Source organism: Pan paniscus, chromosome 9 (genome assembly GCF_029289425.2).
Source record: "Pan paniscus chromosome 9, NHGRI_mPanPan1-v2.0_pri, whole genome shotgun sequence".
Classification (NCBI taxonomy): Eukaryota; Metazoa; Chordata; class Mammalia; order Primates; family Hominidae; genus Pan; species Pan paniscus.
This window is the reverse complement of record NC_073258.2, coordinates 33,982,648-34,053,433: the sequence shown is the minus strand read 5'-3', so window position 1 is coordinate 34,053,433 and position 70,786 is coordinate 33,982,648. Positions and strand designations below refer to the sequence as shown.

The 70,786-nt window shown below is 46.4% G+C and overlaps 2 protein-coding genes across 25 annotated transcripts in view; one reads left to right on the top strand and one right to left on the bottom strand.

The window, feature by feature from the left end:
• The first annotated feature begins 24,424 nt into the window (after positions 1-24,424).
• On the top strand, positions 24,425-53,591 carry PAX6 (paired box 6). 21 transcript variants are annotated; one of them, XM_057299133.2, is made up of 14 exons: positions 24,521-24,674; positions 31,474-31,661; positions 35,567-35,643; positions 36,030-36,090; positions 39,669-39,799; positions 40,597-40,638; positions 40,733-40,747; positions 41,653-41,818; positions 47,700-47,858; positions 48,346-48,428; positions 48,652-48,802; positions 48,901-49,016; positions 51,665-51,815; positions 52,498-53,591. In XM_057299133.2, the coding sequence occupies exons 4-14, from the start codon at positions 36,081-36,083 to the stop codon at positions 52,581-52,583; spliced, it is 1,110 nt and encodes a 369-aa protein (XP_057155116.1). In that variant the 5' UTR covers positions 24,521-24,674; positions 31,474-31,661; positions 35,567-35,643; positions 36,030-36,080; the 3' UTR covers positions 52,584-53,591. The 21 variants fall into 21 exon arrangements, with proteins under 21 accessions (XP_003830455.1, XP_057155116.1, XP_003830457.1 ...); XM_003830409.6 differs by having other exon boundaries at positions 40,733-40,948; XM_024930632.5 differs by lacking the exon at positions 24,521-24,674 and adding an exon at positions 30,288-30,398 and having other exon boundaries at positions 40,733-40,948.
• A 5,131-nt stretch (positions 53,592-58,722) lies between these two features.
• Positions 58,723-70,786, bottom strand: part of ELP4 (elongator acetyltransferase complex subunit 4) — a 274,679-nt gene continuing 262,615 nt past the window's right edge. For 2 of the 4 annotated variants that reach the window (XM_003830413.6, XM_008955877.5), the window contains exon 10: positions 58,723-59,108. In XM_003830413.6, the coding sequence (XP_003830461.1) occupies positions 58,977-59,108 (132 nt within the window). In that variant the 3' untranslated portion in view covers positions 58,723-58,976. Of the gene's footprint in view, positions 59,109-59,458 lie in introns of those variants that run through there. The other 2 variants (XM_034932357.3, XM_034932358.3) reach the window with 1 other exon arrangement.

Sequence of the window (70,786 nt, the reverse complement as noted above, 5' to 3'; positions counted from 1 at the left end):
GGCAGGAGAATCACTTGAACCTGGGAGGCGGAGGTTGAAGTGAGCCGAGATGGTGCCACTGCACTCCAGCTTGGGTGACAGCAAGACTCCGTCTCAAAAAAAAAAAAAAAAATTTTTTTTTCCTAATTGTTAGTAAGCTTTCATAAGAAACATGTCATTTATTTTCTACTCTGACTTCGTCTCTGCTTTCAGTTCTTATTTTAGAGGTGGGGAGGGGAGGAGACATTTAACTAATTGTACCGGGATCTAATGCCTTAGAAAAAAAGTAACCCCATCATTGATATAAGTCATAGTTCCAGTTGAACCTTTGTTATCCAAGGACTCTTTTTGAAGGGGAAAAATGGCAACAGAAGGCTTCTCATGGGCATTTTTGCAGGTGCAGGGAACCTCCCTGCTGTTGCCATTTTTCCCCCTCAAAAAGAGCCCTTGGATTATAAAGGTTCAACCTGCTGCTTATCCCAAAAGCTCTTTTACCTTCAGGCAATCAGTAGAGTAGAAATCTCCTTTATTGACTGAGCCATATTGTAGGTGAGAGGCAGTCTGATCAAGTGAAGATATTTACCACTTGACCCCCCGGAACTTGAACAACCTTCCCCTTTGAGGGTGTTCTCCTCACTGTCAGAGTCCTGGTGGGACGCAGAGCCCTATCTCCCACTATAGATGCATAAGAATTAGGAACATAACTTAGATTCAGCTATCTTGAATCTTAAGTAGATAATGAAAAAACACAAGGGGTAGAATTCTTCCTGGTGGGGATGGAGTACTGTCAATCCAGTCCAGGGACATTGGTGGTAGCAGTTTCAGCAGAGGTGTCCAGAAACCAGACAAGTCCTATGGCACAATTTAGGCTACAGTTCTGCTGCCAGCCTCCCTTGGCTGCTCCATATTCGTTAATACTAATTCTCTGTGGGTGATCCAGTATCTTCTCAATAGGTTCTTTATCTACAGGTCTTTTTCTGGTATTGGTGACCAGGAATCCTAGTTATAATAATAACTTACATTGACATAGCCCTCATTATTTGTCACACACTATCCCACGCACTTTGCAATAAATACTATTGCCTTTAGTGCTAGTAAAATAGAGAAATAGGTTTCTCTGCTGACAGAGGGAAGCCATGTGACAGAGTAATTTACTTTAATAAGAAAAAACTAGGCTGAGTGCAGTGGCTCACACCTGTAATCCCAGCACTTTGGAAGGCTGAGGCAGAAGGATTGCTTGAGCTCATGAGTTCGAGACAAGCCTGGGCAACATGATGAAACCTCATCTTCACAAAAAATACAGAAAATTAGCCAGGCATGGTGGTGCACACCTGTAGTTCCAGCTACTTGGGAGGTTGAGGTGGCAGGATGGCTTGAGCCGGGGAAGCAGAGGTTGCAATGAGCTGATATCACACCACTGCAGTCGAGCCTGAGCAATAGAGGCAGACCTTGTCAAAGAAAGAAAGAAAGAAGGAAAGAAAGAAAGAAAGAAAGAAAGAAAGAAAGAAAGAAAGAAAGAAAGAAGAAATATAAAACTAAAGTGTGGACTGAAGCCTTTTATCAGCCTAGAGATTAAAAAGACTTTTTTCTCTAATAGTAAGAAATTGGAAGTAACCTGAAATGTCTGAGAATGGGAAAATAAGTGGGCAAATTATAATGCCACCACTCAAGGGACTAGTATGCAGCCATTTAAAATAATAATTAGCAAAACTGAAATGTAAAATAAGAAAAGCTTGTAGTTACAATGGAGTAAAAATATGAAAGCAAATTGCCAAGAAGTCGAAGGATTACATAAACATTCAGGGCTGTTTTGTTAGGGTGGTGATTATAGGTGAAGATACCCCTCTATTTCTAAACTCCCTCCAATGTTGTTATATTGTATTTCTAATTTTAAAAGGAAACACACTTTCCCTCACTCTATATTTATCCCAGTGCTCCAGGATGACTCTTCTCCAAGTGTGGGAAAATCCCTATAATCATCCCCTTAGCAACCATTTAAGACAATGAACTTCAGGGCCACTTCTAAGTCTGTACGAACAGGGTGGATTTTGACCCCAATATTCAACTGAAGTTTTCAGTACCAAAACCCCGAATATACCAAAATTTCAATGCCCATCACCTTCTGTTCTGAGGTTAAAACCCTAATCCAGATGTACATATTTGGGAATGTGAACCACCACTTCACTGACCCAATTATTTTTGATGAACTACAGTTTTCTGCTTCACACAAGGAGCTGGGAGATCCACTTCAGTTCATGAAAAGTTGTAGAAACAAAACATCACTCCTTTGATTCACACTTTTACCTTCCATGCAGGCTCATTCCCAGAGGTCTTCTATACTCACAACTTGCGATGTTCTTGTCTACGTTCCCAGCCTTCCTTCCTATCTCTCTGCTTCCCAGGCTTGAAAACCTACCTTCTGTGTGAAATCTTTCCCAGTTCCCTAAGGAGTTCTCCCTAAGACACCAAAAAATAAACTTAATATTAGTTGAAATACTTATCAAATGAAATGAAAAATTGCCATTTTTGTAGGTAAAAACTAGTCTAATGTCTACAATTTCAGTATTTTTCTTTTGAGATGGAGTCTTGCTCTGTTGCCCAGGCTGGAGTGCAATGGCACAATCTCGGCTCACTGCAACCTCCGCCTCCCAGGTTCAAGCGATTCTCCTGCCTCAGCCTCCCGAGTAGCTGGGATTACAGGTGCCTACCACCCCGCCTGGCTAATTTTTGTATTTTTAGTAGAGACAGGGTTTCACCATGTTGGTCAGTCTGGTCTCAAACTCCTGACCTCAAGTGATCCATCCACCTCTCCCTCCCAAAGTGTTGGGATTACAGGCATGAGCCACTGCCTGTAATAATTTCATATTATTCAGCCTAATTAATAGCAGGTTGCATCAAATACGGTGTATAACTTTGGAGGCCCCAGTGGGTCTTACTCCAATGACTCTGAGGTCTCTTACTATTGCCCTTCAGGATCTGCAGGGTTCTAAGGTCTACCTTGACATTGGTTTTAACAGGTGAGTACCACATCTACAAGTTGAGTTTCTTTTTCACATGTTCCAGAGAGTCATAGTTTGCACCTAGCTGAGACATTTCAAGAAAGGAACTTTGGAGTCACTTCTGAACTGGACCCTGCTAATTTATCTAACAGGGAGATCTTACTAAAAAGGGCTACTAACTTGTTCTGCAGAATCACAGAGCCTGATTATCTTTCAAGATTAAAAATGCATGAGCCCTGTGATGCATCAGTTCTACTTCTTGATTGTTTGTCCAACAAATACACCCACATTCACGCAAAATGTTGTATGTTTAAGAATATTCATTGCCATTTTGGTTGGTAATAGCAAAATACTATTTTCAACTGGTTAATAGATTTGACACATCAACACAGTAGAATACAATAATGCCTCTCCAAGATACTGTATTAAGTGAAAAAAGCAAGACAGTGTTATGGTATGTTTCTATTTCCATGAAAAGGTGGAGCAGAGTGAGTGTGTGTGTGTGTGTGTGTGTGTGCATGAACACATGCATAATTATATGAACACAGCATATTTCTAGATGGATATACATGACAATAATAGTTGCCTCTGAGGAGGGGAACTGGTTGGTATGGGAAAGGGAAGGAGACATCTTTCAGTGTATGCCATTTGGTACCTTGTAAATTTTCTACCACGTGGATCAATTATTTATTTTAAAAAAGTAATAACTTTTTAAAAACCTAGGTTTTTCCTTAAACGTATAAGATTAAGAATGAAAAGTACAATCCTGGTTTGATATTGACTGAAGGATAAGTCCCTATCATTGACTCCTCATATAGTTATGATGACTCAGGCCTTATACACCTGGTTCATTCCAACCCTCTAAGAAGAGGTTGAAGTATTTATGCAAAGGGCCATGTCTTCAATGACATAGAACTCCAGGACCACCCTAAAGCTTCCTCAGTTTGCTCCTTCAAGGCTTGGGGGAAGGCAAGATCACATCAAGCAAATTAAACAAGATATACATACAGATCTGTGTGTGTGTGTGTATGTGTGTGTGTATTTATTTATATTTATGTTTAAAAGCATCAAGAACAGTGTCTGACCCATAGTAAATGTCTTCAAATTTATAGAATATTAATCCACCTCTACAACATAAAATTGCCAAAATTCTTGGAAGTAGAGCATTCTTTTGAGTAAGCAACATATCTCCCCTATAATTTTGAAAGCCATTTGAAGCCCAAATGAATAAAGATTTCCTATTCAAGTAGAATCATTTTTTAAGTGCTACAATGCAAGCACATCAAAACCTGAAATAGTGTTTTTTAAGGTTGTTTTCTTTCTGGTTTGGTTTCTTGCCTTTACCCTCTAATTGCCAAGTAAAGCTAAATTGACATTAATCCCTTATGCAAATGACCACATATTTAATCCTCAAGTCGATTTTAGATATGAAGCCTTTGAGGAAAGAGTGGAAGAAAGCAAATTACAGTCAAGGAAGACCTGTCCCATTATGTTTTTGTTTTAGCAGCCATCGTGCTATAACCATCCAAACTCTCCCTGAAAACAACTCCAGTCTTTAGTAGCCTGAGCAATTCACAAAACTTGGGGAAAAGCAATGGAAAAACAAGTGTGTGTTACACTTAGATATTTCCATTTGGCTTTTTTCTTTCTCTTACTTTTTGAAAACACATAAGCAAAAACGATTAGAATATCTTTAAATAAAGCCTCTGGCTGAGTAACTCCCAAGTGGATCCTCTGCATCTCAACCAAGGATGCCATCTGTCCCACTTTGCCACCTACCTCCAAGTTTCCTTCAGTCAAAGCTCTCTGCAGCATCATGATACATGTATCATTTACCCTTTAAAAATATATTTTTCACTTTTTAAAGGGAAATGCAAAAATATGGTTGTTTAAATTTAATTTAAAACAAAATTTGAAAATTAACTGGGAAAATGTATGTAACATGTATAAGACAGACAAATGGTTATTTTTAATAAATATTCTAATATCCCATTTTTTAATGAGCAAAGAATATAAACTGGCCATTAAGTATATGAAAAAGAGTCGGCCGGGCGCGGTGGCTCACACCTGTAATCCCAGCACTTTGGGAGGCCAAGGAGGGCAGATCATGAGGTCAGGAGATCGAGACCATCCTGGTCAACATGGTGAAACCAAGTCTCTACTAAAATACTAAAAAATTAGCTGGGTGTGGTGGCGCATGCCTGTAGTCCCAGCTACTCGGGAGGCTGAGGCAGGGGAATTGCTTGAACCCGGGAGGCGGAGGTTGCAGTGAGCCAAGATCACACCATTGCACTCCAGCCTGGAAACAGAGCAAGACTCTGTCTCAAAAAAAAAAAAAAAAAAAGAAAAGAAAGAAAGAAAAGAAAAAGAAAAAGAGTCAAACTTTGCTATTTAAAAATACAAACAAAAATCAGTGCTATTTCATCTATCAAACTGGCAAAAATCAACATCAATGGTATTATTTCATATCTGCTACCGTGTGGGGAAATAGCAGTCTCATAATTTGCTGTGAAATTACAATTCAATACCTTTCTAAAGTACTTTAAAAAGTACAAATGTTCTCAATCCATTATTTTACTTTCTAGCATGGGTGGTTCAGTGGTAGAATTCTTACCTGCCATTAATTTTACTTCTGGAAAGTATTACATGGAAGTATATAAAGACATGTGTGAAGTTAGCTCTAAGGTTCTTCATAGCAATATCATTTGCAATTGCAGAAATATATTAGGAGGATCCTAACTGTCCATCATTAGAACACTAGCTAAGTAAATGATGAGGCATCTATACCATAAAATGTTTATCAATATTAAAGTAACATATATGAGGAGATGGATATTGCACATTCTTGAGTGAAATAAAAAGCAATTTACAAAAGAGTATGGTCCACATATATGTATAAATCTATAGAGTGTTTATAGAAATGTGTTTTGGCAAAAATGGTAATGTGATTTTTTCTGGGTTGTAGAATTTCACGTGTTTTTTAACTATCTTCATTATATTTTTCTGCATTATTTGAATTTTAAACTTTAAATGTGTTGATTTTACAAAAACAAAAAGGCTCTTCTTTTTTAAAAAGGAGATAGTGAGTCTCCTTTGAAAAGCATCTACTCTATGCCTAGAAAGATTCATTTTTCTTGGGGAATTCTACTACCCATTAAAAAGAACTGCACATTATTTTTACTGCTTGAAATCCTATGAATAAATTTGTAGCAGTTCCCTTCTGAGGACTCAGTCTGGAAAGATTAACCAGTGATTTTGGTTTAAGAAATGAAGTCTATTAAGTGGTCTTAAAAACAAAAGTGGGCATCATTGTTCATGCAAATTATTGGTACTTTAAAAGGTCCTGAGCTTCAGTGAGCAGTCTTTCTCTTCCTTTGCACCTTAGTTTAAATCAGGGGAAAAGGCAATGGGGATGGAGCCCTGTAATGGAAGCATCCGCCTCTCCTACCCATTTGGGATGAGGACTAATAGACCTTCTAAAGTTTAGTGTCTGAGTGAGCCTTTGAAATGACAGCAGGGCTTTGATTTTGTGATTAAAATTAAAGATCAAGGTGAGCACCCGGTGCCTGAAGACTTCCCCTGATGGAAATGAATAAACACTTGGCTCTAATACCTATATCCAGCTAGAATACAAATAGAGCATATTATCAGCCATCAGAGCATGTCGTCCCCGAGTAGCAGTGGACTGAGAAGCAGACTTTAAATCAAAGTGAAGGCGAGCACCCCAGTGCCCCTCATCAACCGTTCCTCAGCTGGGATCCCCATGGAGCCCAGAGAGAGGGGGAGAAGGAGGACCCCCTGCTTAGTCAGCCAGATCAGCAGAACCAACCCTGGGATTCAACAAGGTGTCAGGTGTATTCAGTGTACACAGATTCTCATTTGCCTCTTCCACTGTCTGACAGATTGCTTCTTTACAAACATCCAGAAGGAGGCAAATTACTGGGTAGGGTATGGGGAAAGAAGCACACTCATAAACTGCTAGTGGGAGTATAAATTGGTGCATGATTTGGGGAGGGTGACAATTTGGCAGTGTCAGCCAAATTTTAAAATGTACATTCAGTGTAACATTCAGCAACTTTAGTTGTAGGAGTCTAGCTTCCAAATATTTAGCACAAGGATATGTACAGGGAAGTATACTACAGTATTATTTGTAATAGAAAAAGTTCCAAACAACCTAAATGTCCATCACTACAGAATGTTTTATTCACACAATGGCATAATGTGTGTCCGCTAAAAACAAAATAATATGACAGTGACTTGCAAAGATAATCTATGTTAAATGACCCCCCGCCGGAAAAAAAACCAGAATCTTTATTCCATTAATGAGTATATACAAGTGTGTGTACGTAAATGTCTAGCGTTAAAAATAATTTGGAAGGTTATATAATAAACATTATATGGATTCTGCTTATAAAAGGATGTGGTTAGGACTGAAATGAAAGTAGGGGAAACTGACTTCCTACCTTACTAAGTTCTGTATTGTTTAGATTTAAATGTTTTCCTCATTATGCATACTATTATTTATTAATGTAAGGAGCCAAATCTATTTCCGTACGCTCAGCAGTTTATGTCAAAGTTCTGTTCACGGAGATAGATGTGAGTGTGTGTGTGTGTGAGAGAGAGAGAGAGAAGGAGGGAGGGAAGAAGGGAGGGAAGGAGGTAGGGAAGGAAGTAGGGAGGGAGGGAGGGAGGGAATAGAATAAGTGGAAGACCTGAAAGGTACATGAGAGGGATGGCAGAGAGGACAGATAAATGATTTGAATGACCAGAAAGGACTGTCCTATAAAAGCAAGAGAAAGAAGCCCAGAGGGAGGGAGTAAATTTGAAGTCATAAGATATCAACATTCATAGATGAACCAGGACCTGGAAGGTTCAAGATTCCATAGAATTCCATACGTGCTCTAATCTGTCCCTATATCCTTCCAGTGTGCCCTCGGGTCTGTCCTAGCACAATCACCTCTATCCTCTTCTTTGAGGGACCTTCACTTTCTCTTCCTGACACTGGGCTGTTCCTCTGCAGCCCCCTCAGGTGGTAGCTTCTCTCCATGTCACTCAAACCACAGGGCCTGCCTTCTCTGGCATTTCATACCTGTTTCTTCCTCCTCCCTAAAATCTTCCAGCTTTGACTCTCATGCCATCAGACTATCCCACATTGGTGGCTATCCAGCTATCCCACACTGGTAGCTGAAGTCTATAGGCTCCCAGGTCTTTCCCACTCATTCTTCAAGGCTTTAGCTCTTATCTCACCATCCCTCCTTCCAGCATGGCCCCTGCCCTAATTCTTCAGAATTTTAATATCTATGATCCTTCCAGTGCCCTTGCTTTTCAGTTCCTTGACCTCTGTTGCTCCAGCTACCACCCACTCCCATGGTCTTATGCTATACTTTGACATTAATTTCACCCCTCTGTCATCTCCATTTCACTCTCCAACTATCATTTACTATCTTTCCTGCTCACTCCATCACTTCAACAACTCATTGACCCACTTAAATCTAAAATCCTTTAATCCTATCACTTCTCCACTGGTCTTTATCCCCTCAGGTTTTCACTTCCTTTTCTACCCAGTTTAGATTCCATGGAGTAACCCGTTTGCCCACACAAGTAACTCCCTTGCCTCTTTCACTCCCTTCATCATACTGTCTCTCCTTGCAACAGCCCAATCCTAACCAAATCCAACTCTCAGCCTACTCTGTACCTGAGCTGTGCCTAGAGAAAAGTATACACCAGTGAGGCCGACTAGGCCCCAGAGATGCCCAAAAACCTTGTACAAGTCTCCTGTTATTTCACACACCCATTGTCTAGCTGACTTTCCCAATTTCCCTCTTCATCTCAAACCCACAGTGTCTCCTTCTCCATCTTCTGAAATAATGACCTGACTTACAATTTTACTGAGAAAATCAGAAAAGAACAAGCACCTCCACCACATCCTGCTACACTGTATCTGAGCTGTTCACTCTGCTTTGTCCCATTATTGTGAATGGATCATCCATGCTTGCAAGTAGACCAACACCTCCATTTGTGAACTAGGTCCTATTTCTTCTTGCCTTCTCATGGACACTGATAAGACAATTCTCCACTCCTTCCTTGCGTCATTAATTTTTCCTTCTCTAGTGAATGATTTCCCAATAGAATCCAAACATGAAGATTTTTTCACCCAACCTTTAAAAAACCTTGATCTCTAACTACTGCCCCATTTTTCTGCTTACCCCTTTGCAACAAAAATCACTGAAATAGTTATAGGTACTTGTGCTGCCTCAAATTTCTCTCCTTTCATTATGTTTTTATTCCAATATTCTATTCCTACTAGTCACTTTCCCCAAAAATCCATGACGTATTGATAAATCCAACAGTCAATTCTCAGTTCTCATCCAACATGACCTATTTACAGTATTTAACACTATAGTTGTTTAAAGGTTGATCATGTTCTGCTTCCTAAAATGCTTTCTCCAATTGGACTCCTGTGTGCCAGCCTTTCCTGGTTATCCTCCTGCCTTTCTAGGGGCTCCCCTCAATTTCTCTTCATCTTCCAGACCTCTAAACATCAACATGTCCCAAAGCTTGATCCTTAGGCTTCTTCTCTGCCTATATTGATTTCCTTGTTGACTTTATTCAGTGTTTAGTTTTAAAACTCCAGACTCATATGCTCAACTCTTACATGACATTTTTACTTGGATTTCTAATAGGCATCTCACACCCAATATATCCAACACCAAATTCTTTGCCTTTCTACAGAAATTTCCTCCTCAGTCTTCCTCACCTCTATAAATGAGAAATCTGTTCTTCTAGTTTCTCAGGCCAAAACCTGGACATCATCCTTGACTCTTCTTTGACTCACAGCCTTATCCAATCTACTAGGATATTCTTTAAAATATATCCAGAATTCAGTTATCTCCCACAAATACCACTGCTACCATCATCAGCTTTTACCTGGATTATTGTAACAGTCTCCTAGCTGCATTATGCATTGTTGTGAATGCTGCTGGTTGTTTCACCACATGTGGGTCACCACCGCATTTGGGTCAATATGGGTTGACCAATTCTACTTGTAGTTTGCTGTGGACATGTGACGAAGTTCTGAACAAAGGAATGTGAGCAGAAGGAATGTGTGCCAGTTTCAAGGTAGACCATGGACCTAAAAACCATGGACACACCTCCTGCACTTTCTCCACTTATGAACCAGAACCTGGAGGAATCTATGGTTCATGCAGATAAAGGCAATAGCCTAAGGGATAGAGAATCCTAGATGGCTGGAAAACTACATAAAGCGAGCTGCCTGCTACCCTGAAACATACACCTCAGACTGTTAGATGAAAGAAAAATAAACTCTTATTCTCTTTAATCCACTGAATTTTTTCTGGGGCTATTTGTTAGAGAAATTTAGCCTTAACCTAACTAAAACAAGCACCTCAAGTATAGAACCTAAAACCTACAAGCTCCTCAAAAGCTTGAAAAGATATTTGAATTCTTGCCCTTATGCCCAAAATTAGTAGCTCCAAAATATGAAAAAAAAAAGGCAGCAACTTTAAAGTCAGCATCGGCCAGGTGCAGGGTTCATTCCTGTAATCCCAGCAATTTAGGAGGCCAAGGTGGGCAGATCGCTTGAGCCCAGAAATTCAAGATCAGCCTGGGCAATATGGCGAAACCCTATCTCTACAAAAAAAAATTTAAAAATTAGCCGGGCGTGGTGGTGCATGCCTGTAGTCCTAGCTACTCAGGAGGCTGAGGTAGGAGGGTCATTTGAAGTGGAGGTTGCAGTAAGCCAAGATTACAGCCACTGCACTACAGCCTGGGTGACACAGTAACACCCTGTCTCACACACATACACACACAGAGTCAGCATTGATAAATGTTTACATGACTAAAAAAGTTGACATCATGTCAACACGCCAGCTGCAACTCAACTTATATGTCATGTATAAATGTAGTAAAGTTTAATCATAAAAATGAAATGAATAATTCATTCCTAATGAAATTCAAATTTATCAAAATTATTTTAAAACAGTTTATAGCAAATAATTATGTTGAAGTATGGGTCATGTTATCATTTGATGTGATGTGGGGTAAAGCTCAAAGTAAAAGCACTTAGGTCCTATCATGGCCTTGAATGATGCTACCTGACCCTGCTGTTTACTAGCTGAGTTACCTTGGTCAAGTTGTCCAAACTTCTGAGACTTTTTCAGAAGTTTCCATTCTCTGAAAAATGGGAAGGGGGCAGAAAATAATACCTATTTTACAGGGTTGCAAAAAGAAAAAAATATATACTAGTTTTGAAAATACTTTACACACATTGTAGGAACGTAGGGGATGAGTAGTATTACATTATGTATTTCCATAAAATCTCAGTGTTTGAAAGAAGTCTAAAAATCACTTAAGTGCCCACATATCAACAAACTTATCTGGAGATTTTTTTAAAACACCAATAGCAAAGCCTCTGTCTCCAAAGAGTCTCATTAAGTAGGCCTTGGAATTCCATATTTTTAAAGCTCCCCTATACATAAGATACTGATAGTGCTGGTTGCTTTCAATAGGTAAGAAGGGGGTGGCTGTATGACTGGATATGAAGAATTTTCACAAAATATTTTCTGAACTTCAGAATTTTGAACCACATGAATGTACTTTCATTTTGACAAGTAATCATATTTGAATTATTTAATAAATAACCAATAGATAAAATAAATGTTTCTGGGTTGATTCTGGCCCTGATACAGTTTGGGAAGTAAGTTAATTTCCCTAACCACTCCTTCATGCAGGTTTAGTCTTCCCCACACCCCAGATTCCACACGAACATTCCCAGTGTCTTCACTCCCCTTACCTTACAAAGCAGACCAGGCAGTTGGACAGCTATAATTGTTAGCGTATTGTTCTGTGTAAGTCTGTGTCAAAGTGAGGGATGCCGTAGACATCATCACATAGGTGGTGGCCACAGCATAATCTCTGACCCACAGCATAAGTGAATTCATCAACGACAGTGAAGAACTTGATAACAAGATTTACTGGATATAATTCTGGTGGGTCGCTGTCTGTCACCAAGACAGAAAACTGACATTGATTTTATCTTCAGATTTTTGCTTGACCTACCAATGTGACTGTGGCGCTGGTTATCAGGGAGCTCTCAAAATGGGATATGAGCCCTTGTTTAATCAGCATTGTGTCTGCCTTGTCCCTGATTCTTATTATCTAATGCAAATGGGCTTCCTTATTACCTAACATAGTAGGTTCAAGCTGGGAGAGCCAAACAAACTGAAGCTACAAAATGCAAGCAACTGAGCACTGTCTTGTCTTAGGGACAAAGTAAATAAATGCATCAATTCCCCAACACAAATGCACTACAATAACCAAAGACAGAAGAAATCACTTCTAAAGAATTGAATGGAAAGTGTTTAATTTTGTACTTGTTTCCACGATTTTGGAATGGAAACCAGTCCTTTCAACTCAGAAGACTATACCAATTGCCCCTATTTTCCCCACCTCCACTACCAAATTCCTATTATTTGTTCTCATCTGAATGGTCTGAAACTGTCAAGTAACAGAAAGGTTGTTATCAATACTGCATCTGCCCCAGATGGATTAGAGGAAGAATGATGTTTGTGGCTCTCTGTAATCCCTCCATGGACTCCAGGACTTTATGAGTTTCTCCAGGGAATGTGGCAAAGCCACAGGAAATCCCGAAAAGCAAAATGTTGCAGGCTGCTCTCTGGTTTAGCCACCAAGCACAGAAAAAGTAATGCAGGCAAAAAAAAAAAAAAAAAAAAAAAAAAAAAAAAAAAAAAAAAAATTAGAGAAAACTCTTCTTTGTCTGCAAATCAGAGGCAGTTGAGAGCATGAGTTGTTTTATTTCTCCTGAGGTCCACTGTTGCTTGTCAGTCTCTAAGGAACACATACCTTGATGCATGTCTTCTGTTTCCAGAGTGAACCCCAAAGCTTCAAGTAACCTCATATGGAGTCAGAGATGTGTACTGATGTTGCCTCCAGTCTCATTTTGTTTGCAAGCCTACAAATAGATTTGAGGGAGGCTTTGAACAACATCTTTATATTCTCTGTGCTTGAGTTCCTCTAAATTGAATGGCATTTGCCATTCACTTTCATCGTGGAATTGAGGGGAAGTAGCTACAATGGGATTTGTAAAAAAGATTTTTGAGCAGATTGTAAGGAGAGAACAATGAGTCATAAAGTAGCCATTCTTTACTCTTTTAAGCAGTAATTTATATTTATTGAAATTCATAGTGCACACATAAGCTATGGGAAGACAGCAAGGGAAGCAGAGCATAGGTGAGTGTTCTAATAGAAACACAGAATAAGAAAACAGAATAATATTAGCTGAAAAATTCAAGTTCCTTGCATCAAAAAATTTAGGATCACAAGCAATATTATAGGCAATTCTGAAAATATTTTCTTTTTTCTACTCTGATGCATTTTGTTGGCATTTGTTGTATTAAAATCTCAGCAAATGCTTTATTTATTAAAATGAATTTGGTATAAACAAAACAAAATTTTTCAGCCTATTTGTCACAATTGTAGAGTGTTGGACTTTTAAAAAAGGACTTAAGGCTGCCCAAAATATTTTATTTAAAATGCTCCTTACATGACACTCTGGGGACTGTTGTGGGATGGGGGGAGGGGAGGGATAGCATTAGGAGATATACCTAATGCTAAATGACAAGTTAATGGGTGCATCACACCAACATGGCACAAGTATACACATGTAACAAACCTGCACATTGTGCACATGTACCCTAAAACTTAAAGTATAATAATAATAAAATAAAATAAAATAAAATGCTCCTTACACTATAGGTGAATTGGGCAGAGAAATAAACACATTTTAGGTGGTCTTCCTAGAGCATCCAGGCCCTAAAATAACCTCAACTGACATTAACAGGGAGGTATTTTAAAATAAACTATAATTTACTGTCATTTTAACAACAAAGACAGAGTGGAAACGAATGTTTTTATGCCATATTTGTGCCTAGAAATATTTTCAGACTATAAAACCATGCGTACATCAATATTTGGGAAATGTTTGTTTCTTTAAAAAAAACGGATATTCAGAGATGCTTTATGCCTCCTGGCAATTTTTGCTTCTTTTTGGATGAAAAGACGCTATACTATTTGTACTACATACAGAAACCAAGGAAACCTTGACGCTATTTGCCTCCTAATTTTAGTTTCTTTGAAGTCTGCATTCTGTTCCAATATATCAGCCTTGTATTAAACACCAAAACAGGAAAAGAAAGAAACCCCTATATCAAATACACAGAAGAGATAAACAAGGTGTTAATTTTTTCAAATATTATTTCTAGAGTTTTGCATACTACCTGCACACGCTCCACAGCAGGGAGGGGCGTTAAGAAGAGGAAAGCCTGGAGCACAGTGAAATGTGACCTTGCCACAACCCCATCAAAGGTCTGTTTGATTGATTTTTCTTCCCTGCAAACGATCGGAAAGTAGCAGTGACAGAACAAGTCCTTAAAATTCGACAATCATTAGGGCATACTTCATTTCATCACACAAATAGGGAGTTGAAAGGTCGCCACTAGTTCTATGGGTTTCCTCAGCAAGACAGACTCTTTAACACCCAAGTTTTGAAAGTATGAACTACAGTATTCCACAGATGATTGTGCCTGGTGTTTAAAAGACCCCTGCAGAGGTCTAGTCAAAATATTTACATTCCTCTCTGAAACTGTAATGCAAAGGAAAAGGGAAAAATCGTGAGAGGACAAATCAAAAGAAAAACTTTCCTTCCCCGGCAACAAGAAAAGGTGTCAGGCCGCTGGGTTTTCTGCAGACAGCCCTGTTCTCTTCGTTTAGATCAGGTGCCCATCACACACTTTTCCAACGGACGTACATCTATAGCAAGGTGCATTAGCTGCATTCCGTGTCAAAATTAGGGCTGTATCCATTTCTGAACACATGTGGTTAACAGAAAGCCTCATCATCCCGCCGTAAGTGGGTGTGTTTAATTGTCCATGCGTGTTCCCCGAGGCGCTGCATGGGCGCTGCAAATAGATGGGTGAGTGATGGGCACGTATATTTTCTCCATAAAGTGCAGCCACTGGCTCAAAGTGAGGCAGACTCTGGCAAGGAAGAGTGTTCGAGGCTGGGTGGCGGCGAGGATGGGATGGGGGTGGGGAGGAGGAGCAGGAGGGGGCGATGATTAGCGAAGGAAATGACCCAACTCCCTCCCTTCTGTTTTCACAATCTGCGTCACACTCCTGTACGCTCCCGGCCCGCGGCGGGCGAGCGGGCGGCCGCGAACGCCGGGTCAGGCCGGGCACCAGCCTGGCGGTCGCCTCCCAAGCTCCGGGTCCGCCAGCCGCTCGGCTGCCCGCTGTAGGCCCCCTAAAGAAGCCGAGGTGGGCACTCGGCCTGGCGCCTGGGGGCCGAGCCCACGACCAGCAGAACTTCTCCCAACCCAGCGCCCCTCGACGTGGGACCGGCTGGGCTCACTGGGCGCGGGGCTCCGGTCGGCGAGGAGGCGCCGGGAGCGGGGAGTGGAGACTCTTTGGGCCCCCGGGCTGTGGCGGTGCAACTCCCGCCGCCTGCGTTCTAGACAGAAAAGCCCCTTCTGACCATGCATTAGTAGTACTACTCCATTATTCCTGTTAGAACAAGTTAAAAGTAAGGGTTGAGCCCAAAGGCCCCAGGAGGGGGGTCATGTGCGCCCCAGTCACTCAGGCTCCCCTCGCTTCTCCGGTTCGAGTTATGCCATCAAGCTAATATATTGTGACTGCTCTTCTCTCCTGTGACAAAGGCTTGCAGCTGCCTCCAAATCAATAGATGTCAAAGAAATATGAAAACAATCATGACACAAAACTTAAATCCTGGCTGGAGCCTACATAATCAGAAATGTGCTACTGTTCTTCAAGCCACCGATTAATTTATCCCAAACTTTAGTCAAATTTTTATTCCGGTACCTTTTTCCCAGCAGATCCTGCTACATCTGTCGGGTTTGTAATGTAATTTGTAATTACTGCCCTTCATGTGGTCCGGTGCCTTGAACTATCTTTAATTAAAAGCATAATTAAGGGAAGATCTAAAGAAAGACAATTACCAGATGGTCTTTTTTTTAGAGGCGGTAGTTGCGCAGAGAGGGGCTCGGGGTCTGTCCCCGGGACCCCACGCCTTGGGAGGGGGCGGCGGGTCCGAACGGCGCCTGCGCACTGAGGAGGCCTTGGCCTGGCTTGCACCCCGGGTCCCTCCCTCACCCCACCGGGCCACACCCCGCCACACCCCGCCCTGGCCCTGAGGCTCCACCGAGGCCGCGCCCAGAGGTGAGCGCCAGCGTCCCCGCCGTGCAAAGAGACTCTGGCTTTCTTCGCTTTTCCCCGGGGGGTCGCGGGATGTGGGGGTGAGTCCCCAGCAGGGAGGCTGGGAGAAGATCAAGGCCGAGGCAACTTTCAAATCTGCGAAGGGGCCCCCGATCCGGGCCCATCCCGCCCTGCACGCGAGCCTGAGAGCTCTGAAGCAGAAAGAAGGAAAGGATGCGAGGGCTGGAAGGGAGGCGAAGGAATGAGAGAAGAGCGTTTGCCCCGCCAGATGACAGCCTTGGGAGGAGGCCCTGGCCTAGGTCCTCCCTGACTGGGACTGACTAGGGTGGGAGCTGGGGGATCCTAGCCCTGCGGGCCTGGGAACCCCTGGGACAACAAGACAGCCGGGGAGCGCCGTCGACCGCAGCCCCGTCGGTCAAAGTGGCCCCTTGACAGCGATTCTCTCGGCTTTCGGTTCCTCGGTGTCCATTGGTCCCCGGGATTTTCAGAATAAGTTCGGGGAAGGGGAAGAAACCCACTCTCCACTCCTATCCCATCCCCACGTCCCCGAAATGAATAATGCAGGCAGGAGCCAAGATTTCTGCATTAGAGCCGCGTTGCCCCGGGGGCTGGCGCTAGGATCCCGAAGTCGGATAATGGAAATTAAACTGTTGTTGTGTGGCGGGGATGTCATTATGTGACTGTTCATATTCAAAGTCAGGCAGCAATGAATTGTAATCATTTCAATTATCTTCAATACACTTTCTTTAGGACACAAGTTGTCAAGGATAAAAAAAAAAAAAAAGTACATTCTTGCGGCTCCATGGGTCCATTTTCCAGATGGTTTGTTACTCTTGCTGCCTGATTTAGTTTCGGCTTTTATTCCCCAGCCTCAGATTCTCTTGCAGAGACTCCGCCGGAGTGAGTGGCTTCTCTGGCGCTGCGGGCCGGCTACGCTGGTCGGGAATCGGCCTCCGTGGGCCTGGCGTGCGCATTTTGGTTGCTTTCAGGTATAATTAACTTTGAACAACAAATATGCCTGGAGCTCTGGATCTAGTGTCGCCTTGGGGAAGGGGGCCGCCGTATTACACTCTGCGTCCTTCCCAGCCTGGGGCGGGGTGGAGGCTGGCTGCAGCAGCCTGCACCCACCTCCCCAGGCCAGCGCTGCGCGTCAGAAAAGCACGTGTTGGACTGTACCCACTCCTCCGACAGAGCCCGGACCGTCTCCTTCCAACCCAGAGAACTCAGGGAAAAGCCGGGATCCCCGGAGCCTGCCGTCCTTTGTTGAAATTACCCTCTGCCCAATGTTCGCTCCCTCCTGTGCCTGAACGTGGGGCTGTGACAAGTTGGATGTGGTGTCCTTGAAGTATCCCTTCGAGCGCCCTCCGCCCCCAGACTGGGCAAAAAGAGTAGGGGTCGCCTTTGAAGTCCAAGTCCGCGGCTCCTATTTGGACTAATCCCGATCTTTACACTAATATCGCCTCTCGGGTTTTCATTGTACTCATTTGGGAGGAAATGAGCTCTTGCTGGGCAAATAGCACCCTGCACCCCACTTCTCATAGCTGTGCAGGCCCGGGGCCTGAACAACCCCGCAGGCAATCCGGGAGCTGCCGATATTATATTTGTGAAATGTCCTTTTGTTGAGGCTTTTAACACCTTCTTATAACGAATCATTTGTTCTTTTCTCTTTAATTTTGATAGACAATTAGCCATCAGAGATACACCAGTTGACTGTAACCGAGCATTAAACTCGCCTTTATGTAACGCTAATTTAGCATAGCTGCTTTGTTTAACTTTGCTATATAAGAACCAGGTTTTGTAGCAAAAAAAAAAAAAAAAAAAAAAAAAAAAAGTGTAATTTTATGTGGGGCTTCATTTCTTTTGGCCCTGTACACAGCTAGCCCTCTCCTCTTTGTGAAGCGTTCTGCTGGGGCCTGACGCCATTTCCCGTGCCTAGCACCTGCAGGCTGGGGGGAGAGAGGGAATTAGCATTGATATAGATTTAGTTGAAATGTAATCTCTTAAATCTGTCCAAGATTCGGGGAGATAATTACACTTTCACTGAATTGCCAGGGGTCAGCGTCTCTGAGGACATGAGGAGTTGATTTACTAACAATAGTGTTACATAAAAAATGGCGTTTGAGATTATAATGTTAATGGCTGCGGTCGCTGGGGAATGCGCCCGCTTCCAACTAATTCCATGTAACTTGTTTCTTTTCCTCCCTTTTCCTCCCTCCCTTTCTTCCAGGCTCCGTCTTTGCAGGGATTCAAAGCCTTCGCGGTGTTTAATTTGGTGGCAGGCTCCAGTACGCTAAGACCAGAAGTTCTGGAGCTTGGGGTTGATGCTCTTGTTCTGGGAGTGTTTGTGGTGACATATCGGGGCCTCGACAGCAAGGTTGGCCTCTGTCCCACAAGGACGAGGGCTAGGATGCGGGGTCCGAGCACCACGTAGCCAAGCTGAGGAGCGGAGGGAGACGGCTGCACCCAGAGGAAGCCCTCCCTGGCCTGCAGGAGACTGGACCTCCCCAGCCAGCGGCTGCCTCGCGCCTTGGGCCGCGCCAGGAGGCTGCCCCGCCTGCCTGGAAAGGGCCCTCCCAGCTTCCTGCGGCCTCTAGCTTCCCGGCCCCGCAAGGACCAGGCCCTATTTTGCTCCCTACTCGCCCTCCTAGGCCAGCTTCCCACGCAGCAGCCTCAGACCCGGGGACGCTCGCTTCCCGCCCAAACTTTCCTTTCCAGCTGGACTTTGCAGGGAGGCCGGGACCTGAGTTCAGAGAGGCCCTGCAAGTCTAGATTCTGCTTTAGGATGGGGGTTAGCTTTAAAACCAAAAAGCCAGCCTCCTTTGGGGTGAAGATGGTTGCAGAGTTTACAGTCCCTCCACACTCTTCAAACCTCACCCACAGCAGTCCCCAGTCACAGTCACAACACCTAGACTTCCCCAGAAATCTCATGGCTTCCCCTAACTTGTAGCCTCGCAGGGTGACTCCAGCGCTTTGCTCCTCTGAAAATCTCACTCGCTCTAGGTGAATGGCCTCAGGTTATCAGGGACCCACTGGCAAACTCGTTCCTACCCATGGGTCAAGGAAGAGCCCTGGGAACTGTACCAGAATCAAAGTCTGAGGAGGGAAAAGCAGCTCTTCCTAGGTAGGACACAGGACCGGTTCCTTGGCGGCACTGGGCCGGTGAGTCAGAGAAGGAGTTGAGAGCTCAGGAGCAGCCTCAGGCCACACCAGGTTTCAGTGGCCTAGGCCTGCCCACAGGATGTGGCCATTGTTGATATGTTGTGTCCAGCAGCTCAGATTTTCCTATGAGGGCAAGACATTGGAGCGCAAAAGGGGGTGCGTCTGCCATCTATCTCTTACTCCTTACATAGGACTCCAGGAGACAGAGCAGGACTTGTCCTTCCAGACCTCGCCCAGGCCTCGCCCAGCCTCTCCCTTGATCTGGGAGCTTTGCTTCCATGAAGAAAGGGTGCTGGAGCTGTGAACTGGGGCTCCTAGCAAAAGAAGCAGCTGCAATTAGCCTATCACACTCTCACCCACCTTAAGGAGCCCCGGGCCTACAGGCTGGCCATGCAAACCTGGGTGCCCTCCGGCTTGCCAGAATGGGAGAACAGAGCCAGAGAGGCCTGGATGCCCAAGCCCGGATGCCCAAACCCTTGGCGCTGGGGGGGGGGGTGTCCCTGCACCCCGCACGTGTTTACGTCGGTGCCCCCTTATCTTATATGTAACAGCAATATATATGTTAATTGAAAACTTCTGAATTTAAAAAGGTTGTGACAAGTTATAATTTGTCCTGTCAATGCCTGGAATCCTTATTTATCTCTTTAGCTTGCCTCCCGCTCACGCCTGTCAGCTAACAGCTTGCCTAACTCGTTGACTTCCTCACTCATGGCACGGAAATGACAAATGTGCTGTTTTATCCGTACAATTTATTTCATTATTGTTGCCAGCACGAAGCATCACAATCAATCATAAGGAAGTCCAGTTGGCAGGTGTCAATCTTGGTGTGTTTTTGTATGTCTCAGTCTATATTTAATCCAATTATAAGGGTCACGGAGTAAGTGCCAATCCTCTTGTTACAACTCACATCTTATTTAAGATTTAAAGTAAAAAAGTCAACTCGATCACATGGACCTTTTGGGGGAAGGGAGGGGACTCAGTTGAAACCCCCTCATCTCCCTCTCTCAGCCTTCCCCTGGCCTCCAATTTAAATTATGCAGCAATCCTTTTTTATTAAAGGGTTGCAGGGAACCCGAATTTTATGAGCATTTGTGTGCAAATGAAGGCTCTCCTTATTTTGCTAAAGTGGAAGCAAGCTTAATGATGAGAGATCTTTCCGCTCATTGCCCATTCAAATACAATTGTAGATCGAAGCCGGCCTTGTCACGTTGAGAAAAAGTGAATTTCTAACATCCAGGACGTGCCTGTCTACTTTCAGTGAATTGCATCCAATCACCCCCAGGGAATTCAGCTAATGTCTCCATCTCTACCCGGACAAGGGAGAGAAAGAAATCAAACATGGTGCCACAAACTGACTTAATATGAAAATGTTTAAAAGGAAAGAAAAAGCAGAGTTTTCTCAAATTGATTGTTGTAGAGTTTTTTGTTTTGTTTTGTTTGTTTGTTTGTTTTTTGTTTGTTTGTTTGTGACAAAGTTAACTGGAAGGATTGGAGATTTTCCACAGAGGTCCGGGAAAACTTTTTGTGGTGTGGCAAAATAGAAGAGAGAAAAAAGTAAAGTAGCTATTTAAATGAGAGCAGGAAAATAATTTAATAGCAGAGAAACCACAGAATTGCACATAATCATGCCATTATGCAATCCTTGAGACCGGGGTGAAGAGATGGCAAATATTATCTTTGCTAAATAGTCCCCTTTTTGACGCTCGAATTCACAAAACGTTCCTTCAATTTTGATTTAAAATAAAAATCTTGTTAAAACAAGTTTTCTGTTTAAAGGGGAGGAAGTGGAGAGGGAAGGAAGAGCAAGAGCCGCACGTACTGCCCAGTAAATTAGATTCCTTAGATGATATATTGATTACTGGCTTGTACAGCTATTTGAAATGACACTCAAATAATACACAGTATTTTAAATCAATTATTTAGGGGCTTTTTCCTCTCCTATTAATTTGTATATGGAAAAGCTTTATTAAACCATTTTATAAGTTAGCGCTCACCCTGGAATCCTTTTTAAAAAATATTGTAGAAGTTAACAGGATGCATTATCTTCCAGATTGAGTAAAATTAAATTTTAAGAGGAAAATCCATTTTTATTTTATAATTGCTGGGAGACTCAGTGCCTATTCTCAATAAAAAGGCAAATACTAAATCAATTCCCACCCACCTGGTAGCACAGATCCAGCGGTAGGGGCTCCTCCAGTCTGGAAGCGGCTTTATTTGCATAAAGTAGTTAAGGGGAGAGAGGAAAAGCGACAGAGGCCGGGAGGGGAAAACATACCTTCGACAAGAACAACAGTTCAACCCAAGAGCCGATTTCTCTATCTTCCTCTCTCTCCACTACTTCCCCTACTTCAAGGCCTCTCACGCCCATCCAGGCTCTCCACCCAGCCTCTGCTGGCTGATGGGGAAGCTCTGGGGCCGGGGCTGGCCTGGGAGCCTAGGCAGACTGGGCGGCTGCCGAGCTCGCTCACTGTGCGGTGGAGAATCAGAGCCTGCAGCTGCCCTAGGTGTCGGAAATTTGCAGTCTGTGCTACCCCGGGCTGAAGGGAGGCCTGAAAGAAAAGAGGTTTCTTTCCCGCTTCCGGTCCTTTGCACCCCAGCTACAGCCTGCCTCAGGTAGCACTCGGCATTTGGGGCTCTAGGAGTCGTCGATGATGCCCCCGGGCCGCCCGCCGTGCCCTTCTTCCCGCAATGCGAGCCAATGTGGCCTAGAGAGGATGCCTCTGCCCGGGCGAGGCGAGGTGGGACCTCGTAGGCTGGGCACCACGCGGGGCCCTGCCCAGCTTCCTCCAAGGCTGGTGGCAGGCGCGGAGAGGAGCCCCCAGCACTAGATTTCTGGTAGGGTCTCCAGAGTGCTCCGAGGTCGAGCGCTTCTCCGAGAATCCAGCTGAGGCAGCGGCTAAACCTGCACCTTCTCCCTCGGCGACCCCAGCGCCGTCTCCCTCCCTCCCAGCCTCCTTGCCCGGGGCAAATGGAGAGCGGCTCGTGCGTTGGCCCGGAGCTCGGAAGGGCCTAGTTCGGGCCTCGCCTGCACCACCGGCGCTCCCGCGCAGCCCGAACGCGCCCTTTATTGACAGGCAGATAAGCAGGCGGGGGCCGTGGCGTTTCCAGAGTCGCTCTCGAGCACCCTGCTGGGTTGCAGGGATCTGCGCACACTTAATGGCCTGGACTCCAAACAAGCCCAGAACAGCCCTCTCGGCAGCCTAGGGTTGGTACAGTGTGGGGAACGAGACCCGGACACAAACTGGCCAGCTAGGAAGGCCTACACAGGTCCGAGGTCTATCCGCAGCCCACACACCAAGGCGGACGGCGGAGTCTGGGAGACCTCAGGACATCTGAGGCTGGAGGCTGGGCCAGGTCCTGGAGGGGAGCTAGGGGCTTACCAAGAAACTAGGTCACTGGAGATGGCCGACGGCGACAGGGAAACCAGAACAAATGCCTCTCTTAGCATCCCTTCCCAGCCGAGCAGGGCGACAGGACCATGGTAAGGTCTAGGCCCAGACTAGAGTGGCCAGTGGGAGGTGGGCGCTCCTAGGCCTTAACACAGGATGCCCAGGGCGTTAGGACGAAGAAAGAAAGTTTGGAGAATGTTTGTAAATAAGTAAGAACATCCTGCGGAAACTTCTCAGCCAAAGCTCCCATTCTCCTCCCCACCTTCACCGCCACCCCCACCTCTACCCCTACCCCCACTCCCACCCCTACTCTGCCCTCCAGTCCTCGACGGGCTGAGCAAGACAAAAAATCAAGTCCAGCTAGGAGCTGTCCAGGCTAAGAGGAGTGGGCAGACGGGCTGCCTGGAGCTGCCTCCTGGCCGGTTGCGAGGCCCGGCACCTGTCCAGGTGTGCCAGGGGCGGGAGCGGGAATCACTAGACCTCCGCCTCGGCGCCATCTGTGCTCGGCTCTCCCTTAGCCGCCGCCCGGATCAAGGCGCGCAGGGACTGGCCCTAGGACCCTCCTCCGGCCCAGGCGTCCCCCTCCCTGCTTCTACACACACACTCCCGGGTCCACCCAGGCTGGGTCTCCACGAGCTGCCTAAAGGAAATTCCACGCCCCGCCCCTTCCTCTCCCGCAAACTCCTCAAGCGACCCCTGCCCCTCCGGGCCCGACCTCTGTCACTTTCAAATTGGAGACCCAGATGGAAGCACAGGGGAAGGAGTTGAGAAGCCTCCTGTTTTGAGGGATGGGGGACGGGAATGACAACGAGGGTCTAAATCTCCATTCCAAGATAGCCAGGCCTAGCTCCGCTAAGCCATCTCGCAGTCCACAGAAGGTGTGAGGGAAAAACAGGCACAGACCAGCAAGTCAGTGTCCTGCAGACCCCGCCCCAATTTCTATGAGTACTGACTTCAGAATCTGGGATTTTCCTGTTTTCCTCCTCTAAGTCACAAAGTCAACAGTTAATTCAAAGTCAAAGATAAATACAATCACCTACATTTTCTAATGTGGTTGAAGCCTTTCAGCCAGAGGGCGAGGGAAGCCCGGGTAGGCCCCCTTTAGGGCTTCCCTCTTGAGAACCCAGCAGGCCTGGAGAGACCTTTGGCCTAGGCCCTGAAAAAGGGGTCGCTTGTCCTCTTCCCGGAGCCCCCGTCTGTGCCCAGCTAGTGACTTGCGGGCTCGAGGGCCACGTTGAGGGTACTCATCGAGCCTCGAACTCCTCCTAAAAATGATTCCTGCCAAAAGCGCCTCTCAATTCCGGCGCGGCCTTCGGGTCTCTCCGATGAAGTGACTCCCGTGGGGATCGGAGGAGGGGACAGGGTGATTACCCAGAGAGGTAGCTGGCCAGCCTAAGGGCAGAGATCTTGGGGCCCTAGTGCCCGAAGGTGCGGAGGAGCGCACTCGGCAAGACTAGTTTCCTGAGGATCGACTCTACGCCATACAGGAGGGCGGGCCAGGCCGGACCGGGCCGGGCTAGGGCAGTCACAGGCCGGGCCAAGGAAGGCCAGAGCAGGGGTTGGAGCCGGCCGGACCCTGGGTGGGGAGAAGCAGGCTCCCGCCCGGCCGGAAAACTAGTCGGCGCAGAGCTGTGCCCAACTCTAGCCGCCATGACGTCACGCGGGCCGGGCAGCCAATGAGGACGGCGCTGGCGTGGATATTAAGGAAAGTTAGCGCCTGCCTGAGCACCCTCTTTTCTTATCATTGACATTTAAACTCTGGGGCAGGTCCTCGCGTAGAACGCGGCTGTCAGATCTGCCACTTCCCCTGCCGAGCGGCGGTGAGAAGTGTGGGAACCGGCGCTGCCAGGCTCACCTGCCTCCCCGCCCTCCGCTCCCAGGTAACCGCCCGGGCTCCGGCCCCGGCCCGGCTCGGGGCCCGCGGGGCCTCTCCGCTGCCCGCGACTGCTGTCCCCAAATCAAAGCCCGCCCCAAGTGGCCCCGGGGCTTGATTTTTGCTTTTAAAAGGAGGCATACAAAGATGGAAGCGAGTTACTGAGGGAGGGATAGGAAGGGGGGTGGAGGAGGGACTTGTCTTTGCCGAGTGTGCTCTTCTGCAAAAGTAGCAAAATGTTCCACTCCTAAGAGTGGACTTCCAGTCCGGCCCTGAGCTGGGAGTAGGGGGCGGGAGTCTGCTGCTGCTGTCTGCTAAAGCCACTCGCGACCGCGAAAAATGCAGGAGGTGGGGACGCACTTTGCATCCAGACCTCCTCTGCGTCGCAGTTCACGACATCCACGCTTGGGAAAGTCCGTACCCGCGCCTGGAGTGCTTAAAGACACCCTGCCGCGGGTCGGGCGAGGTGCAGCAGAAGTTTCCCGCGGTTGCAAAGTGCAGATGGCTGGACCGCAGCAAAGTCTAGAGATGGGGTTCGTTTCTCAGAAAGACGCGGAGTACGAAAGAATGCGGCCCACAGAGCTGGGCAGCGCGTAAAGCCCCCAGCGTGTGATTTGAGCTTCACTTCGGAAGACCTAATAATTAGCGATTCTCACTGAGCTAGAACGCGGGCTCCGGTTACTGCGGGCGCTGCGCTGGCTGCCTCGGCGGGAAGCGCGCGGGCGCCATGGGAGCCGGGCCGCCAAGCCCGGGAAAGAGCAGCGCCCACCACCCTGCGGCCCCTGGAGGGCCGGAGCCGGGGCCCGGAAGTGTCCCCTTAGTGAGTCAGGGAAGGGACGACCCAAACTTGGACTAACTTGTGGTTCAGCCGGGCGAAAGTCCTGGGAGCCCGGCCCTAAAAGCAGCTGGAGACGCCCAGGCCGGCTTAGGCGGGGCACCCAAGAACCCCGCCCGGGAGTTTGGGGCGGCCTCTGGGCCAGGCCCCGGCTAGCCCCCAACCCCCACTCCCACTCGCGCTCCTGCGCCCCCTTTCTAGGTCTTCTGGGAGCACCATCGGAGCTCAGTCACCTGTGACAGGTGTTGGGACCTCCGCCCGACTCCGAGCGGTGGCCGCCCCCTGCTCACCTCACCTGGAAACGGGGGACGAGCGCAGTGGCAGTCCGGCCGCACGCCTTACCTGGGCCGGGATCCTCTCCTCCGCGGGTTCCTCTCCCTGGAGCTGGGCGGCGAGCAGGTTGCCTGCTTCGCAGTGGGAAGTGGACCTTCTCCTCCAGTCATAAATCAAACCCAGCCATCCTCGGGCCTCCTCCCTCATTAGAGATGTTTATTGGAGATCGTGTTTATTCGGCTGTCACGGCGAGAAAACGCGGTGACATAATTACCTCTGACCAGAGTCCTCGCTCCGCGCCCAGGGCGAGCCGAGGACCTCCTCTGTCGCCTTCTCATGCCCGTGCCCTTCGTGATCGGAGGGCGCCCGTGATAGGCTTGTCTTTTTTTCCTCAGACCCTCTCATAGAATTTGGATGACTGGAATTACTATTCAGATTTCCCCAGGGCCCGGAGTTTATTTATTTATTTTAGAATTGGAAAGGAAAACCGAAGGGAACCCAACGCCCCTCCGGGGCAGAAGGGGGCAGCGCGCGCGAGGCGGAAGGACAGTCACTCTCGCTGCACAAACTTTCCCGCGGGCCGCGCCGCGCGTGCAGGGGCTGGACGCCACCCGGCGCCAGAGCCGGGCCTGAGGAGCGGGGTCTGGCGGGGAACGAGGGCTGCCAGCCTGGGTGGTGTCATTTGTTGCTTCATTTTTCATTCCCTTTCCTCTCGTGAGGAATCAGAGGCATCGGGCCGCGCGGGCTGAGAATTCTTAAATTCTCCCCGGCCGCATTCGGCTGAGCCAACCCGCAGTTCCTGTCAGCCCCTCTGTCCCCCGGGCAGCGGTTTTCCCCGCTAGCCAGGTTTGGAAGTCACCCTCTGTGAGACTGGGTTAGGAAGTGACGAAAAGCGCCGAATTGTTTTCAAATTGAAAAATTTTTTTTTTTTTTTTTTGGAGATAGCGCTGACAAATATATGGGATCCCGGCTTTTGATCCCTGGCTGCCGCCTCTGTTCTCCTGTCGCTAATAAAACTCGCATTGAGCCCCTTAGTGCCTTGATTAACAGGCAGATTAACTCTTACTGGGGTTGGGAACAGCTTGTCCTAATCAATGTCATTTTAAAAGCCCGTCAGGATGCGCTTAGCTCCGGTTCCCTGGATGCTTGAGCGAGCCAGCCATGACATTTGCTCCCTCCCTCTCCCCAGCCTCAAATCCCCCAGTAAAGCCCCCAGTTCCCGCCTGCCTGTTCCCAGGTCTACAACGGGACAAATCGCAGGACCGGGTCGTTGGCCTTTAGAATAGGCAGCGGTTTAGAGAGTGGATATCCAGGGAGAAGGGACTGAGGTGGCCTTGACTTGCTTGCTTTTCCTTTGAAGCTGAACTCTTGCCTCTTGGGGGCAGAGGTTACAGGGAAAAGAGAGATGGGGGGATCGTCACAGGGTGATGAAATGGAAAGCAAACTTTTCTAGGAACCCTATTTGCAAAAATCGGAGAGTGCCGCTGATTTCAGTTGTCTTACATGTCAGGAGTTTTAAACCTAACTCCTATCTGGACAACAGCATGGAGGGACTGGGAGGCAAAGCCTTGGGAGTCTGACTCGCTGGGCTGCTAGGAATCCCTTTGCTGGGAGACTCCACTGGACAATGTTATTTTAAAAGTATTTTGGGGGTGGGCAGGGAGAAGACAGAGAGAGAGAGAGAGAGAGAGAGAGAGAGACAGGCTGGCCTCCCAGAGCGAATGGAAGAGGACTGAGGACTGAACCCAGTGAGCCCCTAGCACTGGCCACTTGGCAGGAGGCGAGGAAGGGCGAGGGCACCGCGGCTTCCCCCCAAGCCGAGCAGTGGCCCAGCCTGAAGGTGCAACGGGGCGGCTTTGGGATCTTCTTGGCTTTTCTAGGCTCTGGGCTCGGCGAGGCTGCCGGGTTAGCGGGAACCGGCAGGTTGCTGGAGAAAGGAGAGGGACAAAGGCCTGGAAGGAGGGGAGGCACCAGGGACTGGGCGGCCGGGATGGGAGCCTTTGCCTTTAGGGCTCACTGGACCCGTTTGCCAGCTCCGCGGACAAGGGATCCCACCTTCCCAGGGTCTGCAAAAAGAGAGAAGTTTGGGGCACTACAAAGTGACGCAGGTGTCTGCCAAGACTTTCCTTCTCCAAAAAATGCCAGTCTTCACCCTTTCCAGCGCGCCGGCGCTGCGCCTCTGCTTGACCGGGGAAAGAGAGAGTTTGGAGGTGTCAGAACTGTCAGAACTCTGGATGGGAGGCTCTTGGTTCTGAAGCTGGGAGCTGGAGGCACTTCCCCCCAGAAGTGGGCACTTCTTTGCCTCCCCGAAGGCCTGATGGGGTGGGCACAGGGGAATGCCAGGGATCGGTGCGGGTGAGATGCTTGCCTCACCTCATGTTGACTCATCAATACTGGCTAGAAGCTCTGGGCAGGCTCTGGCGAGCCACGGTCCCCCAGCGGGACTCCCTCCACGCAGACAGCCCCGCTACCGGGTGGGACGACCCCGGCGGCCCCCGCGGGAACGCACCCGCCGGCCTGAGAGGTCCTCCCTCTGGCCACAGGGGGCGGAGGGTAGGGGGGAACAGGGGCCTGTGGAGAGGCGGGGAAAGGAGACAGAACCTAAAGCGCAATCCCCGCCGCCCCCCCGCGTCTTGGAGGGCAGCAAGTGGGCCTCGGGCGTGTTGGTAGCCGCAATTAAAATGGCGACCTGCGAGTTGTCTCGGTTTTGTACACACCTCTGGCAACCGCGCCCGCACCTCAGTCTCGGCCCCCACACCCCTAGGCCGCGTCGCCCCTAGAGCCGGTACGTGGCAGAGGGAGTGAGGCTCCCCACGAGGCAGAACAGCACCCCCACCTTCCTTGAGACCAGTCCAGAGAGAACGAGGAAATCTCACTCTCACCCCTCTCTCCTTAAACTTTGAAAACTCAGCCTCATTCTGGGGTTGAACTCCCCTCCCCAAATATTGACACATGGGAAGCAGCCAAGTCCTTTTTGTTTTTTGTTTGTGCGGAGGAGTTTCCAGGAGTCTTTCCCGGAGCCCCCTTCCCCACCCAATGACGTCAGTGGCATTCACTCCTCGCTCCTTGCCTTTTCTGATTTTTTGTTAAAACTTTTCTCCGCAGCGAGATGGGGGTTGGAGGGGTGGGAGAAGGAGCTGATTCAAAGAGCCAGTGCCCTGGGGGGAAATAGCAACAAGATTACGGCTGCTTCTTTCCGAGGCAAAGCTTAAGAAGGTGCTAATCCACTCGGTCGCTAATTGAGAGGTTGTAAAAATGATACTCGCCTCCAGTTCGGACAGAATCACTGCCCGCCCCCCCCTCCCGCCCCCCCGCAAGTCCCTCGCTCATGCACAGCGGACTTGAGTCTTGAGTCCAAGCTTCTTTAATGCTCGCTTGGAAAGTAAAAGGAGAGAGAAAGAGAAAGACGACTTTCGCTGGTCTGGGACTCAGGGCCGCGGCCCCACTTGCCGGCATCCTCCGAAAGTCGCGCTCCTGCGAAATGAAACTTCGCCCAGGAGGCCGCGGACCTGGACACCCGGCGCCACCTCCTTCGCCTCTGACCCAGGTTTCCTCCCGGCGCTGCGAGCTCCCGGGGAAGGGTTAGAGCCGGCAGCCCTCCCCAGCTCGGGGAGGGGAGAGGGTTATGCGACCCCACCTCTGGCTAGGGCCAGGGAGGCCTTTGCTTCCCGGGAGCCCTGCCCGGGCTCCTTGGTCGCAGGGCTGCTGGGTCCCAGGCAGGAACGAGAGGGTGAGGCCCACACGTGACCCGGCGGCCCAGGGAGACTTGCAGCGTCCTCACTGTCCCGGCTGCCAGGGGCTGCGGCGACGCGGCCTGTCAGCAGCGAGTTCAGGTCGCGCAGATTTTATTGATGAGCTCTGACTTTCAGCACTTTCCCTAAGTCAAGAAGAGTCTAGCGTACCCTTCGGCGGCTTCATTTCAGCCTCCCTGCCTCAGCTCTTCAGCCCTATTCCCCCTCGCCCTGTCCTGGGGTGTGTACAGCAGCCCAGGCCTTCCTTCTCCTTCCCGGCTCCATGGCCCGAAGCCGCCGAGAGAGCTCGGGACAGCGCAGGACCAGGCAGCCGCTCGCTCTCCTGTCACCTTAACTGCAGGCTCCGAGGGGAGCCTTTGGAGTGTACTGAGGTGTGTCCTAATCATGCGGCATTCAACAAATGGACTTCTGGTGTGTGGTCAGAAGGGAAAAGCCATTTACTTACTTTCCTCCCCGGTTTTCTGGCAACAGCTGAAGGGGAGCTGCCTCCGTGGACTGAGCAGACCCAGGAGAGGGAGTCGTGGTGCGGAGACACACGTACCACACACAGATGACCGGTGGCACACACGACACACGCTGACATACCGACATCGCCAGTGGGACACACACACACACACACACAGAGAGAGAGAGAGAGAGAGAGAGAGAGAGAGAGAGAGAGAGAGAGAGAGAGAATCTCTCCCAGCATTGGTCATCCGCCCCCCCCACCCAGGCTTCCACTCCCCCTCCCCTCTTATCTCCCCTGGCTTCCCCTCCTCTCGGGCGCTGCGAAAAGCAGCCGCACTTAGTCAACAAATGGCACGTGGGAGAAGTTGGTGAGTGTTTGGTGAGGACTCTTCAGGGCTTTTCACAAGAACCCTCTGTACACAAAGTAAGTGGCGTGTTTACTCGGGCCTCTCCAGCCAGAGCTGTGCCTCTGCTCCGCTGCGCACCGCGGCTTCCGAAAGGAGAAAGGAGAGAAGAAAGGGCCGGGAGAGCGGGGTGGAGGATTTGGACAGGCCCTGGAGGCTTGGGCTGGGGAGGCCTCTGGCCTCGTTTAGTTCTCGGCCCCGCAACCTCCTCTCGGCCTAGGCTTCGCTGCAGCCTCCGCAGCTGGAATGGAGCTGCCAGGACCCAGTGACGCTCCCGCCCCTTTCCTCTTCTTCCAAGGGGCCAGGTGGGCTGGGGTGCGGCCGCCGCTGTGCTCTGTGTCTTGGGGCCCGGGCTGGGATGGGGTGGGGGCGGGCGGGGGCGGGGCGGCAGGCCACGCTGTCCTGGAGTTGGCAAGAAAGGACAGCGCAGAAACTTGCGCCCTCCGAGGGCTAGGAGTCCCGAGTCCAGCTTAGGGGGAGTGGGGGCGCGACCCCCAACCCAGAAACCTTCACTTGACCGCTTAAGTTCGCGGCAGCAGGGCGGGCCGCGCCGAATCTCGGCGTGCGCCGAGCGGGGAGATGCAGGCGAGCGCCAGAGCCCGGGCTCGGGGGCCCTGCGCCGGGGAGAGGAGCCGGGACCCACCGGCGGAGCCGAAAACAAGTGTATTCATATTCAAACAAACGGACCAATTGCACCAGGCGGGGAGAGGGAGCATCCAATCGGCTGGCGCGAGGCCCCGGCGCTGCTTTGCATAAAGCAATATTTTGTGTGAGAGAGAGCGGTGCATTTGCATGTTGCGGAGTGATTAGTGGGTTTGAAAAGCGAACCGTGGCTCGGCCTCATTTCCCGCTCTGGTTCAGGCGCAGGAGGAAGTGTTTTGCTGGAGGATGATGACAGAGGTCAGGCTTCGCTAATGGGCCAGTGAGGAGCGGTGGAGGCGAGGCCGGGCGCCGGCACACACACATTAACACACTTGAGCCATCACCAATCAGCATAGGTGTGCTGGCTGCAGCCACTTCCCTCACCCACACTTTATCTCTCACTCTCCAGCCGCTGACAGCCCATTTTATTGTCAATCTCTGTCTTCTTCCCAGGAATCTGAGAATTGCTCTCACACACCAACCCAGCAACATCCGTGGAGAAAACTCTCACCAGCAACTCCTTTAAAACACCGTCATTTCAAACCATTGTGGTCTTCAAGCAACAACAGCAGCACAAAAAACCCCAACCAAACAAAACTCTTGACAGAAGCTGTGACAACCAGAAAGGATGCCTCATAAAGGTGAGTCCGCTTCTTTCTTCTCGCTTTATTTTTATTGCAATATTCAGACAGGTCTCCCCCTTCCTCCCCCCTTCCTTCCTCCCCTCTCGCCGGTCCCCTCCCCCACTGCTACGCCGGGAGAGTTGGGCCGGAGAAGTTTCCACGCAGGAGCCCAAACTTTCTACTTCCAGCGAAAGCCCGCGTCGGAGGGCGACCGCCGGCGAGCTGGAGCGGCGCAGGGCTCGGGGCGGGCGGCCAGCTCAGCCCCAGCGCCAGCGCCAGCGCCAGCGCGGGCTGAGCTCGCGGGAAGAAGGGAGACTCCAGGCGCGACAGCAGCCGCGGCTCCTAGCCCCAGCGTCGCCCAATGCTCCCGACCCGCGGGAAAAGACGAAGAGGCCCTGTGGTGCCCAAGGCCCTGGAACGGCCGCAGAGAGCAACCGCTGCCGGCTGCTTTGTCCAGCCCGAGGCCCAGCGAGCGCGCAGAGAGCGGGCGCTCCGAGGACTCGCCGAGGGAGCGCCGAGAGAACCTGCTCGCCGCGTCTCCGCCCGCCCGCCGGCCCTCGGGCTTTGTGCCGCACTGGGCTCCGGCGCAGAAGAGTCAGCCGGCACTCGAGCGCCGAGGGGGGCACCGCGCCCGCCACCAGCCCGAGTGGAGTCAGTCGGCAAGGCAGCCGCACGCTGGAGGTAGAGGGAAGAGCGAGCTAGCGCGAGCCAGGAAGGAAGCCACCAGGCCAAGGCGGTGGAACGCGCGCTCCGAGGGAGCTCAGAGCCGAGCGGGAGGACTGTCAGCTTCCATCCAGCCCCCGGGCTCTTGCCCCCAACTCCACTGGAGCGCTGAGCTCGGAACTTGAAAATTCTCTGCTCCCCAGGCTTCCCCCGACTCTCATCTCCCTTGCCCTGCGGAGGCTGGGGCTCTTCCCTGTCCTCCGGCCCCCTGCGCTTGGTGGGTATTTTTCCTTGTTTTCCTCTGATCCAGTCGCACCAGGTGTTGGGATTTCAGCAAGTTTTGAGGTGCAGAGGTGGTTTGCTTTTTTGTTTGTTTTACTCCGAATCCCCTTATGTTTTTCTTGGTAAGGCCTTGAAAATAAATCTGTATGAAAGCATTGGCCTTCCCCCTCGTCTGATCACTTCTCCCGGCTAATTAGTCGGAATAATTTGAGAGCTTTCGATTCTAAGATCCCAGGAGGAAAAGTGTCTTTTCAAAGTTCATAAAGTTGTTGCCTCTTTCCTTGTGCAGATTTTCTCAGTCTCCCTGCGCCATAATAGCCCTGAATTTTAGCAAGTGTAATTGGGGGAAATGGAGTTGAATTTCAAGTGGAAATGCTTTCTTTTTCGAGTGCTAAAACCTGGCTCTTCATTCATGAGCGATTTCTAGAAAGTTTAAAAACAAAGTGAACGTGGTTTCTTTCTTTCTTCCTTTTTACTTTTCTTATACTCTCCCAAGCTCCCTAAGCCATTTTGGACGTTTAACTCGAACTTGGGAAGGTTTTAGAAGGGGCTGGGAGCAGAAAATGAAATGAAAGGCAAAGAGCTTGAAAGCCTGGCGAGTTTACTGAAGAGAAATAATAGTTGTTGCGGTTGACATTACATTTTTTATAGCCAGTGACCTTTGCAAACGTCTGAAGGCAGTTTGATTAGTTGTTATCTTATTTGGCCCTAGAGAGTAAAACTTTGTCATCATAATTGCTAATTACTCTTTTGGCTGGGGGCGGGAGGACCGAGAGCTCTCCCCTTTACCCCAGTTAAAGAGTTTGGGGATGGAATTTGAGAATTAAGTAATTAAAAAAAGAACAGCATTTGAAAACTGAGGCTTGTGTTGGGGACAGAGAGGTGGGGGCAGTGACCACTCTCTTGTGGTCCAAGGCCGGGGCGACTCCAAAATGTCTGGAGACTCCTTCGTTCAGGATGTGGTTCTATGGCCCCAGCGAGGCCGTACAGAGCCTCGGGCTGAGCTGGGGGGCTCAGGCTGCAGTTGGGGGTCTGACCTCTCCGGTGCACAGGACTGCTTCCGGGTGTCGATGTGCCCCACTTCCCGGGTTGCTTCTGCACTTAGTGTTCACGTTTACTTAAGTAATTAGATAGCTTCTTAGCGAGAGGGAAGTGGGAATGGAGCAGAACTGGAATTTGAAATACTACCACCTTCCCAGCTGCTTCGAAAACTAATCAACGAGGCCTCTTTGTGCTCAGCTACTGAATTTTAAAAAAATGGTATCAAGAAGTTACAAGCCAGGATGGGAGCATTCTGTTGTGATTGTGCACAGCGTGGGTTACAAAGTGGAGTTCTGAAAGTTTTACCCCTCCTAGGGGAATTCCATTCCCCTCTCCCCACCTACTACTCCTTTGCAGCTTCAGGGTCCTGCATTTGTTGGGGTGGGGTATTTTGCATTAGAGTTGAAGATTTTGCCCGTCCAGGGCATGGCTATGGGTGCCGGGACTGAGAGACAGGAAGGAAGCGTTGGAGAGCCAACCTAGATAAGGGTAACTAGTAACCCTCTGCTGTGGCCAGTATTTACCCAATGCTGAGAAAAAGTCCTCATTTTCGGTTTATTTTTATGGATTTAAGCTGTCTACCAAGTAGTTAAAAAGTAGACCAGGAATAGCCTTGTAGAGTAAAATGTGCTTCTTGAAATTCTTTGCTTGCAGGCAGGCAGATCAATAATCACCATAGGTAAAACAGAAAAAATAATGCATTTTAAAAAAACCCAGAGAAATGATGCTGTGACTGTTTTGTTATTTTACCTCTTTTTGGGGGGCAGACCTCTTGAATGGGCTCTTTATTGTAACTCTCTCTTCCCAATTGAGCTCCCCACGGTGCCGTTGTATCTTTTTACAGCCCCTAACAACTCACACCAGTAACACAATTACCTCCAGATATTTACAACAAGAAATTACTTTTCTATTTCCTCCACTCACCCAAAAGACTTTTTTTTTTTTTTTTTTTTCCTTTGGGAAAGGTAGGGAGGTGTTCGTACGGGAGCAGCCTCGGGGAACCCTGCACTGGGTCAGGGCTTATGAAGCTAGAAGCGTCTCTCTGTTCCCTTTGTGAGTTGGTGGGTTGTTGGTACATTTGGTTGGAAGCTGTGTTGCTGGTTAGGGAGACTCGGTTTTGCTCCTTGGGTTCGAGGAAAGCTGGAGAATAGAAGCCATTGTTTGCCGTCTGTCGGCTTTGTCGACCACGCTCACCCCCTCCTGTTCGTACTTTTTAAAGCAGTGAGGCGAGGTAGACAGGGTGTGTCACAGTACAGTTAAAGGGGTGAAGATCTAAATGCCAAAAGAGAAGTTAATCACAATAAGTGAGGTTTCGGATAAAAAGTTGGGCTTGCCCCTTTCAAAGTCCCAGAAAGCTGGGAGGTAGATGGAGAGGGGGCCATTGGGAAGTTTTTTTGGTGTAGGGAGAGGAGCAGAAGATAAAGGGTAAGCAGAGTGTTGGGTTCTGGGGGTCTTGTGAAGTTCCTTAAGGAAGGAGGGAGTATGGCCCTGCAGCCCTCCCAAACTGCTCCAGCCTATGCTCTCCGGCACCAGGAAGTTCCAAGATTCCCTTCCCCTGGTCTCCAAACTTCAGGTATTCCTCTCCCCTCACACCCCCTCAACCTCAGCTCTTGGCCTCTACTCCTTACTCCACTGTTCCTCCTGTTTCCCCCTTCCCCTTTTCCTGGTTCTTTATATTTTTGCAAAGTGGGATCCGAACTTGCTAGATTTTCCAATTCTCCCAAGCCAGACCAGAGCAGCCTCTTTTAAAGGATGGAGACTTCTGTGGCAGACGCCGCTGAAAATGTGGGTGTAATGCTGGGACTTAGAGTTTGATGACAGTTTGACTGAGCCCTAGATGCATGTATTTTTCCTGAGAGTGAGGCTCAGAGAGCCCATGGACGTATGCTGTTGAACCACAGCTTGATATACCTTTTTCTCCTTCTGTTTTGTCTTAGGGGGAAGACTTTAACTAGGGGTGCGCAGATGTGTGAGGCCTTTTATTGTGAGAGTGGACAGACATCCGAGATTTCAGGCAAGTTCTGTGGTGGCTGCTTTGGGCTCAAAACCCACAAACAGTCAAAACAAACTATTTCAGTATGCTTCTTCACTATAGTTCAGATAGAAGAAAAAAAATCAAAATTGGGGCATCGCTTCTACTGATTAAAGGGTTAACTGCTAAAGAATGTAGGGGAAACAGATTGGGGTTATTCCAGTACTTTGTTTCAAGCCCCAAAGGGTAGATTTTGTATGCACTGCAGGGCAGAGCTGGGTGACCCTCAGATCGCCGCAAGCGGTTGAGTGGATCAATTCCTAAAGAACGGAGATTCTCCTGTCCTAGCCCCAGGTCCACCTCGGTTGGGAGTTCAGGCCTACCTGATGCAGCTGCCCGGGGATTAACTCCTATTTTCTTGCTAACAGAGCCCCATATTCGAGCCCCGTGGAATCCCGCGGCCCCCAGCCAGAGCCAGCATGCAGAACAGTAAGTGCCTCTGGTCTTTCTGGGACTTCGGGCTCGGGGTGCGCGGACCCGAGGGTCAGGGGAGGACACAAGGGCTCGCGACGCCCGCGCTGGCCCGGCCGCCGACCCACTGAGGCCCGGGGACCTGCGGCGGCTGCTCCCCCCTCCGCGCCCGGCAGCCCGGGAGGGGAGGGCGTTTGCTTGGCTCTTCTCCATACTGGAGAAGCAGGGGCTGGCTGGGCCCTTAAGAACAGCCCGCCCGAGTTTTCGAAGCTGCGGTAGAGAAACCCCATCCCCCCCAAATCCTGTAACTCACACCCCCTCCCGCCCCTGCCCGGGCTCTGACCCCGGAGAGAGGGGCTGGGCTGATCAGGGCGGGGCGAAGTCTTCTCCTAGTTGAGTGAGAAGGAGGCCCCTTTGGGCTTAGCCAAGACTGAAAGTCTCCACCAACCCAGCGGGGTTGGGTGCTTCTCTCCCCAAGTCACTCTCAGGGCAGCTCCTCCCCTCCTCACCCCACCTACGGGCCTAGAAGGGATGGGGAGAGGAGCCCCCAGGCCTGCAGCAGGGTAGGGGTGGTAAGCTCGCTGTTACAGGGCGCGGGAGAGAGCACGGTTTACTGGGTCTGGTAAGGAGGTGCCCAGGAATTGGAAAATCCCTGCCCTGGCAACTGCAATTGCTTGGGTCCTGATAGTCCCAGGCCCAGAGCGCTTTTGATACTTATGGCCCTTGTACCTCCCTGCTTTCCTCTGCCCAGACCCCGTGGGGTCCCACCCACCTTCCTGTTCGTGGTGGGTGCTGGTACGCGGCAGGGCTAGTCTAGAGCTCCGACCTGGGAGCCTGGAGGCCCAGCGAAACCAGGCCCGGTTTGAGGTTACGGTTGAGGCACACGGCGTCAGGGCTCAACTGAACTCGAAGTGTGGAAAGGCCCGGGTCTTCTAGCAGCCTGCCCTGGCCGAACCACAAAGGCTTAAGAAGGGTCCCCAGCACCTTATCCATCTGTTCTGGAAACGCCGGTCGCCCCCTGGTGCTTCCGGAGCTGGTAAGCGCGTAGCTGAGGAAGCGGCACAAAGGTGGCGAGCTTTGCGGGAGTAGTTGTGCAGAACCTGCCGGACCCCAGGGCTTGGCCGGTAGGCTCGCCTTCGGCGGCTGGGCTCTCCCCTTGGAGCTCAGACTCCCCAGCCGCAGGCTGTCTCTCGGGCGGGCCCCAGCCAGGGCGCGCAGCCCTGAGCGTTTGTCGCTGCGGCCCGGCTGGCAGGCCCCGAGGGGCGCGGGGTCGCGGGCCGGCCCGCAGGGCTTTGTGCCGCTCGTTCCCGGGTGTGCGCGAGGCGCGGAGCATCCAAATTGACACCATATGTTTTCCTATTAGTTGCTTCGCGGTCGAGTTCTAGGCGCATAATCATCGCCAGTGGGCGAGAGCGCCAGCAGTCCCTAGGGAAGGGACACAATGATTGAGGCTTAACCTCTGAAGGGGAATTTGGAGCTGCGCTTTCTCTCTGCCATTTCGATGCTGGGAGTGGCGCTCTGGCCCTGGCGTCTCCTGGGCAAGCACCAGCCGGCGGTAGCTGCGGAGGTGGCTGGCACGTTGTTATTTTTTGAAATGAGTGAGGAGGGAGGTCTAGATCTAGGCGGCCTCACGCGCCCGCCTTGGCATTAGCAGACTGGGAATTGCCGTGGCTATGCCCGAAGTTTGGAAAGTCTCTCTCGGTCTCTTTCTGGGACAGCCTTTCTTTTTCCGGGAAGCTCCCTGTGCCTAGAGGTGGGGCTCTGTAGCTGGAGGGGTAGATGGAACTTGCGAAGCAAAGGAAGGCAATAAAAGGAAGTTAGGAGAAACCGGAAACGTGGGCCAGGCCTTGCTCTGTTGGAGAAGCGGTGTCCCCGCAAAGTCCCTGCTTGCGCTGGTCCCGGCCGGAGCCCAGATCCCCCAAACGCCTGTCACTTCTCATCGAGTTGAGGCTCAGGCCCCCACCCGCGCCTCGGTGAGGGCCCCCCTCAGCCCCAAGCCTTCGGCTACCCTGAAAACGCGGCTCCCCTCGAAGGGGAAACAAGTGCAGTTCAATCTCGTCTGAGTGATCTACAAATAAGGACGGAAAGGGTCGTTTTATCACGGTCCCGTTTGTCGTGACGATGCAATTTCCCGGAGCGGAGCACTGTCACAAAGTGACAAGGCTGCCACAAGCGCCCCGACTGATCTTTTCAATTAGCCTTCCATGCATGATCCGGAGCGACTTCCGCCTATTTCCAGAAATTAAGCTCAAACTTGACGTGCAGTTAGTTTTATTTTAAAGACAAATGTCAGAGAGGCTCATCATATTTTCCCCCCTCTTCTATATTTGGAGCTTATTTATTGCTAAGAAGCTCAGGCTCCTGGAGTCAATTTATCAGTAGGCTCCAAGGAGAAGAGAGGAGAGGAGAGGAGAGGAGAGCTGAACAGGGAGCCACGTCTTTTCCTGGGAGGGCTGCTCTCTAAGTCGGGGCTGCAGGTTGGAGATTTTTAAGGAAGTGGAAATTGGCAAATTGGCTTTGTGTGTCTGTGGTTTTTGGGGAGGGGGACTACAAAGAGGGGCTAACTCCCTCTCCCTATTCTCTAAGGTTGGACCACAGGGATGAGGTTGTGAGATACAAAGATAAAGGACGGATGGGGAACACTATGATGTGGTCTTTTTCTTTTCTGTTTTTGATTTTTGCTAATATCTATCCTTGGCTAAGGGGAGGGCGGAGTTCAGCGGCGGAAATAAAGCGAGCAGTGGCTGGTGCGAACCGACTCCCGGCTCTGAGCCTTACTTGCGGTGGCCGGACTTGTCTGTGGCTGAAGCCGAGCCCGGGCTCTGACTCTCACGTCTGCACTGGAGGTGCGGAAACCTGGACTGGGGTTCGCCAGCCACAGACTGGCTGCTCTGGTTGTTCTCTCCTCTTCCTTCTTCTATTCTAACCAAACAAAACCCAACTAGATGCTTGTGCCAGGCCTTGGCCAGTTTGGACGGTGATGGAAACATTTCTGGATTTTAGCGTCTAAGGGAGCACTCAAGGGCTGTAAGGTTTGCTATCACTGTCCCAACACTGCAGAGACCTTGAAGGTTCAGTGTGGGATCTGTAGAACCCATGGTTTGCGGTGACACTCAGAGGGGATCTTTGGGAGATTTATAGAGCCGGTTCTTAGCGCTTTGTGGGTTCAGAGGCTGGCTGCAGTGTTTATGAAGAGGGGCAGTGGGCTGGGGACACTGCTGGGGTTATGGCTGTAGTGAGGTCCATGTGTACTTGTTCCTTGGCATGCGTCTGACTCTGTGTTGCTGCTGCAGTACAGTGGGCAGGGGCACGGTTGCTTGGGACTGGGCTGCCCGATGTCTGGCATGGCTGGTAGTCCTGTTGTCCTTTATTTGATCGATAGCAGGGAACTGATCGCCGAGGTTGGCACAGGTTGGCAGGGGGATGAGGATGCATTGTGGTTGTCTCCTCCTCCTCTCCTTCTTCCTCTTCCCCTTCCTCCTCTCCTTTCTGTTCTTGTTCTCCCTCATCTTCCTCTTCCTTCTTCTCCCTCTTCTTCCTCTTCACTCTGCTCTCCTCTCTTCTTTTCCCCTTTCCTCTCCTCTCCCTTTCCTCAGGTCACAGCGGAGTGAATCAGCTCGGTGGTGTCTTTGTCAACGGGCGGCCACTGCCGGACTCCACCCGGCAGAAGATTGTAGAGCTAGCTCACAGCGGGGCCCGGCCGTGCGACATTTCCCGAATTCTGCAGGTGATCCTCCCGGCGCCGCCCCACTCGCCGCCCCCGCGGCCCTCCACTCTCAACGCCCTCTCTTCATCTCTTACTGTAAACGATGCTAATTATGGACCCCCCACCCTCACCCACCCCAGTCCCCAGTCCCCCCACCCACTCCCCTGCCTTCCCACTTTCCCCTCTCCTTCCACCATCCTTCCCTATCTCTTTCAACCTGGGTCAGTTACATAAGATAACTCATCTGCTTCAGAAAAATATTGTGTGCGGATTTTTTTTAAAAAATCTTTCTCTTTTTATTTGGTAAAGACATTCATTGTGGGAACAGTTTATGAACTGTAATAAGCTGAGTTATATAAACCGGCATAATTTCATTCTGCTCTCCCCAGCCCATGCTTACCTCAGCTTTTGAGGTATTTGTTTATTCTTCATGTTTATGAATAATATATATTGATTTTAAAAGGCAAATGCTATTTACGCCTCCCTAACTCATATTTACTCAATTGAGTATTTTTTAAAGAAGAAGAAGAAGTAAAAAAAATCAGTTTATTTTTTACCTTTGTTCTTTAAAACATAACGCCACTTTAAGCAAGGTCAGCACAAAAATAAATTTATCTACTTCGTTTTGATGCATCTTCAGGCAGTGTTTAAGAAAAGTTTTTTTTTTTTAAAAAAAAGCTTTTAAATTCGTTTTTTAGTTCAAATTGTTTGAAAGTATCATCATATTTGTAGTTTTTAGGGCTACAAATGTAATTTTAAGAAAAAAAGCTCTCTACAGTAAGTTCTCGTACCATTGAAGGTATATTTTTGTGTTATAGACCCATGCAGATGCAAAAGTCCAAGTGCTGGACAATCAAAACGTAAGCTTGTCATTGTTTAATGCATACTTAAACAATTTTATTTTTGTCTTGAAATTATTAATAATGTGGTTTTCTGTCCACTTCCCCTATGCAGGTGTCCAACGGATGTGTGAGTAAAATTCTGGGCAGGTATTACGAGACTGGCTCCATCAGACCCAGGGCAATCGGTGGTAGTAAACCGAGAGTAGCGACTCCAGAAGTTGTAAGCAAAATAGCCCAGTATAAGCGGGAGTGCCCGTCCATCTTTGCTTGGGAAATCCGAGACAGATTACTGTCTGAGGGGGTCTGTACCAACGATAACATACCAAGTGTAAGTTCATTGAGAAGATCTGCCCTCCCTGCCCTAAGCCCAATGCTCTCTCCTCTTTACCTCCTCCCACCCTCTCTCTCCACTGTCTCTTAGTCTGTGTCCTCTCCCTGCTCCACATTTGTCTCCTTTGTACCTGGGGGAACAGAGAGGAATGCCCTGACTTTTCTTTGACTGTCTGGAAAATGGGAGTCAAGTGTGGGGAGTCATTCACTTCATTTGCATGCTGCAAAACAGAGGGCGGAGGCACCAGGGAAAGGCACTTGAATGAAGAAGGAAAATGAGAACCAGATTGTAACTTCGTCCTAATCCACCTGCCAGAACTTTCCTTCAGGTGTCACACATCCATTTCCATCCTAATATTAAACAATATAATGAAAGAAAGCTTTACACCAAGTCTAAATAGATTTTATTTTCGGGCAGTCTTTTAACAAAGCAAAGCAACCGTGTGAGTTAGGTCACCAGAGACACCAAGCAATGGTGAAGGACCCCCTCCCCCCAATTCTCTATCCAACTAAATTTCCATGCCCAAAGTGATAGCTATCATTTTTTCCACGGTGTATCTGCAAATCCACCCACTGTCCCGGGGTGGCTGGGAGTTTTTTAACGAGTTGAGAGTTGCTTTTTAAGGTTGTGGGTGAGCTGAGATGGGTGACTGTGTCTTCAGGAGACACTACCATTTGGTTTGATTTTGGTTTGATTTGCAGGTGTCATCAATAAACAGAGTTCTTCGCAACCTGGCTAGCGAAAAGCAACAGATGGGCGCAGACGGCATGTATGATAAACTAAGGATGTTGAACGGGCAGACCGGAAGCTGGGGCACCCGCCCTGGTTGGTATCCGGGGACTTCGGTGCCAGGGCAACCTACGCAAGGTAAAACCCAAGCAGCCATCCACGCAGCTCTCCATATGTGCATCCCTTTGCCTGTCCCCTACTCTCCCAACCATTTCCTCTCAGGGCTTCCATGCTTGGGGAATGTCATGGGTGAGACTGCATTTGAAGGCCTGGGACACATCGACCACATTGTATGTAGGTGGTGTTTGTTGAACCATTTTGTTGGCCTGGGAATGTGAGGGTTGTGTATGTCAGGAGCGGTATGAAGGTGGCTGGTGGGTGCGTGTGTGTGTTTGTGGGCAGCACTGTGTGCATAAGAGCGAGCTGCGTGGTGCACTATTCAAATTTGACATTAGAATGCAGGGAGAGCCCCCTTGTAGAAGTGTGACAAGTTAACGCACTGACAGACTGCGAGGTAAACATAATTGTATCGTGTTGCTTTTTGCTGTAATTGACAAATTATGTGACTATGAGTAGGGTGCACATGAAAAGGTGAGCAGGGAGATGCAGGGCGAGTCGGGGATGGGGCATTGGAAGTGGTGGTCTCCCAACTAAAACCACCCCACTATCCTTGCCCCTCCCCCGTTCGCCCCTCTGGGCCCCACTTTCTCACTCTCTGTGGGTGGCGACTATGTGGAAGTGGTGAGGTGAAGATACTGTGAGCAGGACGGCGGGATGCCGGGAGCCGCTCTGGTCTGGGAGGAGAGATGGGACCTGAAACACCCCAGGTTCTGTGAGAAGGGCTGGAGGAAGAAGAGCGGGGGATGGGGGGGCTGGGGCGGAGGGGAGGGTCAGTTGGCTCCCCTCCGCCCCCCTCCACACCCCGAGGTAGCTTGGTCAAGAATAGGAAACAGTTTACTCCGAAGATTAATCGGTATTTGTTGTCCTCGTGACAAGGAGATAATATGCGGGATAATGGGACGTGGCGTCTCACTCCCAGGAGCACAACGGAGCCGGGGGGCTTGGGGCCGGGGGCGGCGCGCGGGACTGCGAGGAGGCTGCCGGCGCGTCCGTGAGCTCTCGGACCGGCTCCGGATGCCCGGCGCCTCCATGGAGTCGGGCGAGGGAAGGGAAAATCGGTAACAGTATGCGAAATATCTGGTACAAAGGATGCTTCTGTCACTCGCAAGAATTTGTTATGGGAACAATCCTGTCGCTCTGTAATTGCTCATTAGAGAACGTTTTGTTTCTCATTAAGGCGACATGAATAAGCGTCTAGTTGAAGGAGACAGCTGTAGAAATGTTCCACAAGAGACCTCTGGACACGATTCGGCACCAATTGCCAATTAGACATGTCAGTTTTAAGAGCAGAAAACAATATAGGACGGACACTGGGAAGATAGGGAGCAAAGCGCTCGCTTCTTGTTTCCCAGCGCGGCCGCTCGGCCGGCGGAGGCCTCCTGACGCGCGGGGCCCGGGCTCCCCTGGGCGACCCCGCCCGCACGGGCCCCGAACCCGCCGCCTCCGCGAGCTCAGAGGGCCCCCAGGCCCGCTCCCGCCTCTGGTGAGACTAGCGATTGACCCCACCGAGTGTAGGCAACCCCATCCCTGCCTGACTTTTGAAACAGTAGGATTCCCACTTGTAGACACTGGACACACCCAAGTGACACCCGAACTTCGCACTCAGGAGCGTCCACCCCTCCGCCCCCAGCAATCTGAGGTCCTGGTGATCCCTCCCCTGACAAGAGTCTGACCCACTTAGTCTGAGAAGTCTTGGGGAGGGACTCAGGGCACGCTGGCCCAGGCCTGGGAGGGCTGAGCCCAGAGCCTCCACTCCGGGCTCTCCCCGGTGCGTGGGCTCCCATGAGCTTGGGGCGCAGGAGACACCCCCCTCCCGCTTCTTGGAGCTGGGCAGAAGCCGAGGACAGCAGCTTCCACCAGAGGTGGCGCCCGATTCGGGCGGATTTTCGTCGCCGGCAGTCTGAGGGCGGGAAGTGAGAGTCAAATCGGCTAGGGTCCGCCTGTGATGGTTGGGGCCGGAGGTGGAGCTAGTCCAGGGGCTTTTCACTTTAACGCGCCTAGTTGCTAGAAAATTCTGGGTCAACTGACAATCACCACCCCCCCCCCCCACCCTCAAGTGAGGTTTTTGGGGGGTGATTGTCACCTCAGGCACAGGACCGTCGCCCCTAGTTGCGTGGGGAGGACACGTGGGCCAAACGAAGCACAGTTGCCGGCGTGGGGGTAGCGGGCACCGGTGGTGAGCTTCGCTTCACGTTCCCGGGGAATCCTCAGACTTTTTGGTGCTAAGAGGGTCCCCCTCCCTCCCTAGCCTCCTTTCCCAGCCCAGGAAGCCTTTCTTGGGTTTTAAAGAGTCCATTACTCCAAAAGCATAAGGTGGGGGTTAGGTCTCAGAGGGAGACAAATATGGTTTCCATCTGATCAACGCCATGCGGCGGTGAATAAAATCGCGACGACGTGGGCTGACAACAACAAGAGACAACTCTATCCAGCCCCAATTCTCCGGCGATTTGGTGGTTTCAGGGATCACGGAGACACTTTTTCTTATCTCCTCCCCTCACCCCACCCCCACCCCCCATAATACCCAGGCCCTCTATAGGATTTAGTCAGCCTCTCTTTCAACAGATGCTACAATGTTTTGATCCGCGCTCCAGAGCTGAAAAGGTGCCGCAACCGGGTTGCTATCTTTTCTTGCTTGTTTTCCGCCTCACTGATTAAGACACTAAGAAACTAAGGAATGATTTTATTTCCCAGCAACTCTCTCTCTCTCTCTCTCTCTCTCTCTCTCTCTCACCTCCTTCCAGGAAACAAATCCTATTCCCATCGTCAGATGGTCCTGGGGCTGGGATAATGGGAGGCGCTTTCACTCGCTTTCTCACGGATTAGGCTGGAAGGTGAACGACACCCACTGAAGGCCCCTGCTTTGCGCGGCTCCGAGGGGGAGCCTTTTGAAGAAGATATCTTAATTGTCCACCACTTAGGTTTATCGTGGGGGTGGGGGAGTCGAGATCCAACTTCTAGTTTTATTTTGTTAAAAGCTTTAAGAGTGGAAGGCAAATCCACTAAAGTGGGGGGGAAATGCACCCATTTTAAGTAAGAGCAGCCGCTAGGTCACCGCCTGGCTGCAAACAGTTGCCACTTCTAAAGTAACGAACTGTCTCCGTGCCGCTCTCCCCGTGGGGCAGAGAAGGGATCCTGCAGCGACAGGTTTCTTTTTGCTGTGGAATTCCAATCCCCGCTTCCCATTTTTTTTTTTTTCTTTCCAGATTTAAAATTGAGCTCTACTGTCCCTGCTGACTTTTCTCTCTTAAGTGTCAGTTCTGGAGGCAGCACAGGACCTGGCGGCGATCGCGTGCTGCCTGTGTAAACCCGTGTGTATGTTTGTGTGAGACAGAACATGGATAAGAATGTGAATCTCCATGTTTTAAAATTAAGAAAATGTCAAAGAGGCAAATGAGAGCAGAGCATGCTATCGGCGGGGGTCTTCGGAGGCAGATTCGGGCAACTTTGTTTAATTGGCGAGATCGAATGTGCCAGAAAAGGGACCGAGATGGGGCCCCTAGGAAGGCATGGGCATGAGTGGCCATGGGGAGATGGGCATTGTGTTCTCCTCAGTGCCCCCCACCCCATACCAGATGTGCACAGATTTTTGTCTGTTTTCCAAAAGCAATAACCCTCCGGCCTTTCTAGTTGGCCAAAAGGAGCTATTTCCAGTCTTCCTTCTTCACCAAACCCGAAAATAAAGCGAGGAGTGGGGGTGGTCGCTTCATTTCTTCCCTTGAAAAACGCTTTGAAAAGTCCCCGGAAACTTGGGGCAGTAAATTAGCACAGACGCTTGTGCCCGCACACGTGAGCGGAGCGCGTCTCCCTCAGCTAAGTAGCCCTCCTCGACCCCCACCTTTCTGATGGAGTGCAAAGACCCAGAGTCCAGCTGAGGCTCAGTTACTAATATTCTCTGTCCCTCATCCTCCTTTTCCTCTCTCTCCCACTCTTGTTCGGCCCTCGTGTCTCTTTTTCCTCCCAGCATTCTTTTCTGTCCTTTTTTTAAAAATACCTTTCTGGCCTCTGTGTTTTTTGAGCCCTCTTTTCCCCTCCATCGCCCTCTGTCCTTCCCCTAACCCAGGCCCCCCAATCCTTCCCCCTTGCTTCCACCCCCACCGCTGGTTTCCATCCTGCCTCCCCTCCATCTCCTCTATGTAGGAACCCAGCCCTTGTCCCTGTCCACTCTCCCTGCCTCCCCCCATGCTGGGCCCTGGCCCCCCATCCACCCTCCATCCCCCTAGCCAAGCGCCCTAAATAGCACGGAGGCGCCCGCTCTTCGGACAGTGATTAATGATAGCAGAGCAGAGGGGTTAACACACTTCACTGAAAAGTCTGTTGACTGGGCTTCTTGTAACACAATGTGGCCCGCTGCACGCCTCAAGAGAATCCTTTTGTTGTCCGCGCTCATTGTAGCCTCAAAATTCTGCCCACGAAAGTTTGCCAACGCTCCTGCCCCAGGAGTTTAATAGTTTCCCTTACTCGCGGGGCATTGTGCAGCGCTGAAAAGCAGCCCCTCGCTATTCAAGTGTTGGTGGTCATCTCAATAGATCTCCAAGGGCCCATATGGTGGCCAGTGCCGATGAATCCGCCTGTTTAAATGGGGGAGAAAGTTGGGGTTTTAAAACATTTCAAAGTTCCTGAAAAGATCCCACTAGATCCTGTCACAATTCCCTGAACTCTTTGAAGGCGCAGCCTATTGTCTCCTGGTTATAAATAATATTCCTGGCCAAGTCGATTCCCACCAAGGCGCTCCTAGGGGCCCCTCCACCCCGCCTCTGGCCAAGTTTTGAGGATAGGGAGGTGGGTAGCCCATGTTGGTATCCCTTGGGGGTCATTTCAGGACCCCAGACCCAGGACCCAGCCTGTAGTGGCCCCGGAGGCCCAGTCAGAGTTTAGGCAATCCTGCTTCCCTTCACTGTGGCCTTACAGGCAAGGTGCAAGCCGGGAGCCAGCTAGCCCAAGTGCACATCTTGCCCTCCAGGCAGCATGGGAAAACCATAAAACTTTCCCCCTGTATAATGATAGAAATTACATTAAAAGTGGTGAAAATGCCCTAATTAAAAATGTACCACTTAAATGATATGCCAAAGATTCAGCTGCAGCATAGAATATTTAGCTAGTTAGTGAACTCTCTACTATTTCTTTTTTAAAATTACACGTTAAAAATTTAAAAGAAATCTTACTTTTCTCTGGTGCAACACATTACAAAGAATGGACAGTCCTTTTATCTAAATATAAAATTCCATTTTCAGCAATTATAGCCTGTTCTTGGTGATGATATAATTACAGCTGTGCTCGTAATAGGTGTCAAGGCGAAGCGCACTCGTACAATAGTTGAATAAAACTGCAGAACAATGCGAGCACTTCTAAATTCACAACCTTTAAAATGAAATTGACTGTGCAGAATTCAAATAAAAACTAGATAAATATTTTTTTAAAAAGATTACAAGCTTGGTTTGGTTTCTTAATAGCATTTTCTACAAACCTATCAACATCTAATTGATTAGATAGGAATTACTGATTATAGATCAACTGAAATCTTGAACATCACTCTTCTATTTTCCCAACACAGCCATAGGTAAAGAGATTCTGTAGGGAGTGGAGTGAGGCATTTGGGGAGTTGGGGTTACTTATAAAAGATCATTTTAATTGGAAACTTCAGTGCTTATTTTTTCATTCAAGAAATGCCACTTAGTGTGTGTATTATAAAGTCTCATCTTGATAAAAACAAAGAAAATGGTGGTCAGGTAACTAACGTCACAAATGTATTTTTTTAAAAGAAGGCTGACAGTTACCTTGGGAATGTTTTGGTGAGGCTGTCGGGATATAATGCTCTTGGAGTTTAAGACTACACCAGGCCCCTTTTGGAGGCTCCAAGTTAATCCAAATTTCTCTTACCATCCTATTCTTTTTGTTCCAGATGGCTGCCAGCAACAGGAAGGAGGGGGAGAGAATACCAACTCCATCAGTTCCAATGGAGAAGATTCAGATGAGGCTCAAATGCGACTTCAGCTGAAGCGGAAGCTGCAAAGAAATAGAACATCCTTTACCCAAGAGCAAATTGAGGCCCTGGAGAAAGGTGATAGAGTTTTTCAAAGTAGAGAAGCAGTAAATCAAAGTAAATGCCACATCTTCAGTACAAAGAGCTAAATTTAGCCAGGGCCCTTTGCATAGAAGAATGAAAAGATTTCCTTTTTTCTGTCTTTTTATTTCTCTGGGCATCTTTTCAGTGTGTGTGTGTGTGTGTGTGTGTGTGTGGTGTGTGTGTGTGTGTGTTTCTTCTTTTCATCTACCAGCAATTCAAAGACTAAATGTCTGACTTATAAGGAAAAATGATGATTTGGCTATTTCAGGCCACAGAAAGGTCACTAAATGCCATTCCAAAGAAAATTTAACTTGGTTCTGGTGGGAAAGTTCTTCCAAGTACAGTCAACACTAGAAGCATTTTAAAGGGAATTGGTTGGAGGTAATGGGAGTGGGAAGGTGGGAACCAGTTTGATCCACAGTTTGGTCAACATATTTTGTGTAGTTCTGGCACAATATGGAAAATCAACTTACTCTTTCAGAGTTTGAGAGAACCCATTATCCAGATGTGTTTGCTCGAGAAAGACTAGCAGCCAAAATAGATCTACCTGAAGCAAGAATACAGGTACCGAGAGACTGTGCAGTTTCACACTTTGTGATTCATACCATTTGTCTTTCCTAGAGACAGAGGTGCTTGTACAGAGTACTATTTATTTATAGGACTAATAACAGGTTCAGTCTGCTAAATGCTCTGCTGCCATGGGCGTGGGGAGGGCAGCAGTGGAGGTGCCAAGGTGGGGCTGGGCTCGACGTAGACACAGTGCTAACCTGTCCCACCTGATTTCCAGGTATGGTTTTCTAATCGAAGGGCCAAATGGAGAAGAGAAGAAAAACTGAGGAATCAGAGAAGACAGGCCAGCAACACACCTAGTCATATTCCTATCAGCAGTAGTTTCAGCACCAGTGTCTACCAACCAATTCCACAACCCACCACACCTGGTAATTTGAAATACTAATACTATGAATCAATGTCTTTAAACCTGTTTGCTCCGGGCTCTGACTCTCACCCTGACTACTGTCATTTCTCTTGCCCTCAGTTTCCTCCTTCACATCTGGCTCCATGTTGGGCCGAACAGACACAGCCCTCACAAACACCTACAGCGCTCTGCCGCCTATGCCCAGCTTCACCATGGCAAATAACCTGCCTATGCAAGTAAGTGCGGCTGGTGGTGGCCTGCATAACCCAGGCCCCAGAGAAGTGAGGAGTGGCTCAGGGCCTGCGGACCTCATTGGCTGTGTCTGCACCCTTGAGAGCTTTTCACACTACAGTGATTGGCTTGACCAGTCAAGTCGGAGACAGTCAATCCCATCACTTTTAAGTGATTGACTCATTAATTCATGCCCTAAAAAAATGAGTAATAAAAATCTGTCCAGTTTTGTCAGGTTGATCTGCCTTTTATTATACTGTTACCTTGATAATGTTGGGTGGTGGTGGGGCATGTTTTGGGTACCAGGGAGCCTTGCACCAGAAGGTGGAAATAATGCTGGCACATTATCAGATAGCAGATTAGTAGTTTAAAATTTGGGTTTATATTAATGTGTTTGTATGCTAAATATAGAATCTGTGCATGCATTTGGGGCATTACTTTGGGTATATGTGATAAACTAGTGAGAAAGAAAAAAGGATCAGAAATGGGATTCATATTTACATGGTGAGATATACATAATATAATGAGAATGCTAGTTTTCTGTCTGTATCTACAATAAGAAAAGGCATAGCAGGTATTTGCTGGAAATTTAGTGTGTCTTTGTTGTGAATGGTGTGACGAGTTTGCGGCCCTCCTAGCTGCCTGGGAAGCTTGATGCTATTCACTTGGTATGACAGCCTGCCTCTCCTCTTAGTTCTGTCCCAAATATCTATTAGCCCCTACATTTAGAGGTCCTGCACTAGGTTCACCCTTTATGATGAAAGTTGGATAAGGCAGATGGTTTGTACTAGACCTTTGTTGCTGGATGGATTCTTGATAGGAAAAATGTCCGTCTTCTGGTAGGCCTTTCCCAGTGGTTTTCCTAGAACTCCTGTTTGTGCAACAATTAGAGATATTAAATGGTATCATATTGGCCAGCATGAGCCTCTGCTGGAAACAGTTCTGGGGCTACACTGATTGTTTATTCTCCATTGAACATTTTTTGCTGGATTTCAAATCCAAATAACAGCAAAATAAATGTTTCACAGTCTTCAGACTAATATAGGAGCAGCTAGATAAGCAACTTCAGAGGAATTATTCACGTTTGTTTTTATTGCATCTGGATATTGTTGGCCATAGTGCAATTGATGTAAATTAAGGGATTAACAGCCCATTAGTTGGTGTTGCTATAACTGCGTTGGAATTTTCCAGAAGTCAGGTTGCCTAGAGGAACTCATTGCAGGAATTAGAAACAAATGCAAGCTGAAATTCTGGCAGGGCCCTCAAGGCCTGTTTGCCTCTTTGAACTTGATGTTAGCATTCATCATCTGACCTTAATAAGGCCACAGAGTGTCTCGTTCAGTTTCATGTATTATAACAACATCCAGGTTTCTGTGAAGATAGCAAAATGTGTATGTGAGAAAATAATAAGACGAACAAGTAGATGCTGCAATTATATTAGGGCTGTTTCCACATACAGACCGGTGTGGGGAATCAATCTATTTCAAACACTGACTTTTAAAAATTACATAATTTGTATAATTCAAAAAGTACATGCATTCATTAAGCATAAAGGAAATCAAAATGATCAATAACTTTACTCTTCAGAGAAAACTACTCTTTGAGTTTTGGAGTGGGTGAGCCCGATTGTCTATCCATTTATTCATTCTCTTGACCAAAATCATCATTTTACAAATGGTGGGTGTCTTCCTCTGGACCTTCTCTGATATGCTTCCCTCTCTGAGCATATGGATTTTGGAAATTAAACATTTCTCCAGTTTGCAGAGAAGAGAAATGATAGTATACTGTACTATCATCTGACCTGCTTGTTCCCGACACACTTCTTTTAATTCATCCCAAGTTTGCTGCCATGGCATAGTACCATGAGAGCTCATGAGGCGTTTTGTTAGGAGAAAGGTTTACCTCCTCAGTGCTGCCATTCCGAACAGTTCGAGGGTAGCAACAGTTTTCTAGTTATAAGTCAGTCTGGGTTTTTGGGTCTGTTGGGAAGTCATGGTTAATTCTCAGGATGGAGGTGGGTTACATATACTAACTCAATCTGGGGTTTGGGTCTATTAGGAAGTCGTGGTTAATTCTCAGGATGGAGGTGGTTATATTTACTAACACTTCTGATCACTTTAACTTGGGGTCATTACAGATCTGCTTCTTCAAAGAATCTTTAATCCCATCAGTGAAAGGTTCCCAAGGTCCCTGAACCATACTTTACTGAGAGCTCCTCCCACTGCTCTCTGTCCCAAAGCTTGAGATATGGGCTCTGGGGGTCATAGGGTTCCCAAATAAATCCAGATTTGCAGGGAGAGGGGATGTGTTTTGATGAAGGTCCTCATGCTGTAGGTTCTTCAAAGATGCTAGCAGAGGTTAGAGACAAAAATCCTATTAATTTATGGATAGTGGCAACCATCTAGCTGGACAGTTGTCAGAACCTAAAGTGCTTTAGAGGCTTGATACATAGGCAGCTTTCTTCTAGCTGTGGCCAGTGGAAGGACTAGCTCGAGGCCCAATCTTAGATTTATCATATGGAATTCCAGTACTTCACGTGAAGGCATCTTTAATGATCAGACTTGTTGGCAGAGTTCCTCGGGAGGAGGGAGCCTGGGGCTGTGGCTGTGTGATGTGTTCCTCAGTAACCACAGGTTTGCCTCTCTCCTCACAGCCCCCAGTCCCCAGCCAGACCTCCTCATACTCCTGCATGCTGCCCACCAGCCCTTCGGTGAATGGGCGGAGTTATGATACCTACACCCCCCCACATATGCAGACACACATGAACAGTCAGCCAATGGGCACCTCGGGCACCACTTCAACAGGTGAGCCACTGCTTTCTGCAGGCTGCACAGAGGCGATCTCTCTTCACTAGAAGTTTACCCAAACAGAATCTCCTGGTCTTGTGGGAGGGTGTGTTTAACTCTTTGCTTTCCTTGTCCCTGGGGGATGGGGATTGAAAAGAGAAATTCAGTTAAGCTAATTAGTAACTTTACACCATATAGACAAAAACTAAAATTGTTTTTCCTGAATTTGGTCACAAAAGTTGTGTATGAAGACAAGGCCTGAGACTGCAAGTTTTCTGAGGACAGATTATTAGACGAAGCTCAGTAGGGGGCCCACTGAGCTGTAGGTGCGTGCTTGTTGAAATGCTTCTTGCCCTCATAGCTCCTCTAGACCTTTTGCTGGAAATAAAAAGTGACACATTGGTTTTCCAGAGACAGCTTTATTGTAAAAGTTCCAAACATGCAAACAAACAGAGGATTTTTTTTTTCTTTTCCTTTGGATTGGGGTGGGGGGTACTTGGGATCCAATAGGTATATATAAACATATTGTCTAGTTTCTGAAGGTGCTACTTTTATTTGTAACAATTGAAGTTTTTTTAATACAGTAAAAAATGTTAGAAAGTATTAGTTTTTTTTTTTTTTTGTAAACCTATAAATTTGTATTCCATGTCTGTTTCTCAAAGGGAATATCTACATGGCTATTTCTTTCATCCACTTCTAGGACTCATTTCCCCTGGTGTGTCAGTTCCAGTTCAAGTTCCCGGAAGTGAACCTGATATGTCTCAATACTGGCCAAGATTACAGTAAAAAAAAAGGAAAGGAAATATTGTGTTAATTCAGTCAGCTATGGGGACACAACAGTTGAGCTTTCAGGAAAGAAAGAAAAATGGCTGTTAGAGCCGCTTCAGTTCTACAATTGTGTCCTGTATTGTACCACTGGGGAAGGAATGGACTTGAAACAAGGACCTTTGTATACAGAAGGCACGATATCAGTTGGAACAAATCTTCATTTTGGTATCCAAACTTTTATTCATTTTGGTGTATTATTTGTAAATGGGCATTTGTATGTTATAATGAAAAAAAGAACAATGTAGACTGGATGGATGTTTGATCTGTGTTGGTCATGAAGTTGTTTTTTTTTTTTTAAAAAAAGAAAACCATGATCAACAAGCTTTGCCACGAATTTAAGAGTTTTATCAAGATATATCGAATACTTCTACCCATCTGTTCATAGTTTATGGACTGATGTTCCAAGTTTGTATCATTCCTTTGCATATAATTAAACCTGGAACAACATGCACTAGATTTATGTCAGAAATATCTGTTGGTTTTCCAAAGGTTGTTAACAGATGAAGTTTATGTGCAAAAAAGGGTAAGATATAAATTCAAGGAAGAAAAAAAGTTGATAGCTAAAAGGTAGAGTGTGTCTTCGATATAATCCAATTTGTTTTATGTCAAAATGTAAGTATTTGTCTTCCCTAGAAATCCTCAGAATGATTTCTATAATAAAGTTAATTTCATTTATATTTGACAAGAATATAGATGTTTTATACACATTTTCATGCAATCATACGTTTCTTTTTTGGCCAGCAAAAGTTAATTGTTCTTAGATATAGTTGTATTACTGTTCACGGTCCAATCATTTTGTGCATCTAGAGTTCATTCCTAATCAATTAAAAGTGCTTGCAAGAGTTTTAAACTTAAGTGTTTTGAAGTTGTTCACAACTACATATCAAAATTAACCATTGTTGATTGTAAAAAACCATGCCAAAGCCTTTGTATTTCCTTTATTATACAGTTTTCTTTTTAACCTTATAGTGTGGTGTTACAAATTTTATTTCCATGTTAGATCAACATTCTAAACCAATGGTTACTTTCATACACACTCTGTTTTACATCCTGATGATCCTTAAAAAATAATCCTTATAGATACCATAAATCAAAAACGTGTTAGAAAAAAATTCCACTTACAGCTGGGTGTAGATCTGTGCCCATTTATACCCACAACATATATACAAAATGGTAACACTTCCCAGTTAGCCATTTAATTCAAAAACTCAAAGTCTAGAAATAATTTAAAAATGCAACAAGCGATTAGCTAGGAATTGTTTTTTGAATTAGGACTGGCATTTTCAATCTGGGCAGATTTCCATTGTCAGCCTATTTCAACAATGATTTCACTGAAGTATATTCAAAAGTAGATTTCTTAAAGGAGACTTTCTGAAAGCTGTTGCCTTTTTCAAATAGGCCCTCTCCCTTTTCTGTCTCCCTCCCCTTTGCACAAGAGGCATCATTTCCCATTGAACCACTACAGCTGTTCCCATTTGAATCTTGCTTTCTGTGCGGTTGTGGATGGTTGGAGGGTGGAGGGGGGATGTTGCATGTCAAGGAATAATGAGCACAGACACATCAACAGACAACAACAAAGCAGACTGTGACTGGCCGGTGGGAATTAAAGGCCTTCAGTCATTGGCAGCTTAAGCCAAACATTCCCAAATCTATGAAGCAGGGCCCATTGTTGGTCAGTTGTTATTTGCAATGAAGCACAGATCTGATCATGTTTAAAGTGGAGGCACGCAGGGCAGGAGTGCTTGAGCCCAAGCAAAGGATGGAAAAAAATAAGCCTTTGTTGGGTAAAAAAGGACTGTCTGAGACTTTTATTTGTTCTGTGCAACATATAAGTCAATACAGATAAGTCTTCCTCTGCAAACTTCACTAAAAAGCCTGGGGGTTCTGGCAGTCTAGATTAAAATGCTTGCACATGCGGAAACCTCTGGGGACAAAGACACACTTCCACTGAATTATACTCTGCTTTAAAAAAATCCCCAAAAGCAAATGATCAGAAATGTAGAAATTAATGGAAGGATTTAAACATGACCTTCTCGTTCAATATCTACTGTTTTTTAGTTAGGGAATTATTTGTGAACAGATAATTGAGATTCATTGCTCCGGCATGAAATATACTAATAATTTTATTCCACCAGAGTTGCTGCACATTTGGAGACACCTTCCTAAGTTGCAGTTTTTGTATGTGTGCATGTAGTTTTGTTCAGTGTCAGCCTGCACTGCACAGCAGCACATTTCTGCAGGGGAGTGCGCACACATACGCACTGTTGGTACAATTGCCGGTGCAGACATTTCTACCTCCTGACATTTTGCAGCCTATATTCCCTGAGGGCCGTGTGCTGAGGGAACTGTCAGAGAAGGGCTATGTGGGAGTGCATGCCACAGCTGCTGGCTGGCTTACATCTTCCTTCTCGCTGGCTGTAATTTCCACCACGGTCAGGCAGCCAGTTCCGGCCCACGGTTCTGTTGTGTAGACAGCAGAGACTTTGGAGACCTGGGTGTCGCACGCCAGGTGCAAGAGGTGGGAATGGGAGAAAAGGAGTGACGTGGGAGCGGAGGGTCTGTATGTGTGCACTTGGGCACGTATATGTGTGCTCTGAAGGTCAGGATTGCCAGGGCAAAGTAGCACAGTCTGGTATAGTCTGAAGAAGCGGCTGCTCAGCTGCAGAAGCCCTCTGGTCTGGCAGGATGGGAACGGCTGCCTTGCCTTCTGCCCACACCCTAGGGACATGAGCTGTCCTTCCAAACAGAGCTCCAGGCACTCTCTTGGGGACAGCATGGCAGGCTCTGTGTGGTAGCAGTGCCTGGGAGTTGGCCTTTTACTCATTGTTGAAATAATTTATTTTTGTTTATTATTTATTTAACGATACATATGTTTATATATTTATCAATGGGGTATCTGCAGGGATGTTTTGACACCATCTTCCAGGATGGAAATTATTTGTGAAGACTTCAGTAGAATCCCAGGACTAAACGTCTAAAATTTTTCTCCAAACTTGACTGACTTGGGAAAACCAGGTGAATAGAATAAGAGCTGAATGTTTTAAGTAATAAACGTTCAAACTGCTCTAAGTAAAACAATGCATTTTACTGCAATGAATTTCTAGAATATTTTTCCCCCAAAGCTATGCCTCCTAACCCTTAAATGGTAAACAACTGGTTTCTGCTACAGCTCACTGCCATTTCTTCTTACTTTTTATCATCACTAGGTTTCCTAAGATTCACTCATACAGTATTATTTGAAGATTCAGCTTTGTTCTGTGAATGTCATCTTAGGATTGTGTCTATATTCTTTTGCTTATTTCTTTTTACTTTGGGCCTCTCAGTAAGATTTTAAAAAGCCTTTTCTTCTCTGTATGTTTGGCTCACCAAGGCGAAATATATATTCTTCTCTTTTTCATTTCTCAAGAATAAACCTCATCTGCTTTTTTGTTTTTCTGTGTTTTGGCTTGGTACTGAATGACTCAACTGCTCAGTTTTAAAGTTCAAAGTGTAAGTACTTAGGGTTAGTACTGCTTATTTCAATAATGTTGATGGTGACTATCTTTGGAAAGCAGTAACATGCTGTCTTAGAAATGACATTAATAATGGGCTTAAACAAATGAATAGGGGGGTCCCCCCACTCTCCTTTTGTATGCCTATGTGTGTCTGATTTGTTAAAAGATGGACAGGGAATTGATTGCAGAGTGTCGCTTCCTTCTAAAGTAGTTTTATTTTGTCTACTGTTAGTATTTAAAGATCCTGGAGGTGGACATAAGGAATAAATGGAAGAGAAAAGTAGATATTGTATGGTGGCTACTAAAAGGAAATTCAAAAAGTCTTAGAACCCGAGCACCTGAGCAAACTGCAGTAGTCAAAATATTTATCTCATGTTAAAGAAAGGCAAATCTAGTGTAAGAAATGAATACCATATAGGGTTTTGAAGTTCATATACTAGAAACACTTAAAAGATATCATTTCAGATACTATGTTTGGCATTGTTCTTAAGTATTTATATCTTTGAGTCAAGCTGATAATTTTAAAAAATCTGTTAATGGAGTGTATATTTCATAATGTATCAAAATGGTGTCTATACCTAAGGTAGCATTATTGAAGAGAGATATGTTTATGTAGTAAGTTATTAACATAATGAGTAACAAATAATGTTTCCAGAAGAAAGGAAAACACATTTTCAGAGTGGGTTTTTATCAGAGGAAGACAAAAATACACACCCCTCTCCAGTAGCTTATTTTTACAAAGCCGGCCCAGTGAATTAGAAAAACAAAGCACTTGGATATGATTTTTGGAAAGCCCAGGTACTCTTATTATTCAAAATGCACTTTTACTGAGTTTGAAAAGTTTCTTTTATATTTAAAATAAGGGTTCAAATATGCATATTCAATTTTTATAGTAGTTATCTATTTGCAAAGCATGTATTAAGTAGTAATTGGCTGTTAATTTTATAGACATGGTAGCCAGGGAAGTATATCAATGACCTATTAAGTATTTTGACAAGCAATTTACATATCTGATGACCTCATATCTCTTTTTCAGTGAGTCAAATGCTATGTAATTGTTCCATTGTGTGTTGTATAAAATGAATCAACACAGTAAGAAAAAGGTTAGAGTTATTAAAATAATAACCTGACTAAAATACTCATTTGAATTTATTCAGAATGTTCATAATGCTTTCAAAGGACATAGCAGAGCTTTTGTGGAGTATCCGCACAACATTATTTATTATCTATGGACTAAATCAATTTTTTGAAGTTGCTTTAAAATTTAAAAGCACCTTTGCTTAATATAAAGCCCTTTAATTTTAACTGACAGATCAATTCTGAAACTTTATTTTGAAAAGAAAATGGGGAAGAATCTGTGTCTTTAGAATTAAAAGAAATGAAAAAAATAAACCCAACATTCTAAAAAAATAGAATAAGAAACCTGATTTTTAGTACTAATGAAATAGCGGGTGACAAAATAGTTGTCTTTTTGATTTTGATCACAAAAAATAAACTGGTAGTGACAGGATATGATGGAGAGATTTGACATCCTGGCAAATCACTGTCATTGATTCAATTATTCTAATTCTGAATAAAAGCTGTATACAGTATGTGTTTATGCTACAGTGGGTTTTTTTAAGTGACTGACATTCATCATATTGGTTAGACAGTTTTAAAAACCTAGTCTTTGTTTTCTACAATGTTGTCAAGAACAAATAAAGTATAATTTGTGGTATATTAAAAGCAAGCTGCTTAAAAATGCTGGTTATAACTGCTTCAAAATATTAAATACATTTGAAAATGTATTTTGGAAATTCAGTTTCTCCCAATGGATGTTAAACACCTTTTAAAAAATCAAGACTCTTAAATATGCAAGTTACTTTTCAACTTTCATTTTTTATCCATTATCTGTCAAAAGCTTTGAGAATATAGAATTGTAATTAAAACACCTAATGTTTCATATGAAAACTGGTTCGATATGCTATACCCCCCCAAAGACATGTTTACATGGTTAGAAATTTACACACTCAACCAATGTTCATTATTAACAAAATATTTATGTGATGCAATGGAAATCTGAGTTAGTTTCATTTTTTCACTTTGTCTCAGACCTATGTTCTGTAAAATCTCTCAACAAGCTTCAGTATATGTTTTTCTCCTGGTATCCTAGCATTAATGTAGCTGTCAGTTTGAATTTCAATCCTGAATGATGCCTGTTGACATAATTTCATAGTACTGACTTCAATTGTTTAGGATTACTAAACTAAAGACCATCCACTTCTTTTTTCTATGTTTCCTATCACTCAAGTTCTTTATATTTAATAACTACTATGGTAGACTAATTATCTCTAGTGGAGTCTAAATCCCAAAATATTATTTTGTCTTTATCAATTTAATAACTGGATACATAAATGCAAATTTATTTTATATATTAGTAAACACATTTTCATTTAAAAAACAGCATTTTTGGTGGCAAGTGACTGTTTCTGTAATAAAGAGAAAGTATGTTTTCACATACAATCTTGAATTTCATCATGTTTTGTATGCTACCTGCTGTGACATGCACTTTACCATGACACTAAATGCCTTAGTACACACACGAATGACCACTGTCAGGCATCTTGAGATTTTGACATTTTTTGGTGTTTATTTAAAAATAAAATTATTTTCTCTAGAGCATGAAGGAAAAATTTAAAAGTATTTCTGCTGTGCTAGTTCTGTAAAAAGTTAAAAAATGAGAAATGGCACCATTTTATAATCCTGTGTTTTTCAAGGAGTGGAGGGTCAAATTGTTAAGAAAAATATTTACATAAGCTATTAGCAATCATAATTAGAGTGTCATAGAATTCTGCATGCAGCGACTAAGGAGGAATCCCTAGAAGTCCAGGTGCTTCTTGCCTCCGGCCATCATGCCACAGCCTGGGCCCAGCCGCTTGGCGGATTCTGCCAGATCCATTTTGCTTGAGCGGCTCACTGTGTCTGACAAGTCTGGAGGCAAATGCAGTCGCTATGGCAGAAGATTTCAGGAGAAGAAAAAAAGAAGAAAAAAATTAATTTTGCTTTGGCTAGCATACTTCAGAATACAATATTATGCTCTGTTGATCAGCATTTAGTCTTGCATATAAAATTCCTGCTAAAACAATTCTTCAGACTGAATTCCAGCATAATCACCTCCTGTTCCTACTGGATTTTACAAATTACAGCCATCACAGAAACTGTACCAGGAATCTTAGTGGAACATTTTCAGTGTCCAAACCAAAATGTATTAAGATCTTTTCTCATTAGGTAGAAGTGAACACATGTAAACACATAAATAACAGCAACGTTGGAAATATCGCATAAATAACGGCAGATGTCTTTTTTCTTTTTGGCTTTGTTTTATTTTGCCAGAGCTCCAACATGCAATTTTTAAGGTCAAATGTAGCTTTTCAGCAATTATAGATTCCCATGAATACTTCTTTGTCTTTGTCTATTAGTTGACCTGACGATTCTTTTTCAAGGTTATACTTTCTCTAGGAACTTAAAATTTTCACAGAAATGTTGACAACATAAAAAAACGATACCAACCGGAGGGTCAATTTTTTCACCTGTTCAGGTAAGTCAGCCACAGCATCTATTACCGGTCTTGGTAAGTTTGTTTCTATGCATAATATTGGGTCATGTTTTCAAAAGTATAGTGTTGCTTTGAACACCCTCCCAACCCCTGCCCATCCCAACTGTTTTTCTGCAGATACAGGCTGATTTAAACTGACCCCAGCAACTGACCACAATTACAGAAGTTACTGCAATTAGGGAGAAACATCCATATTTCAAAATAACATTTTTCTGTTTTCAAAAGTATTGTGTTGCTTTGAACACCCTCCCAACCCCTGCCCATCCCAACTGTTTTTCTGCAGATACAGGCTGATTTAAACTGACCCCAGCAACTGACCACAATTACAGAAGTTACTGCAATTAGGGAGAAACATCCATATTTCAAAATAACATTTTTCTGTTTTCAAAAGAATATCAAATTCATTTAACTCTCCGTGCTCCCAGCTCGCAAAATTTATTTCATAAAAATCCAAACTTAAAGGAACATATCTGTTGTGTGAGACACAAAGTGGTGTGGGAGGCTAAAGATAAGGCAGCATAGGGCTCCCCGCTGATGACTACACACAGCCTTCTAGAGAAGAACTGACCTGGAGACAACCTAGCTGAAACCCTTCATTTGGAAAACTCTCTTCAATATGGGGGGGAAAAACAGATGAAAAAGGGGAGAACCATATTATTTTGGTCAAAATATTGTGGTCCACAAGCATATGCTCCAGTTAGTTTCTTTCTTGAATAAAGGCTTTTTATTGTCATGTAAACACAAGCTGTGTGCACATGATCAAAATATTTTAAAACTAAAAATAATTTATGAAAAAATATTCTTCCTTGATTTCAACCTGCCTGTACTTATTTTTAATACAAATATATCTAGGATAAAAGATACTATTATACAAATGTATGATCAATGAAGATGTCAGAAAGGTTAACGGGGTCAAGAAAAGCTGTAACACTCATAGAGTAATATCCATACAGAACTATTCCTTAGTATCCATGGGACCCAGCCTGTCACTTATTAAGCAATTAAATGTCTATTTCTTGAATGATAAAAAAGCACAAATAAAGACATATTTGTTTCTTTGTTTTAAGCAATTCTTTCATTTCTTTATGCTCTAGTTTGTGCCAGGAAAGATTTCAGGCAGAAACAAAGGTATGAAAGGCTCAGGAATCGGCCAGGCACACTGGCTCATTTCTGTAATCCCAGCACTTTGGGAAGCTGAGGCAGGCGGATCATGAGGTCAGGAGATGGAGACCATCCTGGCCAATATGGTGAAATCCCGTCTCTACTAAAAATACAAAAATTAGCTGGGTATGGTGGTGTGTGCCTGTAATCCCAGCTACCAGGGAGGCTGAGGCAGGAGAATTGCTTGAACCAGGGAGTCGGAGGATGCAGTGAACCGAGATCGTGCCACAGCACTCCAGTCTGGCAATAGAGCAAGACTCTGTCAAAAAAATAAAAAATAAAAATAAAAAAAAGGCTCAGGAATCCAAAAGGCAGGTATGGTTCTAAAGTTTGGGGTTACAAATGTCTGTGTAGGGTTAATTCTATCAGTGTCCATGTGAGGAAGCAGGAGGGAAAGAAACCTTTAATTATATGTCTGAGTTTTAATGTTTAAGATCTTGTAGTTATTGCTAATGAGCAAAAGAAAAATGACCAGGATACATGCATAATCTGAAGGTTATCTGAAAAAAAAATTACCATAAAGAAACGTGCATGTATATACTTTTGGTTGGGACCTGACAAATGACGTCAGATGGTGATTAGGCTGTTTGGTAAATCAAGTGGAGTCAACAAATATTTAGAATCCACTTGCAGCAAGGGATTCTGAAAGGTTATGTCAATAGAGTACCTTCCACATTCATTTCCTTACAATACAGTAATATGAATAAGGCAAGCACATAGGTAACCCTCACAGGGAACACTCCAAGTTAGGTATACAAGAAAGGCAGACACAAACCAGAAATCACAGTTGGCGAAGGAAAACATGAAAAAGCTTTATGGGGTAGGGATCTGGGCTGGGTCTGAAGTAATGAACTGGATTCTGACATGAAGAATGGAGATTTGCTTAACAGGAGAACCAATATATCTTTACGATTACATGATGCATTTAGTTAACGGGTCATACTGCTCTGATAATCTAAATGAGAAAACCTGCGTGCTTTATTTAGAACAAGCATAATACAATTTATTTCAGGAGCCTACCTATTTGCTTGTGGACTGGCTCAGCATTTCTTGGCCTCTGCTTTTCTAGGCAATGAATGTGGTGAGCCAGTTGGCCGAAAGCCCTTCAGAGAAAAAGTAGCTAAATGTGACATGTGACATGCTTGGAAATCTTTCAGGTTGAATGGCTTTGAAGTAAAGTCAAGTATCATTCGTGTGAGACTTCTGAGCATAAAAATTTAGGGGTAATATGATTAACTGCTTTTAACCAAATGCTACATTGTAAAGCTAGTTGTATATTCATGCCCTTTGAAAATGCCCAAGGATGGCTCTTGGAAATATGTGAATCTATGTGTGATTTTGCCTGCTTTTGTTGATTATTACTTGAATGAGCTTACTATGCAATCTAAATTCTCAAGCAGTGGGTTTTGTTTTCTTTCTTTCTGAGCCTCCCCCTGTGCGCCATGTCAGTGCGATGTGAAACAGCGAGGAAGAACAAGAGATCAGGTTCCAGGCTTGCCAGGTGTGTCAGGGATTTTTCCTTTGAGGCTTCCAAAGCATTTACACACTTGACATGTAAATATTCAGATGCTGCTGTATCCCAGATCTGTCTTCTGAAAAAAAATGCTGCAAGATACTCTGCATAGCATGGTGACCTCCTTTAGACTTAAAACTACAGGGCTGTAGGGTATATAAACTTTTAGACATTGAGGTTTCACTGAGTAATGGTTTAAAGAAAAATCAGACCACAAAAAAAATCATATTATTCTCAACCTTGAAAACCAAATCAAGGTATTCATATTTCTCATTTTATACCTGGGGTTCTGAAGCAAGGGCCAAAACCAAAACCATATCTTACTTCTTGAGCTGAAATTTTTCCACTTGATTTTCTTTTCTCAGATTCTGGGAGGAAGAGACTGTGTGATGCAGGAGATGGATAGCTGGCTGGCTGGCTGGCTGCCTACTTTTTCCATTAATGCCTTGTCTAAAACAATGATTTCTGTGTAGGCAAACGGATCTGGGAAAGGTGTGACAACTTCCACGGTTCCTGCACAGGCCAGGGTGATTTGCTGTAATCCCACTGGATCAATGCTGCAAGGAGGGAGACAGTGAGGCTAGCAAAACACTCTGGCAGATTATGGAGACTCCTGCCAAAAGGCACCCTTAGGCCCATGGGAAGCCCAGGGTCATAATAAGGCAGCAGCAGCAGAAGTGATTTGCTCTGAGGCTCCAAGAGGTACCGAGGAGAGCTGGACTTTGAGATTCTTTCCCCTCTACTTGCCTCTCCGTCTCTTTGTTGGGCTTAGCCACTGTCTATATTTTGTTCCTTCTGAGTCAGCAGCTAAATTGATCCTATAGACACATAAGATTGGAATTCCTGGCTCAACAGTTCCCTTCCTAATTCCTTTTCTCCCAGCCTGCCAGGCCTGTGCTCAGCGCTCACAGTTCCCAGACAGAAGGGGCAAGATAATGAATCTAGATTACACCTGGATTTGAGACAAATTGCAGGTAAATACTCATTAAAATAAGTTTAATCAGTTTATATTTTTCACATTTTGCCAAGACCAAACCATCAGGCACTGTTTGTTTTCTGAAAACAACTGATGTAGTATACTTTAACCCTTAGCAGATGACTAAAGATTTATTTTAAACCTTTTAAAAATTTCTGACATTTCCTGAAAAGTCACAATTTGTATTGCTCAGGATCACAGAAATAAGCATTAACATTTCAGAATACTCCTAATAGATTTTTTCATTTTTCTTTAAAACATTGCCAATTTAAATGAAAACTTGCCAGGCACGGGGTAGCTCACACCTGTAATCCCCACACTCTGGGAGGCCGAAGTGGGAGCCTGGGAGTTCAAGACCAGCCTGGACAATAAAATACAGTGAGACCTCATCTCTACAAAAAAACCTTTAAGGCCGGGCGCGGTGGCTCACGCCTGTAATCCCAGCACTTTGGGAGGCCGAGGCGGGCGGATCACGAGGTCAGGAGATCGAGACCATCCTGGCTAACACGGTGAAACCCCGTCTCTACTAAAAATACAAAAAATTAGCCGGGCGTGGTAGCGGGCGCCTGTAGTCCCAGCTACTCGGGAGGCTGAGGCAGGAGAATGGCGTGAACCCGGGAGGCGGAGCTTGCAGTGAGCCAAGATCGCGCCACTGCACTCCAGCCTGGGCGACAGAGCGAGACTCCGTCTCAAAAAAAAAAAAAAAAAAAAAAAACCTTTAAAACTTTAGTAACTGTCTCAAAAAACAAACAAACAAAAACAAAAAACAACAACTTATAAATACCTTAGAACACACAGGTTCTACATTGGTCCCTTAACAGAGGTGGCCAGGACTTGTGGGCACTGGACACAGAGGCAGAGAGTGACAGTTTGATACCTGCCTCTGTCATTCGCTCTCCATGTAACCTCAGAAAAGTCAATTCAGCTGGTTAAGCCTCAGTGTCCTCATCTATCATGGGGGAATGATTCTTCCCTCATAAGACTCTCGTCAGAATAAAATGAGATGTGTAAGTGTTTTGTGAACTATCAAGTTCTACACTAATTTATCTCTTCTTGCTTCAAAAATGGATCTGAGGTGGTTCATAAAAGTACATATGGTATAACAAGACAAAAACAAGTGAGTTTATTAGGTCAAGGAAATCAATCTACAAATATAACGAACAAATATAAACAATAGCAACAGCACATCAGACTTAGCCACCAGGTCTCAGTCTGCCTGGAATCTGAGTATTTAGTATAATTACTCTCTACTGCGGCTCCTTACAGACATATAAAGGAAAGTGCAACTGCAGTCCCTGCTTCTGAGGTTTTAAAAGTCTAAATACTTTCCCTCATACTGAGTAAGGTAGGAGTGAAAGTGGGGTATGTAAGATGCCTGGCTTCTGGGCCAGTGTATACATGCATGGCTGTATTAAGGAGGCAATTTAGGGTGCATTTTATTTTTAAAACCTGTATTTTGCACATGTCTTCACTGCTGGCAAAATAACTAATAAAGGAAATGTCAGAAGATGAAGCTTTCCCACTCGAGTTTTAAAAGCATATCCCCCCTTTATATAATGGGGAGGAAACAAACGCTCAAAAGGCACACCATCCTATTCCACTGCAGTTTTTCAGCTGTGATGCACTTGCTGCAGGATGATATACTCATCTCTGCAGCCAGTGTGTATTCTGAACTGCTCCAAGTGGTAGGGAATGAACTAGAGTACAGGCTAAGTAGCTATAATACAGAGACACTCCTACCCTCTTCCAAAAATGGCTTATAAAAGGTAGTTTATTCCTTTTCCATTTTACAGTCCAGAAGTAAGCAATTCAGAGTGGGAAGGACTGGTCTGCCATTCTCAACAAGGGGTTCCACTTCTGGCTGCAAGGCTGATGCTCTTGCTGGCTCTTAGCTTGTGAGAAGAAAGAGGCCAGGAAGGCAAGACCTGAAAGTTGGACACATCACTTCCACTCATGCCCAGAACAAAGACATGGCCACATCTAGCTGCAAGGGAGGCTGGGAAATGTCTAAAAGTGTGTAAAAATGTTTAACAAATCTATTACTATGGAAGGAGGAGTAAATGGATATTGGGAGACAACTAGTGGCATGTCAATTTCCAGAAGGGCCACAGCAAAATGATCACCATCCAGAAGCATTCACTCAGTATGTGAACTATAGCTGACTGCGGGGGCCCATTCATGGTTTCCGACCAAGAAATGCATACCTGATGACCCCACTAGTCCAGAGGGTGGGAATAAAAGCAATGTGTTCATAGTCTCCCCTGCTCTATGGATAAACACAGAATTTCTCCTTCCTTTGTGGAAAGACAGATTTCCTTTCAGGGTCACAAGGAGGAGGATGGAGGGGAGAAGACAGACTATGGTCACCATCATAGTATTGCTATGATATCTTCACAAGATTTCAGAGTGTTGTTTCAACTTGCAAAAAAAAAATCAATGTTATATGCTATTATATAATCATTATATTTTATATTGTTATATTTGTAGTACTCCCTAATTATTACATTATTACAATGTAATATTATATTGTAATTATTCTACATCTGGTTAGGATTTGCAATGTGGAGGATGCATCTGCTGAATTTTGCATTATTGTCATATATGAATAGGCCAGTGGAAACAATGCCAGAACCAAATATTTGCTCTTTTTGGATTGGCAAGTGTACATTTGGTAGCAGCTGAATATTTCTGGAGCAAATTCTGCTAAACATGATTAGGTTTCAGGTTTAAGTTTTTGTTTAAGGCCCAATTCATGCCCAGGGTTTAAGATTAAAATGATTAATCTTAATTGAATTTTATTGAATGTCATAATCATACTATATCCTTTAAATGGAAAAATATTCATTGGGTTCTTCCTGATTTGAAAATTAGACAAAATTTCAGCACTGGAACACTGCACATTGGCTGTCCATTGAAAAATGCTCAGGTGTGCAATTATTTTGACCGTCAATTATAACTGACAGTATTGTCTTGCCTCCAAATTCACCTCTCTGAAAGCAGATTGAGAAGAACTCACTTGTCTAAACAAAAGTGTGATTTGTGAAAAGGCATGTGTCTGTGGCAAAGATTGCCAGTTTACTCCCAAAATCGATTCTCCTTTTCAGAGAGTACAAGAATTTCTAAATATTAGTGAGGCACATAGCCTTCTAGAACAGAGGTCACAGTTCCTAGCTTCCCTTGCCAATAGAAGAGGCTGAGCGACTAAGTTATGGTCACTTCATCTGGAGCAGAAGTGCTATGGTTAACTTTAGGGTGAGCTCCTTAAAGAGGAGGCACCATCTACTTATCCTTTCCCTTAAAATTGCTATTAGATCTTGGCAAGAGAGCCCCTGCCCTAGGTCCTGATCCACACCTCCTTTGGCCATGCCCCATCCTACAGGGTGAGGAATTACAGGGCTAAAGGAGATGTGCTTCTAGATCCCATACTCTTTTTTTTTTTTTTTTTTTTTTTTTTTTTGTGAGATAGGGTCTCACTCTTTTGCCCGGGCTGATGTACACTGGCGCAATCACAGCTCACTGCAGCCTTCCCCTCTCAGGCTGAAGCCACCCTCCCACCTTCTCCTCCCAAACAACTGGGACCGCAGATGCATGCCACCAAGTCCAACTGATTTTTTTTAATTTTTAATTTTTATTTATTTATTTTTTGAGACGAAGTCTCACTCTGTCATCCAGGCTTGAGTGCAATGGTGCGGTCTCAGCTCACTGCAACCTCCACCTCCCGGGTTCAAGCAATTCTCCTGCCTCAGTCTCCCAAGTAGCTGGGACTACAGGCATGTGCTACCACGCCCAGCTAATTTTTGTATTTTTAGTAGAGACGGGATTTTGCCATGTTGGCCAGGCTGGTCTTGAACTTCTGACCTCATGATCCGCCCATCTCAGCCTCCCAAAGTGCTGGGATTACAGGCGTGAACCATCGCACCTGGCCTTTAAGCTTTTTTGTAGAGATAGGGTCACACTATGTTGTCCAGGCTGGTCTCAAACTCCTGGGCTCAAGCAATCTGCCTGCCTTGGCCTCCCAAAGTGCTGAGATTACAGGCGTCAGTTACCACGTCCATCCTGCCCTTCTTTATAAAACATGCTCTGGGTACTCATAACCTCAGAATTCCCTGTCCAAATGACTACAAAGCCTGCACAGTTCTCTCCCCCAGGTTCATTCCCCAAGGGTCGACTGTGTTGTCTGTGTGTATAACATGGGGCCCAAGGAGTAGCCAAGAGATGGCCATTTGTGGGGGATACAGTTTTGATGTGCAAGCTGGGCATCCACAAACATGTGTGAATGTGCCCTTGTGTGTGGTAACGGGGCAGTGGTGGGAAGAGAAAGGAGGCATGCTGTAGGCCAATTCTCCGTGTGTTTCATGTTCTGGAGTGGAGCCCTGATCCTAAGTTTAAACTAGGCTTTTCAGGGAGGTATATGTGTAAAGGAAGATAGAACATATTTAATAGTTTGTTGGCTTAATAACTTAAAGTATTTAGGCATATAATAATTATGTGGTCCTTTATTTGCATTCTTGCTCTAGGCTCTTTGAATGTTAGGGATGAATCTAACTTCCCTCTTCCCACTTGCTGAAATGTGGACTTCAGGGTAGGTGCTAACACAGCCATCCTGGACCAGAAAATGGAAGCTATTTGCTGAGGAGGGCATAGCAAAAAGACAGAATGGGTACAGGCTCTCTCGACACCATCTGGCCACCAGAAGAGTACTGGGTCATCTAACTGGGCTTTATGTGAGAGATACATGAACTTCTACATTACTTAAGCCACCGTGTTTTTGGATCTCTGCAATAACAGCCTAATCTATATTCTGTTTATATAGTTTGGTACCTGACAAGTGAGGCACTGAAGTTCTACCACCTACCTAAAGGTATGTTGGCTTAGTGGCTTGAAGATAGGCAGTGAGGTCAAGTATTGGAAAGTAGAAAGCTGGTGAGCCTTGTTATGCTTGTGATAGCTTGGAGGGCAAATTTCCTCCCTCCTAATCAGAGGCTCTATGTGGAACATTAGAGAAATTCAGAACACTAGTGTGTTGGTAGCTTCTTGCCACTTTAAGCAAATTCATTTATAAAAGACAGATGAACTCAGGCTAGAGTTATAGAATCTGCAAGAAGAGATGGAAGGGACTACCTGCAGCCCACAAGCTAAACTGACTAACAATTTGGCAATTGGGGCCCCATGGGGTTGAAAATACCCAACTGTTTCTACACCTGCACTCCAAGACAGACAACCTTTGCAGATGTCTGTGCCCCTAAGCCTTCGTTAAATACCTTTGTTAAGTGGCTGGTCAGAAAATGGGAGCCACCTCAGAGAAAAAAGATTAAGGGTATTGCCTTCCCACTCAAGTCTATTATTTTAGATGGCTTCAAGGCAGCTACTGATAAGATGAAAGAGTGAGATAAGGGTAGAGAGGCCAGAATGTTAAGTCTTTTTAAAAAATTTATTTTGAGACAGTCTCGCTTTGTTGCCCATGCTGGAGTGCAGTGGCACAATCATGGCTCACTGCAGCCTCAACTTCCTCGGCTCAAGCAATCCTCCCAAAGCCTCCGAGTAGCTGGGACTACAGGCACAAGCTGCCATGTCTGGCTCAGTTTTGTATTTTTTGTAAAGATAGGGTTTCGCCATGTTGCCCAGGCTGGCCTTGAATTCCTGGGCTCAGCAATCCTCTGGCCTCAGCCTCCTGAGCAGCTGGGATTACCGGTATGAGCCACCATGCCCCACCTAAGACTGAAGTCTTACAATGTAACAGTCATGATGAACAAGGGGAATGGGTGCTCAGCATCCATCAGGAAGTATCTTGTCTTCTGGTGTGTCTTCTTACACATCAGGGGCTATGAAGGTGTGCATTAGCTTTATCCAATTAGATGCATTTGTACTAGATTAAAAAAATGGAACAGAAACAAGAGCTATCTCACTGCTGCTTTAACTACCGCAACTGGCAAGCACAGCTGTGGAGACCATTTCTTTTTGTGTGTTGGGATTCCACTGACTAGTCAACAGCTTCATGGGAGTTGAGAGACAGTTGTGGAAGTTGAGGCCAAACCTCTGCTTCTGTGTCCAGTTGCTTGCTTCATGGGGGTCAAGAAGAAGTTGCAGTGGTGGCAGTGGGATTTACTAACCCCAAGAGTGCAGCCCCATACATGTGTTCAATTAATACCTCCAGTGGTGGTCTCCCAATTCTTTACCTTGGTACCTGTGCCTGACTATGGTACAGGTAGTTGCTTCCCTGCTGGCCAGTTTGATGGCAATCTCCTTCAGCCCTTCCAATTATTTCACTAATTCCCCATTTTCTTCTATAAACTTTCCCTCTGCATAAAATAACTAGGTGGTATCTGTTTCTTGCAACTGAATTCTAGAACTATGTAAGACAAGCTCTTTGGCTGTGATTACTTGCATGTGGAACCAAAGGGAAGCAAATGGACTGCAAATCTTCTAAGTCCTGAGGAAACTGTATTGGCAAAGAAACCACAAGCCTGGCCAAATGCCTATAATTATTCAGCCTCTACAGTAATCCTAGGCCCCCAAAACTGATCTATCAATAATTGAGTTGTGAAAACTGTGGAGCCCCCAAAGGGCATACTCTCCAGTGGTGACCTTCTGTAGCCAGGGCTGATAACGGACAAGGAAAAACTTCCTAGAGGGATATGCAGGATGATGGACAAAGGAGTTTCTTCCAGAGAGAAGTGGGTGCTACAAACTGGGCTAAAGTCTTTGATTGCCAAGGCAGATAATTTTTGCAGTGTCTAGCCAGTAGGATTCCTCACTCATGCCTGGAGTGGGAGTAAGTGAATTATGGCAGAGATTGATAATTTTCTTTTTCCAGTGTCTACTCTCCCATTTTACTTTAGCAGCAGAACCCTTGAATATAAAACAATTCTGAATAAAAACTTCATTTTCAAACTTCCCTTGTTGTTAGTTGTGGACCATGTGTTCATGTCTGAAACAATGGGAAAAGAGCAGAAGTGAGGTTGCAACTTCAGTGTATTCCAATGGAATTTGAACTTGGGCAGTCTGGCTTCAGTTTACACTCTGTGTGCCAGAACTTTTCTAAGCACTAGAGACAAAACAGTGTGAACAAGACAGGCAAGACACCTGCTTTCAGAGAACTCCAAAGATTAGGAGGGACAATGCACAGATACTTAGATGACTCGAGGAGACATTGACAACACATAGGAGGGCAAACAAAAAAAAGAAGATAATTTAGGCCGGGTGCGTTGGCTCACGCCTGTAATTCCAGCACTTGGGAGGTCGAGGCAGGCCTAAGGCCAGCAGTTTGAGACCAGACTGGCCAACATGGTGAAACACAGTCTCTACCAAAAATGCAAAAACTAGCCGGGCATCATGGTGCATGCCTGTAATCCCCGCTACTCAGGAGACTGAGGCATGAGAATTGGAGAACCGCTTGAACCCGGGATGTGGAGGTGGCAGTGA

Coding starts and splice junctions, on each gene's coding strand:
- PAX6 (XM_034932341.4), top strand. CDS start 38,705: ATGGGGAACACTATGATGTGGTCTTTTTCTTTTCTGTTTTTGATTTTT. Junction 48,429..48,651: donor TACCTGAAGCAAGAATACAG/GTACCGAGAGAC, acceptor CCTGATTTCCAG/GTATGGTTTTCTAATCGAAG. Junction 48,803..48,900: donor TCCACAACCCACCACACCTG/GTAATTTGAAAT, acceptor TCTTGCCCTCAG/TTTCCTCCTTCACATCTGGC.